General features: G+C 36.6%; 4 protein-coding genes and 1 long non-coding RNA gene across 7 annotated transcripts; 2 read left to right on the top strand and 3 right to left on the bottom strand.

The window, feature by feature from the left end:
• Window positions 1-6,383: 6,383 nt before the first annotated feature.
• On the bottom strand, window positions 6,384-7,292 carry LOC104113316 (uncharacterized). The gene has a single exon (XM_009623438.3). The coding sequence runs from the start codon at window positions 7,226-7,228 to the stop codon at window positions 6,629-6,631; it is 600 nt and encodes a 199-aa protein (XP_009621733.1). The 5' UTR covers window positions 7,229-7,292; the 3' UTR covers window positions 6,384-6,628.
• A 1,024-nt stretch (window positions 7,293-8,316) lies between these two features.
• On the bottom strand, window positions 8,317-15,379 carry LOC104113315 (uncharacterized). Of its 2 annotated transcripts, none has more exons than XM_009623436.4 (11): window positions 15,232-15,379; window positions 15,066-15,151; window positions 14,612-14,717; window positions 13,569-13,667; window positions 13,412-13,477; window positions 12,674-12,790; window positions 12,285-12,359; window positions 11,385-11,487; window positions 11,152-11,199; window positions 9,327-9,448; window positions 8,317-9,240 (listed from the first exon to the last, which is right to left on the bottom strand). In XM_009623436.4, the coding sequence occupies exons 1-11, from the start codon at window positions 15,298-15,300 to the stop codon at window positions 9,148-9,150; spliced, it is 984 nt and encodes a 327-aa protein (XP_009621731.1). In that variant the 5' UTR covers window positions 15,301-15,379; the 3' UTR covers window positions 8,317-9,147. The 2 variants fall into 2 exon arrangements, with proteins under 2 accessions (XP_009621731.1, XP_009621730.1); XM_009623435.4 differs by having other exon boundaries at window positions 14,612-14,720.
• A 21,573-nt stretch (window positions 15,380-36,952) lies between these two features.
• On the top strand, window positions 36,953-39,741 carry LOC104113314 (B-box zinc finger protein 20). The gene is made up of 4 exons (XM_009623434.4): window positions 36,953-37,091; window positions 37,861-38,084; window positions 38,718-39,093; window positions 39,603-39,741. Exons 2-4 carry the CDS (start codon window positions 37,899-37,901, stop codon window positions 39,608-39,610), a joined length of 570 nt encoding a protein of 189 aa, XP_009621729.1. The 5' UTR covers window positions 36,953-37,091; window positions 37,861-37,898; the 3' UTR covers window positions 39,611-39,741.
• A 1,637-nt stretch (window positions 39,742-41,378) lies between these two features.
• Window positions 41,379-58,375, bottom strand: LOC104085173 (kinesin-like protein KIN-7D, mitochondrial). Of its 2 annotated transcripts, XM_070185806.1 has the most exons (25): window positions 57,728-58,370; window positions 57,533-57,630; window positions 57,345-57,434; window positions 56,938-56,990; window positions 56,582-56,647; window positions 56,383-56,436; window positions 55,996-56,055; window positions 55,427-55,505; window positions 55,259-55,326; window positions 54,713-54,769; window positions 54,522-54,626; window positions 54,201-54,305; window positions 53,902-54,009; window positions 53,695-53,826; window positions 53,073-53,255; window positions 52,455-52,646; window positions 51,879-52,025; window positions 51,306-51,425; window positions 51,168-51,218; window positions 50,984-51,031; window positions 44,918-45,067; window positions 43,533-44,231; window positions 42,092-42,221; window positions 41,895-42,011; window positions 41,379-41,702 (listed from the first exon to the last, which is right to left on the bottom strand). In XM_070185806.1, the coding sequence occupies exons 1-24, from the start codon at window positions 58,066-58,068 to the stop codon at window positions 41,929-41,931; spliced, it is 3,219 nt and encodes a 1,072-aa protein (XP_070041907.1). In that variant the 5' UTR covers window positions 58,069-58,370; the 3' UTR covers window positions 41,379-41,702; window positions 41,895-41,928. The 2 variants fall into 2 exon arrangements, with proteins under 2 accessions (XP_070041907.1, XP_070041905.1); XM_070185804.1 differs by having other exon boundaries at window positions 51,168-51,425; window positions 57,728-58,375.
• Window positions 41,600-42,847, top strand: LOC138899432 (uncharacterized). The gene is made up of 2 exons (XR_011411050.1): window positions 41,600-41,741; window positions 41,869-42,847. It is a non-coding gene; the product is annotated as an uncharacterized lncRNA (long non-coding RNA).
• Window positions 58,376-64,272: the final 5,897 nt, after the last annotated feature.

Genomic DNA, 64,272 nt, shown 5'->3' on the forward strand with positions numbered 1-64,272 from the left:
CATATTGGAATTAATTTTCAAGAGATATTAAACCAACAATACTCACAAAATTTCATAAATATTTCAAGTAACAATCACATCAAATTATCATATAAAAACAAATTCAATAATAAGGATTTAGGCATGGCAAACAGATGATTTAATAATTTTTCACAATTTCCTAATTTACTACACAATAATGCCTAAAACTTAAATTCAATGAATTTTGCACGTATAAACTCGAGTACGTACTCGTCACCTCGCGTACACGGCTTTTCACATTTCACAAATGGCACATAAGACTCAATGCCTAAGGGGTAATTCCTCCACTCGAGGTTAAGCAAGACACTTACCTTTTTGAAGTTAGGCCGATATTTCAAAATAGCCTTCTTGCTTGAATTGACCTCCGGACAGCTCAAATCTATCCAAATTAATTGTATAACTCCATTAAAATTCGTCAGAAATAATTTCGGATAATAATACGTCGGCTTAAAAATTTATTTCAAAAAGTCAACAAAAGTTAACGACCTGCCCCTCGGAACCCGACATAATTTTCATGAAATCCGAACACCCATTCCGATACGAGTTCAACCATACTAATTTTATTGGATTCCAATAACAACTCGACCTCCAAATCTTAAATTTTCGTTTTCAAATCCGTAAGTTTAAACCCCCGATTTATACTTCAAAAACATGTAATCTAATCGTATTATTCGATCATAATTCAATATTATGGAGTAGAAATGATCACAAGGGATTTACCTCAAGTTTTCCCCTGAAAACCTTGCTCAAAAATCGCCCAACCCGAGCTTGAAATGCCCAAAAATGGCAAAAGCTCGGAACCCCTCTGTTTTTGTATTGCCCAGGGGTTTTTGCACTGGCGGTGATTTCTTCGCACCTATGGCTTCGCACCCGTGGTAAAAAATTTTGCACCCGCGGTAATATTCTTCGCACTCGTGGCTTCACACCTGCGATGGATTTCTTCGCACCTGTGGTTTCGCACCCGCGGCTTCGCACCCGCGGTAATATTCTTCGCACCCGCGGCTTCGCACCTGCGATGTATTTCTTCGCGCCTGCGGCTTCGCACCCACGACATAATTTTTCGCACCCGCGATGCCTGGCCAGCCCATTCATTTTCCGCTTCCGCGACTAATTCCTCGCATCCGCGACCCTTTTTGCGCAGGTGCGATCATACCAGATGCCCAGCTGCTTCAACTCTTCCTCCAAATCCAAATTCGATCCGTTAGGCATCCGAACTCCCCCGAGCCCCCCCGGGACCTCAACCAAATATACCATCAAGTCCTAAAACATCATACGAACTTAGTCAAATTCTTAAATCACATCAAACAACATCAAAACGACGAATCGCACCTCAAATCAAAATCTATAAACTTTGAACTTTCAAATTTTATATCTTGTGCCGAAACACATCAAATCAATTCGGAATGACTTCAAATTTTGCACATAAGTCATAATTGACATAACGAAGCTATTTCCATTTCCCGAATCGAAATTCGACCTCGTTATCAAAAATTCACCCTTCGGTCGGACTTTTCCCAAAATCTTATATTTTTCAACTTTCGCCAAAATGTGTCGAATTGTCCTACGGACTTCCAAATCCAAATCCGAACATACACCTAAGTCCAAAATCATCATACGAAGGTATTGACATCATCAAAATTCTATTCCGAGGTCGTTTGCTCAAAAGTCAATTCTTCGGTCAACTCTTTCTATTTAAGCTTCAAAATGAGAATTTTTCTTTAAATTAAATTTCGAATCTTCCGAAAATCAAACTCGACCACACCCGCGGGTCATAATACATATTATAAAGTTGCCCGGGACCTTAAGTCGTTGAACGGGGCGTTAATTCTTAAAACGACAAGTCGGGTCGTTACAAAAAATGATTGAAATTTGTTTAAAGGAAGTAAGGAAAAGAAGTTCGTGGTTTAATTAACTTTTCCATCAGAAAATAAGACTCAAGCCTCGAGCAAAACAGACATGTTGGCCCATTTAGAAAATGTCATCGTCGCTTTGTGAGAAACTTGTTTAATTAATGAGATTTTAGTTGGAATTTTCTCCATTTGATTCTCCATTGCATTATGTCCTCTTTTTTTGGCCTTTTCTCATTTGGTTCTATTAGATTCTCCACTAAATCAAAAATGGTAAGGTTTCAGTTCTTTCAGTTTTTTAAGCTGCTGTTCATATGAAATACACTAAAGAGAGTAGGTTGAATATTTTCATGTCAAAGGCTATAGCACGTAGTGGGTATTAGACTTTTGAATATATTACACTAAATATTTATTCGAGAATCAAGCAAATGTAATGAGATTGTTGTGATTCCTCTATCTTAACTAGATGTTTCGGGCGTATTCGAACCCTGAAATTATAACATTTCAATGGGAAGAGTTTTATTTCTTAGTAGATTCACTCAACGTAAATCTAAATTAGTCAGGGCAAGTGTACTTCGAACATAAATGGTTAAACAAAGAAAAAACAAATCCTAGTTCAAAACTTCAACTAACAAATATTTTCGACGTCTAACCGCGTTATCACAGTATCACGAACGCCAGAAAGATTGCTATTACACTGCTAAAGGATGTACATACGAGAAGATCACAATTCACACTTCTTCACTTTTTTTTTACTTTTTTTTTTAATTAATCGTTTCAAATGCATGTAAGTCCAACTGAATGGTTACATTATATGATATCATCTATCATCAAATCATGAGTACGAGTTGTCTGTCTCCTTGTTATGTAGTTAATATTATTAGTTTTAATTTATTTTTTCTATTTATTTCGTAATCTATGTTGTAAGAGTAATCCACAATAATAAGTTTGATATATTTGTTATAATTTATAGTATCGTCTTAACATCAATATTACTGCATCTTATGTCTTCTTTAAGCACAAAAGAATTAGAAGTGGGTGCTATTTTAGTCCTAAAGAATTTGACCTCACCATTGATCCACTCATAGTGAATTTTGGGTAGGTGCACAAACAACCATTCTTAGGATGCTATTTAGAGATTATACTTATTTTATTCGAAAATTTTGAACTAGAAATCTTAACATTAGAACAATTTAGAACATTTTTGTCCAAAAAATTGAACTGAAAAATTAAAATTCAAGATGCACCAGCTAATTTCTAAATAACAGCACTTTTGAGTGCCTACATGGTGTCATTTCTACCAAATTTTGAAAACAAATATAAGATCTACATGAGTGGGAGAAGAACAAAGCCCAAATATAAAAACACAGGAAGAGATTTTTACATGTCCAATCCTTTATTTAATATTATTCTTCATTTATTCCATAAATGACAATTCTTTTTACATTTATAGCATATTTTTAATATTTTAAAAATAAATTGACCCTCAAATTAAGGAATTAGTTTTATCCTAATAATATTGATATCCTTTCTCTCTCATCATTATAGTAAACTTTCCATTTTTCACTCCTTTGTAACGGCAACCCCCCCTTTCCCCCTTACTTTGTTGTTGCCACCTTCCATCTCCATTCTTACATATCATAAACAAATTTAAATATATATATATATATATATATATATATATATATATATATATATATATATAGTTCATAATGTATATATGGCAAATATACCTTATATTTTTTCAACTAAAATATGTATACATTTTTTGTTTATATCTTGTATATTAATAATGTGCTTATCTGGAAAAATTTGTATGGAATGTTTAAGATATAAAGTATTTATACTAGAAATCTACCATAAATATGAAAATTTTCAAGAAAAAACATATGCATATATCTAGTATATTTGTAGAATATTTACAGTATAAAACTTAATTACTCTAAATATACACTATATATATATTTAATATATTTGTAAAATATATACAGTGTCAAAATTAATATACTTATACATCATTAGGATTTAAATATACAAACATGAAAGAAATCATAAACCAAAAAATATAAAATTAGTCAAATACATGTTAAATAATATGTGTATTATCCAAAAAGAAAAAAGGAATGGAATCGATAGGGTTGGGGATTAAGGAAGCTTAGGAGATAAATAAGGGGCAAATCCTTGTGTTACAAAGGCATATTGTTAGGGTTTCGGTTTTGATTAAGATATGATATAGAGGAAATATTTGTGTTCCTACTATTGATATATTATGCCTTTTGTGGTAGTTTAACGGTAGACCAGCATACCTCTAATGAAGTCAGCCCACCCTACTTGTCAGCAAGCCCAATCGTTGGGGCAGATAAGGACACCATGACACATATATGGGGTAAATTTAAAAAATAGTCTTTTTTGCCGGACTTGTAATTGAAAATAGCCACATGTACAAAAGTTATTAGAAAATAGCTAATTTTTGGAATTCATGACAGTGTCCTGAAATTTTCACCTATTTTTAAGGTTGAAATCCATGACACTATCTTAATGTTTTCGTCTTAAAAGTGACTATGCTATTTTTTAAAGACCAATCTAAAAAGTGGCTAGCCCGTATGGCTATTTTCCAAAAACCGGACCGAAAAGTGATACCCCACGTCTATGCCCATCACACAAACTGCTAGGATCCACAAGATTATTGATGAATGACAATACAACTAATTCAAGGGCGATATATAACTAAGTTGATCAAATACGCAGAGAGAATCGAAGATTTATATGACAAAATCCAACTAATTTAATCTTGAAACATAACTAATTGACAGTGACATATAAAATGGTCAAATTTGCCTATCATTCAAAGTTTTTTGCCCACACCCTGATCCTCTGAGTCTATGGAGGATATAGCGTTTGATATGATACACACATTCAGATCATTGACTTATCTAAAGTTGGCTGTATATCTCCATGCCTCAGGACAGTTGCCTAATTAGTGTACAAAGAGTAAAACGGATGCGAACATTGATTAACGTTCTGCCGTTCCTACGAGAGATGACCCACCCAGAATTGTTATGTATAGGTCAAATATATTGTAATTGTTTTCGGTCCTCGTAAACTATTTATTTCTCAAAAACAAGAGATAGTCCTGATTGGAACCTTGTATATGCATGTATAATTGTATTGTAGCCTGTTTCGCGCTTCTAAAATCAGCTTATTTTGAAAAATATTTTTTCTCAAAAGTATTTTTTTTTCAAAAGTGTGAGAAACAATTTGTGCTTGACTAATTGATTTGAAAAGCACTTTTTGACAACAATTAGTCTTCGACCAAGCTTTTAAAAAGTGTTTTTAAGTGTATTTTTCTCATAAGTGCTTCTCAACAAAGTATTTCTTAGGAGAAACAACTTTTTTCTTCTTCTACAAAACTGCTTCTGCTTCTACTCAAAAAAATATTTTTTTTCTTTACCTAAAAGCTTGACCAAACACCCCAACTTTGAAATTTGGAGAAGTTTGGCCAAACATGGTATTAGTCGGTCAATAGTGGATGAAAACCTGCCGTAGTTCAAATCCCAACAAAAATATAAAATGCTAGTATAGTTAAACCTCTTTATAACAACGAATCCTAACAAAGACATAATGCTAGTACATTTAAACCTCTATAGCAACCTAGTTTATTCCGAATATTTTTAGCTGTTATAGTGAAGTATTGTTACAGAAAATAATTATTAGTATAACATAACATGAAATATAAGTTGCAAAAGAAACTTGGTTGTTATAGCAAAGTACCGTTATAGAGAATGACTATTGTAAAGGAGTTTGACGGCATATAATTTATTTTCTTCTAAGTCTTAGTTGGCAAAATCAACCGGCACCTAGCCATGTTATAGTTGAGATGCACCGAAATTGAACCAAACACCCAGCCTGCCTATGTGAATACAGAGGGTGACTTCATTTTAATGTTTGCAGTAATACAGAGACCATGAGTAACATGTTCTGTTCAACCAATTCATGATAATCAAAAGGAGCAAAACTGCTAGAAAATTTCTCAGCTTACAAGTTCTTCTACAGTTACTCTAACCAAAATCAATCACCTTTACTCATCAAAAGCCAACCAATAACCTAAGATACCAAATGCAATTCTTTTTTTTTAATCTCTGTCCAGAGAAAGAAAATAGTACCAAAATCCATATTCCTAACTCCTAAGCATTGCAGCCTCACAAAGCATCAACAACTTAATATAAAATGTAAGTGCTATCTGTCTTCATTTTGTGTCTTATTTCATAGCATGACAACATTGTCACTCAGTATTTACTTAACAGGAGAAATCAATATCATAAAATATAAGTATGTGATACTGTGGATCACCACACAAATTATGGTATTCAATACTTTTTCAAAGTCCTTACTAAAAAGAATCTCATTAACACTTGAGTCTTCAGAGTTCAAAGTGCAGTGCAAATTATGAAGAACAAAAGGAGTTCCTTATAGTTGACATATTCCAATAAACATAATACTGGAAAGAGAAAAGACTGGATATTGAAATTGCAATGCATTAGATAAATTCAGATATTTACATCCAAATCCAAGTAAACAACCTAAGGCTTAAAAACAAACTAAAGAGTTACCAAATTAAACAACAACCTAATTCCAACCAGTCCTAAATACACGAATTAAGATTATATTCAGATCAAATCAGCCATAATTCCAGTTAAATAAACAACCTAAAACTTCCCAGTTATTCATCCTTGTTGAAACTCAAAAATGCAATATTTACCTTAGACATAACTGTGCTGTACACCAAGTCCATGTTTTCCATGAACACAACCTGGCCTGTTAAATATATAAGGTCCTCTTTTTGATTTGTTCATTCTAGAACAAGCCCTTTTCCCTAATTTCCTTATCCTTTGTCTCCCAAATTTATCACTCAACCATTTTGGTACTAACTCATCATCCAAATCATACCCATCATAATCTTCTTCTTCCTCTTCCTCTTCCTCTTCCTCTTCATGACCATCATCAACCCTAACATCAAAAACAAGCAATGGACCAGTGGTTTCAACATGTGAAGGAGAATACGGTGACCCGATTTCACATGGATCAACAAGCAATGGACCAGTGATTTGAACATGTGAAGGAGAAGACGGTGACCCGATTTCACATGGATTATCTTCCTTTGACATCAATTCATCACTTTCATCATCATCAGTTTGATCACTGAAGGAGTAGCTGTCTTCTTGTTCATCGTCCGATGGATTAACAAATTCCCACGAAGACAAATCTTCAATAACATCGTAAGTTTCGATTTTGGACTCAGATCTGGTAACCATTGTTGTTGTTTTTGGTGTTGTGTGATTTTTGCTAAGGATTCTCAACATATTGGCTCTGATTTTTTTGTGTTAGAAGTTTACTTATGGAGGAGTTTTTCTTTGAAAGAGATATACAACTTACAAGTAATTATAAGAAGAGCAGTTTAGGTGACGTAGCAGTTCTAGGCAATTTGGTCCACCTGTTTTTTTGCTGCATTTTTATTGGTTTACGTTACGTGTCGTTTGCTTGTATCGTGCATTTCTTTTTTCTAATCTTTTTGTTTTGCAAATTTCTCTGGGAATACACCGAAAGTCCGAAACAATAGGATGGATTATGGAATATCCGGAACGGTATCGTTTTACTCGAGACGTGAAACAAGGGAAACCATCTTCTAAAGTTTTGGGTTAAGTTGACCCGACAATAATGGAGAAGGAAAAAGAGAGAAAAGAAAAGAATTAGGCTTAACTTCTTTTTCCAAGAAATATTTACCCAGTCAGTCAATTTAATATGTTGTAGAAAGTTACTTTTTATTTTATTTTTAGGTTATTAATAACTTCACTAATTACTTAAGCAAACCTAATAGGAGTAGTAAGTGCAAGAAAATTGCAGTGTAGTAATTAAACCAAGAAACTTGTAATTTTGATTGAGACTACAGTCTGTTTGGATGGTCAAGTAATTAGTGAAGTTATTATTAAAAAAAAAGATAGGGAGAATGATAAAGTATAATTTATTAAAATGAGAAAAAATAAGGAAAAATGACAATGTATGGCCACCTCAAAATAATAGCCGAAATATATATATATATATATATATATATATATATATATACATTCTTCATGTTATATAAAAAAAAATTATAGTACAAAATTTATTGTGCAGGCTAAAAGTGAAAAAAATCCAAAAAAATAAGGTAATAAGAGTATGTCCGATCATATGTTACATATATCTGGAGATCATTGGTAATCTTGTGCACGATTCAGTGCCCGTTAGTAATGTTATAGTCCGATCGTGGGGAGAGAAGCGAACTGAGAAAGGTCTTAAAAATCATATTGATCTCATTGAACTTCTTAGAATTGTAGACACAATAAATAATGATTATAATTAAGTAGAATAGTAGCCTGAAAAATAATGCATGCAACCTAGTTAATTACACCGATAGCATAAAAGTTCTTCTCATTGTCAACATATACAAGTTAAATCCAATTACATATGCTTCAGAAATAAAAGGTACTAAGACACACCTGCAAATACAACCACGACACATGCAAGTTGAGTTTGAGGCAGCAGAGATAGTAACTGCATACATGATACACCGGGTAAAGTAAAACAATGTGGAATAAAGCAGCTAACTCTTACAACTGCGGAGCTGCTCACCTTAGGAAAATACATTTGCAGTCATAAAAAATACTATAGAGAAAGCAGTTTCATAAATAACTGATCTACTGGTAGCTATACCAAACAGTTCCACAGCATGCAGTTGCTGCAGTGAGGCACCAGCTCAATCATTAACTATGAAATCAAAATCAATTGATAGATTTCATTAACCGAGGACAGGGGGTACAGTTCCACCAGTTTACAACCAATTAATGTAGGCCATGCAAACGGCATCCAAGTTAAAATTGCCAAATTGCACTGTCACATTGTGTTATTGCACTCAGAGAAACTTGCGATGCCGGATACTTACAGGTTAGCTGATGTACAAGGGACCAAACAGGAGGCAGGAGAAGAGAAATTGGATAAAAACTAGACATGAGTGGAGAAAAAAATAATAGAAAACAATGGGACAAAAATGGAAGATGTTAAACGTGATAGAGACCTCATAACTCAAGGGGATCGACTGTGGATCTCAGATTGCTTCATAAAGGTTGCTGCTCAGTAATGCGTGGTAGAGAAATGACGATATATAAACGAATACCATCATGCTTTTTGTAAAAAGAATGTGGACTTATGGTACCTCCAGGTGTAATTACTAGTTTACTACCAAATCTCAACCTTGGAGTACTTTGACAATCTCCCCCGCTCTTGCCTCAATACCTTTCAGATACTCAATCAGAACTCGCTGCTGGTATGAACCGCCTTCCTGAGAGAGAAAGAGAAGAGAGAGTAAACCATGTTGAACAATCCTTTGATGAATGCCACAGCAAAAATCAACTATTGCACCCCTACCGTACGTATCAAAGTCCTTTCCATTCTCTTCTTAATAACAGCATACAATTCCTCAGGTGAAATATCACCTTTTCCAACAGTCATACCATCTATCAAGAGCTTGTTCCATTCTTCCTCTGGTGCTACATCAAAGGGTAAGATGCATTTCGTGAGAGATAAATAAACATTTTAGGCAATTGTAAAGTAAATTCATAAAAAGGTGAAGGTCATTTATTCATTGCTCTGCTGGTAAATGGATCGTAGAGAGCGAGTACAAGCTTGTCACACTCCATAAGGAGAGATAAGTCATGTATGTCCAGTGAGAGATAAGTCATGTATGTCCAGTTCCAATGTTAACTGAGAAACTCATTGCTCTAGAGAGTCTAATTACTCCATTGCCCCCCAAAAAGATGAATTTTACCCTTGTGGTATCTGAAACTACAGGTTACCTTCGTGTGAAGAGTAAGAGATGTAAATTACTGTAAAACAATGATCTTGATATGGTATATCAACACAAACCTATTACACCACCTGAACTCCATTACTGAAGACTCAAAAACCTCCACCTTAGAGTATGGTTACTGAGCAGATCATCTATTTCCATCCTCGAAATAATTTGCTTATTATGCCTCATATGTCTTTTTTTTTTCTCTTGCTTTGTATTTTTTTTTAGGCTTTATCAGTGTCTAAATACACCTTTGATAGCAAACTGAGAAGGGAATCCATGACAACTACTAAAACCTAAAACCAGAAAACTAACACTTTCTCCTTTAGCGCAGAAGCAATGCTAGAATAGCAAATCTTAAAATGACCAGGGATTGAGATTTATGCTGGAAAAGTTGTTCACTTAACCAATTTTACGTAACAAACAGGCAAGACAAGAAAGCATCATGAACATAAAAATATAACAGACTAACACCTTTCCTCTCCGATTTTAAAGCTACTATAACGACAATCAACTTTATCTAGTGTACCAAATTCATAGTGCACACCACTATTTCTTCCCTAATTCAACAATTCAATGGGAATAAAAAGTTCTGTAACTGCCGACTCAAACTGGAGCACGGACAAACAGTTCAAGTCTACTCCTGCAATAGATTTTACTAATAAATGAGATCAGAGACAGATTGGGTATTTCAGAAAATTTGCAAGGTCCGTAACGGTTGGTTCATCAAGAGGAATACAGGTAAATGGAGATGATATGAAGTTGAGTCTGCACTCCTTAGCGGGGCGGTTCCAATGGCGTAGGTGCCAGACTAGAGACTTGGGTAGTGATCAGCTGACTTTGGTGCTGAAATGGGAAGAGATTATCTTAGACAAAGACGGCTGTCACTCTGCAATTGATTGGTGAGATTGTGAATTGATGCAAGAGGGGAAGAAGAATATTCATTTTATTAACATTATAGAATTTAAGAGCCTCATGATATGAACTGCGGCATGCTGCATGCATTGCTGCAAGTGCAATACAAGCTCAGCCTCTTAAGACAGTAGACCCAATACCAGGATGAGCTTCAGAAACTGCAAGGTTGGTGGCCATTATCTGATGTGGGATAATCAGAATGACTCCACCCACAAGAGATAAAACAATTAGAACAACGAGGCAGAGAGCTAAAATATCTCAATATCTGTACGACTCTCTGCCTCGTCATATAAGTATGTCCTCTCTAGCATAAGTATGTTGAAGACATGATTAAGCAATTAAAAAGATGGATGTGCTGAAGACATGATTAAACAAATATAAGTGTGTCGTCTCTAGCAACTTAAACATATAGATGAGGTGGTCTCACAATTCAACTAATATGAATCCCTGATGCCTGTTTATAATAAGCTCATAACTGAGAGATACCTTTGATAATGCTCTCAAGAAACTGTTCAGCTTTTAACACTTCATTTCCTGCACCAAAAGCAAAGCAAGGATTAGAACAACAAATTCTTGTTTTCAGATTGAACATGCCAGCAAACGAACACAATGGCTTCAACTTCGCAATTACAAAAGATTTATTCCGATGGCCTAGAAAATAAATAAAACTAGTTCATCACTTAACAATTAAGTCAAATGGCATTAAGCAATAAACAGACCTTTTTTTGCATAACTCCGCTTTGATAGCACTCTGGAAGCATACAATTGCAGAACCTTTTGTAACATAGCTTCAAGTCCTGGCTTGTCCCCGTCTTTTTTAGCCTACACAGTGAAAAGTTCAGTACTATTACCCCTTCTCTGTGAAAGAAAGAGCACTATAATGATCATTCCTCGTATAAACAGAGTTTGCTTGTGACTTGAAAGCTTTGTTTGCCAACTCAAGCTTAAAATTATTTACTGTTAACAAAAGAACAAATTCATTTACTGTTAAACCGAATAGGGAGAACAAGTTCCAAAACTAAGAAGGGGGTGAATTTACTGTTAAGGAAGTTGTCAGGAAACACAACAAAATATGAGGAAGTGAGTCTGATGAATGAAGAAGTATTAGAAGAGGGAGGCCATGACGGAGTAGGGAAACCATTTCTATTTTCAAAACTACCCTTTATTTCAGTTAAACAAAAACCCCATAAAGGCAAGACCAGCAGGGAGGAGTACGTGTTAGGAACAATACATGCAGATAACTATTTAGAATCTTTCTAGTTCCTTGTAAAACCTAAAACCAAAATTGACATATGTTCCATCTATGCATTCTTTTTGTCCATTACTATTACAGTCATTTTGTTTAACGGCCATGTCTCACAAGCTGCCCCAACATATTGTTCTCTTTTTTGACAACTCTTTTGCATACATGAAAGATAAAAGAGTGAATTCTGGGTCCAAGTTAGAATCTTCAATTTCAGCTGGAAGGTTTCCCATGTCAAGTAATCTGACTCCCAGATGAGAGAAAGAAAAAATAAAATATGCATTAAACTAAATCACAATGCCAGAGTACAAAGATCCGGAGTAAACCTAAACCATAAAAGAGAACTAGGCTGTGAAATTAACTCAAAAAGACTCACTTGCCGCAACTGTGCATTGACTTCTGAGAGGAACCCTTCATCAAGTTGGCCTTCTTGCTCCCTTTGATTTATTTCCTGAATGTTAAAGTAAACTAAAACAGGTATAACACATAGTGATAATGCCCAAGAAAAATCATATAAAAAAGAAAACGAAATTCTATGTACAATAGATTACATGAACACTCAACAGAACTCTAGCATAGTTCTTTTTTTTTTTTTTGAATAAGTAAGAATTGTAGCATAGTTCCATTACTCAACCTCCTCCTTGCACCCCCTTACTTTTGACTTAAGAGAAGATGATGCTCACTTCAGGTCTTGACCCTGGCATGGCATTTCAAAAGAGTCAACTATGAAAACTAGTTCAAATAAGACAGGATGAAATGACATACTTTCTCCATAAGACTGAGAGCCTCAGGATCACTAACAGGCCAAGAAATTTCTTCTACTTCATCAAGCACAGGTTCTAAGATTGCTTTGAGCACGTCAGTAGATGAATCTATCTTTTCCTGCAGGGAGAAAGGAAATGCCATTAGAAACTGATCGTTGCTCATATGATTTACATAGCATAAAAGTATTATTGTTGTGGTCACTAGTACCAAGCGAACCTTCTGTGGCAGGGTAAATGAGGGTTGAGAATAGAAAGAGAAAAAAAAAAGGAGCGGCGTGCTTTATGTGTGGAGATGTGAGGAACATGGAAGAAGACAAATAACACATCATACACTCAAATCCTATCATATGGAAATACTCAAGAAATTTTCTTTTCTTAGCTTTGATATTTCATTATTTTTATTTGAAGACTTAACCAAATAGCCGCCCATCTAATTTCTTAAACTAAAAATAGCTGGAGGATGTATAATATATGTATAACTATGTATAATCAATGTATAATCTATGTACACAGGCTAGAAAAAGTAAATAGTGAATCTGGCCAGCTATTTGTGTAAAAATCCCTTTTTATATGATCAAGTGGAAAATCCATGACTATTTCTCCTCATTGTTCATCTCCATCTCTCCAATAACATGTACAGCCCTAATCTGATGCTAAAGAGAAGTTACTTATGATCAGATAGGCACCAAAAATACATGCACTTGTTATGCGTAGTTCAAAAGGGAGATAGAACATATACTTTTGTCTTGTGAACAAGACGATCTACGATGTTCATTACCGACAACGCCAGCTCTTCGTAGTCTTTCTGCAAAAGAAAGTCGACAAAGCTTATTCTGGAAGTTGAAAGAAATTATGAGGCATAAACCACCTGAAAATAATAAGAAATGGAACCATGCTTTGTCATCGTCAGATTTGCAGGTGTCTGCTCTAGCTGCAAGTCTTATCCAAAAGCTCTCGTTGAAAGCGAGAACATTCTCCACAACTAGCTGTGGCAGCTGCAACCATAATACAAAGAATCATAAAGGAACATGTCATCAATCTAGATCAAAGCTGAGATAGAGAAATGGTCCCAACTTGATGACTAGTACAGCTATCTATTTCATAGCTCTTTAAGGGTATCATAGCATGTTCAGATTCACAACAATAGAGAGCTTATCAGGACAATCAAACCTATAATCCAACAAATTGCACTACACAGCAACAAACTAGGCCCACTGTGTTGAAAAGGAAAGAGAGGGCTTGACCAGAATTCCCCAACTAACAGACAGAAGCAAATTCATTGATACAGAAGAACTCGCAGCTACACTAGCAGCCTCATGATTGACAGCAACATTGCTACATGCTTTTGAAACTGACAAGACATTGCGTGCAATTGAATGCAGGTAGATGAGGATAAGTGCAAACTAGAAGCTGCTGCAGGCACACAGTAGAATATGCCTATTAGCTATCTTGCCAATTAATCAGCAGTGGACACTGAGAATGCTTTAGGTGAATGCAAATCAGAGGCATATCTAGATAAGAACTAGCACAAAGCAATTATTCTCGTCGTCATCGAGTAATTAGTGGTCTTACTGCTGTGATATTTTGCAGGTGTACATCTTTTGGTAGGATTACCTTTCTACTTGTGGTCTTATTAGTTATTACTCTAGTGTGAATCACTGGATCCAGAGCAAGCAGGAATGGACCATGGGGAGACCACGGTTTAAATCCCTATAGAGATAAAAGACATTAGGTGCATTCTTCCCATCTGTTTAAGGCTTTAAGCCTTGGTAGATAGAGTTACCTGCTACCTATACAGATGGGAGGTAGCACGTAACAGGTGGATTAGTCGAGTCGCATGCAAGTTGCCCAAACACCACGGTTATAAAAAGAAATCGAGAGCAGCTGAGATATGCTTCTGGGATAAAGCCTTGAAGAAAATGAGAGCAGATCAACTTACTTCCTTATCACTTGCCTCCCTCAATGTATCTATAAGCCTATCCACCTCCACAGTCTTTTTGAAAGATTCCTCAGCATCTTTACTGACTGCACATATGAATTTTCTCCTGCTTAATATACCCAAACAATTAACTTGAGCATCAGTATGTCACCTATAGAAAACGGAAAAAGTACTTGAACATCACTAAATTGTCTTAACAAGTAAAGATTTCCTTCAATCTTCATCCTAATGATCCAGAAATATAACCAGCACTGCCCAAAATGAAAATATCTAAGACATTTATTTTGACTAATATAATAGTACAGTGATAGTGGAAAATAATACTTATATGTAAATTGAAATGTTAGTTTAATAGAGAAATATCACATCAAAGCTTAAAATGTGACTATTTAAATCAGTTTGAGTTCATAAAAGTTGTACGAAAGGAAGACTAATGAAAGAGATTTTTGCCAACCTCTTGTTGAATATGAAAGAAATTTGATAATGCTTCTGAATGTGAATCCCTGCTTCCCCCATTCTCATTGTTCTATGCAAGTAACACTGCATTTATAAGAAAAAGCAATGAATAATGTTGCAATTTAAAAGGTAAAGATTGAGACTTGAAAATGCGAAGAAAGTACCAGATAGCGCTGTGAATTTGAAGGGAATAATCGAATTGCAACTGGTGTTATTGACAAAATAGTTGCCATTTTCAAGCTTTGATTTTTGGTAATGGTGTTTACGGTGTTTTAAGGAATGGCGGGAGAGAGGCTGAGAGGGAGACACATAGCCAAAACGTTACGATTCTCATCTCGCGTTACCCGGGCCCACGCAACACTCTATTGGGCTGGGCTGCACAGTAATTCGTGTCACAGACTAAGTTAACCAGTAATGGGCTTTTTAATACATTAAGCCCATAAACTTGTATTGGATTTTAGTTCAAGCCTTCAAGCTATAGAAAGAAGAATTAACTCAAATAGCCATCCATCTAATTTCTTAAATTAAAAATAATAGGAGAATATGTAATATATATATATATATATATATATATATATATATATATATATATATATATATAATAATTCATACATAATATGTGTATAACTATATATAATTAATGTATAATCTTACTAGCTAGAAGGTAAACACTGAATCTGGCCGGCTATTTGTGTAACAATCTCCTATAAAAACCTACTTGAGAGTCTCATGGGCTTTCAGAATTTTTGAGCCCACTTTGCCAAACCAAGATGATACAAACCAGAATGAGATGGGGTGAAAAATAAAACATGAAATAGATTTATATAAATCTCAAGCTAGATTCTAAAATAGGATCACACTGAACATACTCCTAAATTCAAAGTTTGCACAGAGACATTAACTACTAATATCAGGGTCTAGGGCCATGTTTGTTTTTGGAAGATTAAGATCTGGATAGTAGGTAATTAAGAGGTTTTCTCACAGCATCTGAATGTAATTATTTATTTTTATTAAAAATAAATAAATATATAATTTTAAGGCTTTGTATAAGATTTGAGTGATCCAAACTTATTAAAAACTAATAAGTGATTGTCAAAGAAAAACTAAATACACTTAATAAGCTAAGATTTGATAATTCACATTCAAATTTCTATAAGTGCAAACAAAAAACATCTTAATATTTTTAAGTGCTTCTTTCCAGTAGCACAATATTGTCCCTTCATGACAATGAGTGGTCTATTTTTCTCGACCTCCATATTTTCTTGATTTAAGAAAATATAAGGAAAAAAAGAGTAAAAGAAAGTAGGAAAGAGATTAGCAAAAACATATGGTTTCAACTTTCTAGTACAATGCATATGGCCCATAGGCATCACTTTTTGATCCTCAAATTCCAGTTCCATGTGAGAAAGCATTAGAAGTTGGAACTTTAAACCATTTAACGACATATACAATACATAATGGAGAACTATTCATTCTTGAATAACGTCATATCCACCATCATTAATTTTATTTAATAATAATCATATTTTATGATTCTTTTGTTCCTTATCTTCTCAGTTCTCATCCAATCAATGGGTTTCAACAAGTTGCAAGATCTACAATTCTTAAATATTCTAGTCTTCCTTCTAAGATGTTCTAAAGATCTCATCCATATCCCAATCCTGAAAAAGTGATGTTTGTCATTTTGTGATCCTTAATAAAAGCACAACCCTCCTTGAGAATATTGAACTTTTCTTTTCCCAACTTTCCCCCACCTATTTCATTAGGGCCGGAGGTAAAACTTCGATAACGAGTTCAGTCGAATTCAGTAACTTTTATTTCAATTATATATTTATTTTAAAAAATTCATTAAATAGGTATATATTTTTATTTTAGAACTCAATAATATAAAAATATTAGAATTCCGAATTCAGTAACTTCAAATCCTATCCCTGCTTCTATATGTTGGACTGCTATAAAGATTTATTAAGCCAAACTAGTAATGGGGGCTGACAATATGAACTCTAGAACAACAGGCAAGGTAGAAAAGCGTCGGTTTTCTTTCTCTTAAATTTTTGATATGTTTACTACCTTGGGTACATTTCAATTATTCAGCCAATCAAAGTTTAGATAGATAAGAAAAGTTATTTAGCTGTTTTTTCCTTATGCTGGGATTTTAGCCTTATTGGTTTATGATTTTCAATAATTTTATTAACAGCTAGATTACACCTTTAAGTGTGGAAAAACTAAAGTGAAGTTTAAGAATATAGTTAAGAACTGGTGGTCAACCAATCAGAGAATCGTGATTCATGAGCTTATAATTGATACCTTCCTTTGACTATTCTGAGGAGGAAAACCAGCATACATAATCAAATTCACACTATATATATATATATATATATATATATATATATTGTATACGGTCAAAATCGGGCTCGTCCCTTGTGTGATTAATCGAGACTAGAATATGATAGGTTAAAGTTCGACCTCGTATTATATCGAACCATGATGCAAAATTAGATCGTCGAGCTCGTGACCTAAAGACCGATCAAGATCGAGATCAAGCAAGATCGAGACCGAGCAAGATCGGGAAAAACTTACCGAGTCAAATAACGGACAACCGAAATATCCGCGATCGGTCGAGGATCACGACGGAAATCTCGGCACGTATCAAGGAGAGGCCGAGTAATTAGCAAATCATAAGATTTTTTACCCTGTATAGAATTGTACCAAGAGTAGGACACCCCTACTATATAAAGGGGGTCTAATCATTTGTAATAGACATCATATCAACGCAACATAAAGCAATATACTGACACTTTCTAGCTTTTATTATCTTGTTACTCTATTAGCATGTTCATACTTCAGTTGAAACATTTTTGGTTTGAATGTGGTCAAACTCGAGGGCCAAGCCAATTCGATACGCGTGGTTTGCATTTATTTTTCTATTGTCAATTTCAATATTAATTTGTCTTCTTAATTTATACCAAGTTATATCACGTATCCTTAAAACCGCGTATAAATTCAATTGTTATCCGTTTTTAAGGGTAAATAGTTTGGCGCCCACCGTGGGGCTAAGGATAATAGTGATTATTTGGTGCAAACTTTCATAACACACACTATTTTACACTTGTTTTTTGGAGTATTTTTTATTCTAGGACCAAAATGTCAAACTCACAATCAGCACCCCTTCACGTTGACAATGATTCTGGCCACCACGGCGAGAATGACAACATAGCACCAGGGAACAATGTACCTTCGGTCAATCTCGATGGAGTTCCGGCTATATATCCGGTTGACGTCAGTTCGCATTTAGCCATTAACGCAAATTTGGCCGTCGATCCCGAGGTCAGTGTCTGTAGGGATGTTCGATCGGCCGCTCAAAGCACCCATGGCGGCAAAAAAGGTGGGATCATCCTGCGAGTAATCTTCGAAATGTTGCAGGCTCAAAAGGCAGCGATAGCACAACTCCAAGAATCGGGGACCGACCCTGCAATCATGAAGATGCTCGAAGAGTTGACAAAACGAATCGAGTCGGGGGAAAAGAAGATCGAGGCAAACGATAAAAGGTGGAAACTTACAATTCCAGGGTCGATCAAATCCCGGGGGCACCATCGATATTAAAAGGGTCTGGACCCCAAAAAGTTCGTGCAAAAGCCTTTCCCCCCGAGCGCGGCTCCCAAGCCGATTCCCAAGAAATTCTGAATGCCCGAAATTTCTAAATATAATGGAACGACCGACCCGAACGAGCATGTCACCTTTTACACATGCTCTATCAAAGGGAATGATCTAGAGGATGACGAGATCGAATCAGTCTTGCTAAAGAAATTTGGAGAGACCTTGTCAAAGTGGGCTATGATATGGTACCATAATTTGCCACCTAATTCTATTGACTCGTTTGCTATGTTTGCAGATTCTTTCGTAAAGGCACATGCCGTAGCCATCATTGTCTAAACTCGAAAATCGTACCTTTTCAAGGTAAGGCATAAGGACAACGAAATGCTCAGAGAATTCGTGTCTCGATTCCAAATGGAACGGATGGACCTACCACCAGTTGCCGACGATTGGGCAGTTCAAGCTTTCTCCCAAGGACTCAATATTCGAAGCTCGGTGGCTTCGCAACAATTGAAGCAGAGTTTGATAGAATACCAGACTGTCACTTGGGTCGATGTACATAATCGGTATCAATCGAAGATTAGGGTCGAAGATGACCAACTCGGGGCTCATTCCGGGTCCATTTATCCTATCAGACCCGTCGACAAAATTAAGAGGGATATCGACCGAGAATTGGGGTCGAACAGAGAATGATATCAGCCATATAATGGAGATCGCAGAAGCGGCGGACCTAGGCGGAATCTTGTACGAAATGAAAGAAGAAGTGATCAAGGTCAGAGGTCTCGAGGTCTCATGAGTAAGAACGGCTTCGACAAGCCCATCGGACCCAAAGAGGCACCTCGGTTATCGGAGTACAACTTTAGTGTTGACGCAGCCGCCATCTTATAAGCTATCGGACGTATCAAAGATACCAGATGGCCTCAACCTATACAAACCGATCAAATACAAAGGGATCCCAACCAAATATGCAAATATCATGGCACACATGGCCACAGAACGGAGGATTGTCGACAATTAAGAGAAGAAGTAGCCCAGTTATTCAACAACGAGCATCTTCGAGAATTCTTAAGCGACCGAGCTTAGAATCATTTCAGAAACAGGGATTCCAATAAACAGAATGAACAAGACGAGCCCTAACACGTCATTTATATGATCATCGGATGGGTCGATGTTCCTCAAGGTCCGGTGATAAAACGCACCAAAGTATCAATCATAATAAAAAACGGACCCGGGATTACATACCAGAAGGAACTTTATCTTTCAACGACGAGGACGCAGAAGGAATCATGCAGCCCCATAATGATGCACTGGTAATTTCTGTACTCATGAATAAAACTCGAGTTACATGTGTGTTAATTTATCTAGGTAGTTTGGCCAACATCATTCGATCGAGGGTCGTAGAACAACTCGGCATACAGGACCAAATCGTGCCTGCGGCCCGAGTGCTAAACGAATTCAATATGGCTTGCGAAACTACTAAGGGAGAAATAATGTTGTCGGCAAACGTAGCTGGTACCACCCAGGAGACCAAGTTTTATGTGATCGAAGGGGATATGAGGTACAATGTCCTATTCGGGAGGCCATGGATCCACAACATGAGGGTTGTGCCCTCGACCCTTCACCAGGTATTAAAATTTCCGACACTAGAAGGGATAAAGACGGTTTACGGGGAGCAACCCGCCGCAAAGAAGATGTTTGCTGTCGATGAAGTAATTCCGATATCAACACTCTCATCAACAAAGGACTCAGGTTCGAAAGCTAAACAAGAAGCCAAATAGCAATCATCGATGCCAGCCTCGACCCAATCGGACAAGCAAGGGATTGAGGAAGACGACGATTACGTTCCTCAATCCTTTATAGATCTCAATGATTCTGATGCTACTAAATCGATTGTCGAAGAGTTGGAGCAAGTCATACTGATCGAACATCTGCCCGATCGAAAGGTATACCTAGGCACGCGATTAACTCCCGAGCTCAGGAAAAAAGACTCATTTAATTTCTTATTGCTAATATGGATTGTTTTGCTTGGTCTCATCTCGATATGACAGGGATTCCACTGGAGATTCTTACTCACAAACTAATCTTGGACCCGAAATTCCATCTGATCAAGCAGAAAAGGAGACCGCAGTCCGAGATCAAGCATGCTTTCATCAAAGACGAGGTAATTAAACTCCTTAAAATAGGGTCCATCCGTGAAGTCAAATACCCGGAATGGCTAGAAAACGTAGTGGTAGTCCCTAAAAAGGGAATAAACTAAGAATGTGTGTGTATTACAAGTATTTAAATAAGGCATGCCTCAAAGACTCTTTCTCGTTACCTAACATCGATCGCATGATCGACGCCATGCCCGACCACGAGATCCTCAACTTTCTCGATGCCTATTTTGGGTATAACTAAATACAAATTAACCCGGATAATCAAGAAAATACCTTTTTCATCACTAAGTACGGCACATACTGTTATAATGTAATGCCATTTGGGTTAAAAACTGTGGGTGCCACTTACCAACGCCCAGTAAACTGAATGTTCGAAGAACAAATAGGAAAATATATGGAAGTTTACATTGATGATATGTTAGTTAAGTCCCTGCGAGCAGATGACCGTTTAAAGCATTTGCAGGAAACCTTCAGTATACTAAAGAAATACAACATGAAGCTGAATCCGGAAAAATGCGCGTTCCGAGTCGGATCAGGTAAATTTCTTGGGTTCATGGTATCCAATCGGGGAATCGAGATCAACCCCGACAAGATCAAAGCCATTGAGGATATCACGGTAGTGGACAACGTGAAGGCCGTACAAAGGCTAACCGGATGCATAGATACCCTGGGACAGTTTATCTCGAGGTCTTCCGATAAGAGTCATCGATTTTTCTCGTTGTTGAAGAAGAAAAACAACTTCACATAGACCCCGAAATTCCAACGCGCCTTGGAAGAACTCAAGCGATACCTATCAAGCCCGCCACTGTTTCACACACCGAAGGCGGATGAACAAATATACTTGTATTTGGCAGTATCGGAGATAGCGGTAAATGGAGTCCTAGTTCGGGAAGAACAAGGTACGCAATTTCCGATTTATTATGTTAGCCAGACCTTTGGTGAGGCCAAAACTAGATATTCTCACTTGAAAAGACTAGCGCTCGCTTTGCTAAGCGCCTCTAGGAAACTAAAACCGTACTTTCAGTGCCACCCTATATGTGTTGTGACAACTTACCCATTGCGAAATATAATGCATAAGCCCGAACTCTCGGGGCGACTGGTCAAATGGGCCGTAGAAATCAATGGGTACGATATTGAATATCGACCTCGGACGACCATTAAGTCTCTAATTTTGGCAGATTTCGTGGTCGACTTCATGCTGGCCCTAATACCCGAGGTCAAAAAAGAGTTACTGGTAAACTCGGGACGTCTTCGAGAATCTGGACCCTCTTTACGGACGGTGCATCAAACGTAAAGGGGTCCGGACTTGGCACGTACTGAATCCACCCACAAGCAACATAGTCAGACAATCCATTCAAACTGTGAAATTGACTAACAATCAGGCCGAATATGAGGCCATGATTGCAGGTCTCGAACTGGTAAAGATCTCAGAGGCGGAGGTGATCGAAGCTAAGTGCGACTCCCTCCTTGTGGTAAATCAAGTTAACGGAACGTTCGAAGTCAGAGAAGAACGAATGCAAAGGTACCTGGATAAGTTACATGTCACATTACATCGATTCAAAGAGTGGACCTTGCATCACATAACTCGAGATCAGAATAGTAAGGTCGATGCACTTGCAAACTTAGGCTCTTCGTTCGAGGGCGATGAGTTCAAATCGGGGGCAGTCGTACAACTCACGAGATTGGTAGTAGAGGAAGGTCACGTCAAAATAAACTCTACAAGCCTAACTTGGGATTGGAGGAATAAATACATAGAATATTTGAGGACCTGCCAAGTACCCGCAAATCCTAAAGAGTCGAGGGCCCCGTGCACAAAGGCAGCTCGATTTTGCTTGACCGAAGACGGAACCTTGTTCATAAGAATGTTCGATGGCCCACTAGCTATATGTCTGGGATCGGGAGATACCGAGTACGTTCTGAGGAAAGTCCACGAAGGCACCTGTGGGAACCACTCAGGCGCCGAATCATTAGTTCGAAAGATAATCAGAGCCGGCTATTACTGGATCAATATGGAAAAAGATACGAAGGATTTTCGTACAAAAATGTGATAATTGTCAAAGGCATGCTCTAATGATTCATCAACCCGGAGAACTGTTGCATTCGGTCTTGTCTCTATTGCCATTCATGAAGTGGGGAATGGACATTGTTGGCCCTCTTCCATGGGCACCAAGTAAATCTCAATTTATCTTATTTATGACTGATTATTTTTCTAAGTGTGTTGAAGCCCAAACATACGAGAAAATCAGGGAGAAGGAGGTTATTGACTTCATTTGGGACCACATCATATGTCAGTTCGGGATGCCATCTGAAATCGTATGAGACAACGGGAAATAATTTATTGGCAGCAAAGTGACTAAGTTTCTCGAAGATCATAAGATCAAAAGGATCTTGTCCACCCCATACCACCCCAGTGGGAACGGACATGCTGAATCGACCAACAAAACCATAATCCAAAACCTTAAGAAAAGGTTGACCGACGCTAAGGGAAAATGAATATAGATCCTGCCGGAAGTTCTTTGGGCATATCGCACGACTTCAAAGACCAGTACCGGGGCTACCCCATTCTCATTAGTTTATAGCACCGAAGCTCTAATACCAGTCAAAGTCGGTCAGCCGAGTATCATATTTCGATATGCAACAAAGGAATCAAATGATGAGGCCATGAACACGAGCTTGAAGCTATTGGATGAAAGGTGTGAAACCGCCCTTGTTCGATTGGCCGCCCAAAAGTAACGGATCGAGAGGTATTACAACCGAAGGGCCAACCTTTGATACTTCAATGTCGGGGACTTAGTACAAAGGAAGATCACACTAAGCACCCAGAATTCGAACGAAGGAAAATTGGGTCCGAACTGGGAAGGACCATACCAGATTCTCGAGGTCACAGGGAAAGGATCCTATAAGCTCGGAATGACAAACGGAGAATAGCTACCGAACAATTAGAACATAACTCACCTAAAACGATATTACTGCCAAGGTACGACCCCATTTCATTTCTTTTTATTTTCGGACTAACACTGGTAGGTGGCCGACAAGGAGCGGCGCCAGGTCTTTAGGTCTGAAAGCACGCGTTGTACTCTTTTTCCCTTGAACAATTTTTGTCCCAATTGGGTTTATCGGCAAGGTTTTTAACAAGGCAACAATGGATCATGTTAACTTAGAATCTAAGGTCGATCACGAATCGGTGTCGAAGATAGCACTAACAGTATTTGAGGTTCCTCTACAATCAACCTCGAATACTGGGGGCCATTACCCTTGGATATCGACTTTTGCGAGGAAATTACTTCGTAATAGAAGGGTCTTGACAGGTAAGATTCGTTATAAAGGCCAAACGGTCAAATGAACCGTGCCCACATAGGTTGCTCGAGCCCTGGCATAAAACATGTATGCATATATAACTATTTTTCACAAGAATAAAGAGAAGTACTTTCCCTGCAATTATCTTATGTCTTAGAAAACTTTTCTCTTTACAATTTCGTACTTTCGATCTCTTAAGGAAGCGAGCCCAAGGGCCGATTATAACCAGAGTTCGGATGATCATTCCTTCATTCGGGGACTACCGTCCAAAAAATAAACTCGAACAGATCGAACTATTAAACATCAGGGGCATAAGACCTCTAAGGCAACCCCTGAATTTTAAAGGCCACGTCCATACCCACTCGGGGACTGTTATCTTAGGCATGCCTGGATAAATCGGGAAAGCAAGCTCACTGGCTATACTCGAATTAAAAGGCTACGACCATATTAACACGGCTTAGAGATGTCCGAGAACCGTAAGATAAAATAGGCCTTCAAAAGTTTCATAATCAGTTTTAAAGGCTACTCTCGACAAACTATAATCTGAGTTACTTACTTTGGGAGAAGGTTCTAGGTAACACCGAACCTCCAAGATGTCTCCAAAATAAAAATAATGTAAATGCAGGGTTTGTTCGAACTTACACAACCTAAGTTATTTTATGCTAAGGCATTTCGACCTTTGTGAATACAAGTAATAAAGCAGAGGAAAAATTTGAAAGCCAAAAGGGAAAAGAAAGCCTTATATATATTTACCCAATAATCGTTTTACAGAGGCCAGAATGGCTTAATTCAAAAATTTACAATGGCCGAAACGGCCTAAAAAAGATACAAAAGAAAGCAAAAAATATAAAGGCCTAAATGGCCTGGTCTTCATCGGAGGCAGGATCTCCGCCCTCGTGATCTTCCTCGCCTTCAAACTCGCTTAAACTCTCGGAATCTTCCTCAGGAAAGGCCAACTTCCGGGACCTGACTTCTTCTGCTTTGGCGTTCTCGATTTTAGCTAGTATATCAAAGTCCTGAGCATGGACTCCCTCGAGGGATTCCCTTCAAGCTTGCCACCTTGCATGATCCACCATGCTCTTGGCCTGCGCCTGGATAGCCTCGACGTCGACCTTGAATTGGGACACTTTACCATCGGCTTTGGTATTGGCCACGACCACCTCAAATTTGGCCGCTTCGAGTTAATTGGCCAAGTTTTCCTTATCAGAAATAGCCAAGTTCAATTGGGATTGCACCGAGGCCTTCTCTTTTACAGCTCAAAGCTGGGTCTCGGTCGACTCCAGTTGTGCTTGGGCAGCTTCCCTCTTCGAGGCTAAGATGTCCATATTTTTCTTGAACTCCTCAGCCTCAGCTTGAATTGTATCTACCTGTGCCTGAAGCTCCCTGATCTGTTCAAGCCTTTGCCGGACCTGTAGGATCAGATCGTTAGTCACTATCTTCAATTCATCTTCACTATCGTGAAGCACTCAAAATACCTGCTCGGCCATCTCGGCATGCTCATTCTGGGCCGTTACTAAATCGGCATGAAGCTTCTCACTGAGAAGCTTGTAAGTGTCATTCTTCTTAGTGAGGTCCCGAACCTCGGCCTCGTGGTGAGTTAATTCCTCCCGGTATCGGAGAAAAGTCTCATGATGTAGCACCGAAGCCTACAAGCATAAGGGAAAGGTGTTATGGTTATTTACAACTTTAAATTTAGAATATATGAGAAGAAAGATACACAAAGTTACCCGATTTAATGCTTGTTGGGATTCATTGAATAGGCAGGGGGTTTCCACCTTATCCATCACTACCTAATATTCTTCGGTCACCAAGCACCGAAGGTAGCTAGCGCCCCCCATGGGGGCAGAGAAAACCTGGGCATCCTTCGATTTAAAGAAAGCTATTAACCGTCTTCGGTCAGGATCGACGCTCGGGGTCGGGAACTTTCTCACCAATTTTGGGCTCGAGGAATACCCACTAGCTCCCGGCGATGGTACATTTTTTGGCACCGGCAAGTCTCCGAGCCCAGTGACATCCTTGAAGGCAGTGGACTCAAATTCGTCCAAGAAGTGGTGGATATTAGTCGCCCCCTGAGGCCCCTCGTAAGAATGACTTTCTAACATACCGGCCTCACGAATCATGGCGTGTGAAATCTGAGGGGACCCGGTAATGTCGATCACCCCAAGTTCGTCTCTCGGGATACCTTCCTTTGCTCGAGAGGCGTCGCCCCCAGTCTCTCTCTCGACCCCCTTAGTTGGGGGCGGAGTGGCCTCAACCCCTTTTGGTTCGGGAGCTTCGACTAAGACTCCCTCATCGACCTCCTCATGTCGGGACATCCCGATTTCGTTATCCGTTGGTTCAGAGGACCCTTGCATCACAAAAAATGCCCGCACACGAGCCACCAACTGGGATTTCTCTTCTTCTTCTTCGGACTCGTCCTTAATCGGCGGATTGAGTCCGAAGATAGAGCGTCGATACTTCCCTTGGGCTTGCACGACCTCTTCTTCGGTTTCTTCTTTTTCGAGTTCGGGGAACTCGGGAACCTTTTCCTCTTCGTTTCATCACCTGCTTCGGAGCAGGGGGCTTGAGAGGCACATCCTCCTCACCGGATGGAGGCCTCATGGCAACATCCTTGGGGAGACCTACAAAAGAAAATAGAACGATAAGAATTCGACCTTACGAGGAGGGAATTAAACATTATTACATTAAAAGAGAAAACTTACCATGATTACGGGCCTCCCATCGACCCTTCGATAATTCCATCCAAGCACACTCGAAATATGGTCTCTGTGATACAAGGCCCTCGACCCATTCCTTAAATTCAGGAACTACGTCTGGCACCTGAGCCATACCTGCAACACCAAAAATATCGATAAGGAAAGAGATAAGAGGTAAAACAACAAGATTGAACATTCAAGGCGAAGTACTACTTACAATTCGTGTTCCATTTTTTTAGGAAATGGCATGTCTTTGGCAGGGATCAGGTCCGAAGTCTTTATTTGAACAAATCGGCCCATCAGCCTCGGTCCCGAGCCTCATCTATACTCAAGAACGGGGCCTTGCTGGCCCGACGAGCAAGCTTGATAAATCCTCCTCGATAGAGTCGGGGACTGTAGATGCGCTTAAGGTGATCGAGGGTAAAGGGACATCCCTCAATTTAGCTTATGAAGAATCGGAGGAGAATCACTATTCTCTAGAAGGAAGGGTGGATCTGGCTAAGAGTCACGCTGTACCTCTTGTAGAAAGCAATAATGATAGGGTCTAAGGTACCCAACATTAAGGGGTAAGTGTAAACACTTAGAAAACTCTCCACGTGGGTAGTGATCGATTCCTCGTGCGAAGGTACCACCACATGCTTATCTACCTAGTTGCAATCCTCTTTAACCTTGTGAGGAGATCATCGGTAATTGTGCATATGTACCTCGAGATCGGCTCACATCGACCCGGTACCGAGTAGGTCTTTTCAATCTTAAAATCGGCAACAGTAGGACACCCTGCCGGAACGAATTCCTCAGGACGAGGTTCCGCCGCAGCTCCGTCGCCGGCGGGTCGTGATGAAGAGGCGGCCTCCTTTTGCGGTACAATCTTAGAAGTTTTCGCCATTGTAGAACATAAGAAAAGGGAATTAGGATGGTATGCGATTTGCTAAAAGTTCAAGAAATTTGGGTGCAAGAGTTGCAAAGCAAAGGGATTTTTGAAAAGAAACAAGAATATGAGGAGCTTTGAACGTAAAGTTTGAATAGAGGAAGGTTAGATACTTATAGCTTTCGGGATTGATTTAGTACCTTGGTAACTGGACCGACGGGAATTTTCGATATTCTTTTGTTTCTTACGTCATAGTCGGGTGTATCAGTAACGCTCGTCGCTTACGTCATGGCCCATCGAGACGGGATTCAGAAGTTCATATCGTTTGTCGTCATCTTCTCTCAGAGAAACGAGGGGACTATATGTATACGGTCAAAATCGGGCTCGCCCCTTGTGTGATTAATCGAGACTGAAATATAATAGGTTAAGGTTCGACCTCGTATTATATCGAACCCAAAGACCGATCAAGATCGAGATCGAGCAAGATCGAGACCGAGCAAGATCAAAACCGAGCAAGATCGAGGAAAACTTACCGAGCCAAATAACAGACAGTCGAAATATCCGCGATCGGTCGAGGATCACGGCGAAAATTTCGACACATATCAAGGAGAGGCCGAGTAATTAGCAAATCATAAGATTTTTTACCATGTATAGAATTGTACCAAGAGTAGGACACCCCTACTATATAAAGGGGGAGGGGGGTCTGATCATTTGTAATAGACATCATATCAACGCAACATAAAGTAATATACTGACACTTTCTAACTTTTATAATCGTGTTACTCTATTAGCATGTTCATACTTCAGTTGAAACATCTTTGGTTCGAAAGTGGTCAAACTCGAGGGCCAAGACAATTCGATATGCGTGTGTTTGCATTTATTCTTCTATTGTCAATTTCAATATTAATCTGTCTTCTTAATTTGTGTCAAGTTATATCACGTATTCTTAAAATCGCGTATAAATTCAATTGTTTTTCGTTTTTAAAGGTATATATATATATATATATATATATATGAGGGTTAGACATTAGCTTGTTGGTTCACGTGGAAGATACTAATTAGTACAAAACTGATAAGAGTAGTAATGAGCCAGAATGAGTTTCTAGAAAATTATAAAAGGACCGCGTCTCTTTTAATTATTTATTTGAAGATATAGGCTACCTAGACAATGGCATTTTCAATTCTTTGCCATAATCGTTTTACTTGTCTCTCTTCATTAAGTTAAAAGGGACATTAGGCACTATAACTTCATCCGAGTTAGGCGACAGCTCCAGCAGAACTAAGCTATTACACAATGATTGTGTTTACTTCGTCGCTTTCTGTTTTACCCCTCCAATGTTTGGAATCCACTGATCCGGTTAATTTAAATTAGTTATATGAAAAATTCATTATAAGGAATTTTAACGTTCCCTATTAAAGATGATGCCATTTTTAGGGATCGAATTTGAGAAATTTAATTAAAAGTAAAAATAAAGAAAATACTAAACGAGGTAACACAAGACTTCACCAGCCTTGCCTAACCCGTTTGCCATACCTACAGAGTAGTGTGGGACTACTAATCTCTCTCAATTTCTATTTTTGCCCGAAAAGTAAACAGTTGCCATTTTAGAAAGTTTGAAGTGGGAGCTTAATAATTTATGTTATGGCATTTGACCATGTGCGCTAATGTGTCCCTAAATTCGCTTCCGTTAACAAAACTACCTCGTGCTCAAATTTTCATTGGAAATTAATGTCGGTCACTAAATTTCAAAAGCCTGATTTAGTCGTATTGGCACAATTCTCGATAAAATTATTAATCTCTCCCTTTGACAAACTCTTTAGTTTGAATCATGAATTAAAAAAGACGTGCCTCCAACGACCAAAAAGCTTTCAAAAACGCCAGCCTTCTCTTTTTCACTTGATGAAAGAGTGAAGTAAACTTGTAAACAGACCCTATTTATACTCATGAAATAACAATTCTTTTATGCGTAGTATTACTTAAATGCTTGATGTAATAATGCAAATAAAATTTACACTTTGGCAACGTAAAAATAAAGACCAAGAAATAGTCTTCACGGGTAGGGGTAAAATTTGCATACCTATTACCCCCAAAGAATACACTAGAATTATTATTATTGTTGTTGAAGTGATTAGGGATTGAAAGTTGTAATATAAACAAGGATATGTTTTGGGTGGATTTATTATTTTTAGTTGACGGAAGTTACCTATAGTAAAATTTTATATATATTAAATCATATTAATATATATTATAATTAAAATTATAAATACATATATGAATATAGAGAGTTTTTAGCCAAAATTGTCCCTTATCTTTGGGGTAAGTCTAACTTTGTCCTTTATCTATTGTCCTGAGCACTTATTGTCCTTTAAGTTTGTTAAACTTGAGCAGGTTTAGTCCGACCGAAAGGGAGACCTAAAAACTAACAGTGATTTCACTGAGTCAACTGGGTAAAGAAACTTTTAATACTCAAATTTTGCAGAACCGATGTAGTGAACCTAAACCTGTTTAACGGGACGAGTTGACACGGTTCCGGACCGGTGGAAGGGGGACGGGTAGGGCTGGGTTAGGGGGTTGGTCCGTATATATTTGTTTACCGATTAATCGGACCGATCAAACCCGATCAATAAATATTACTGTTGAACCGGTTAACCGGCCCGGTTCAACGACTATTTTTTTAATTTTTTTTTAAAATTATCACACTTGTTTCTACAATCTTAAAGGTGACAAAGGGGGTCGGCTGGGTCGGGTCAACCCCTTATCAATTTTTCACCGGATGGGTCCGGACCCGTTAAGCTCGATTTTAAAAACTCGGTAATCGACCAGGATTGGTGACCGTCCAGTCACTATTTTTCTCAATCGGTCTGGTCCAGTTAACCGGTTCAACAGTGATTTTTATTGACCGAGTTTGATCGGTCCGATTAATCGGTAAAAAAATATATACGGACCATCCCCCAAACCCAGCCCTACCCGGTCCCCTTCCACCGGTCGGCGGTCTGATTTACAACTGGTCTAGGCCGGTCCGGAACCGTGTCAACTCGTCCCGTTAAACAGGTTTAGGTTCACTATATCGGTTCTGTAAAATTTGAGTACTGAAAATTTCTTTACCCAGTTAACTCAGTGAAATCACTGTTAGTTTTTAGGTCTCCCTTTCGGTCTTTTGTTAAATTGACTAAATCTGCTCAAGTATAGCAAACTTAAAAGACAATAAGTGATCATGACAATAGATAAAGGACAAAGTTAGAGTTAACCGAAAGAAAAGTGACAATTCAAATGTAAATGGTTTTTTCCCGATTACCAATTCCATCTCAAACACTGTGAACTGTCCCACCAACTGGTCAAAATTGGCACTTTTCAAGCAATTGTAGAGTTAAAAATGTTCAAAAATATAGGATCTACGAAAAGATTTGACAAGAGAGTCAGGATAGCTACAATGCAATAGTAATTCTTATCCTTAAGCAATTTTCTCTGTCATTTATGGTTATATCATCTATATATAGGGGTGAATAGCAAATAAGTAGCTACTTCATCAATTTCTACTTGGAACAGTTGACATTATTAGCTTTAACCCTAGTAAGATGTGAATTTAAAAGAATAGCTGTCAAAGCCAACCAACACCCACCCCTTTTAATTTTGTAAGAAAAAGAAAAGAGAAGAAAAACTAAAATGAAAGCAACCGCCTTTGCTTGCCCATAAACTGACATACTTTAGCATTTACACATATTATGTGTCCCACTATGCTCTTATAATTGGAAATATTTTTGGAACAAGTCATATTCCTTTGTTAGATCTACCTTTTACGTGTAAATTTCTAATGTCAAAGCTTCAGAGAGTACCGATCTGGAGCAATAAATGAGATAAAACAACTTTCACCTACCCCATGCAGCAATGCCCCCATTTTCACGTATCAAAAAAACTGAGTTAAAAGATAAAATAAAGTGATGTTCAGATCAGCTTCAGTACATTCTAACTGATTCACATAATATTTATTTCCCCAAACAGTACAAGTATTATCAAGTAATTTTCGACCCCAAGACTGTTGGGGTTTTAAGCTTGATTTAGCTTAAAAGATGGTGAATGGAAAATGGAGAAAAAAATAAAATTTTGATTTTTTCTCATTGACAAAGGAACATTGTCCCATATTGAAGAAGGAAAGAGTATATATATGATTACACTTTTTCTACCTCTTAAAGAGTTGAGAAGAAAGGAGAGTTTAAAATGACTAATGTTAACCATTCCATTATTCACACAAACCCTTCGATGACTTATCGACTGGTTTGCTTGAGGAATAGTTTCACAAAAATGGAGACGAACAGGGATAACGTCCGATCTTGTTTCTGGATTGAGTAGAAAAGGGATATATTCAGTTCGTTCTCTTCCTCTGTGCATCTATATGACGGGTAAGTCTCCATAAAAAGGGAAAACTTTCGTGTAGTTTGTGATTGGATGTAACTGTTAAGATTTTCTCTAGAATAAATCTTTCTCTTAATAGATATCTTCTTGTTCCTCAATCTTCGGAGAATACGGCGTTGTATTATTGTAATTTCTCTGTTCCAAACATTTTCAGAAAGTTGACGACAAATTTTAAATCTTAATGCAGGCAAGGCATATCTCATTAAATCGGTTTTTTTCGCCACATCGCGTATAACGGGAATCGAACCCCTTTCCGATGCTGGCAGGCAGATGTATAATATACTACTTCGATCCAACAACTCGTTAGGAGTAGGTTTTGGCTTGACCCTTTCTTCTTATTAGTCAGATAGGATTTCCACCCTTTCCCCTTTTAATATAATGATAACGTAAGCTTCCAAAGCTCATTTCTTCAGCTGGTGCGCAGGAGCACACTTTTGTTTTCCCCTTTACAATGGGCTTTCATGAATAGGGATTTCCAGCCAACAGTCTTCTCTTCCTATCACTTCACTTTGTTCTTGAAATATGATCTCACCGGGCTGGACGAAGGGGGAAGAGATGGGTGGTCTGGGAACAACAACGAGAGAGGGATCGTAGCCCGCCTCGCGCCGTCGTCGTCGCTTGGCTTTGGTTTCGGTTCGGCTTCAGTATGATTACACTTCTTCTAGCTTTTAAAAAGTTGAGAAGAAGGCAAGCCTCGCGCCGTCGTCGTTGCTCGGCTTCGGTATGATTACACTTCTTCTAGCTTTTAAAGAGTTGAGAAGAAGGCAAGCCTCGCGTCGTTCGGCTTCGGTATGATTACACTTCTTCTAGCTCGTAAAGAGTTGAGAAGAAGGCAAGCCTCGCGCCGTCGTCGCTCGCTCGGCTTTGGATTCGGATTCGGTCTAATGATTGATTGATTAATTTTTTTGTACCAAATTTAATAATATTTAATCCAAATCGACTGCTTTTGTAACGATAATTTAAAGTTTCCATTAGATTTTATTTTCCCGTTTTATTTTTGCGTAAATAGTTATTTATGTAATAGCTGTTTTACGTGAACGATCATCTTGAAGGGTTGCACCTCTTCATTTAAACACAACCTGTTGGCTATATATAGAAGGCCATTCCTCAGATTTTCCTTACGAAATTTCTAAATTCTCCCCTTCCTTTCTGCATTGTTTCTTACAAAACAAACAACGTAAGTGTGATTTGCTGCCGCCATTTGTGTTCGTTAAAACACTGAGGTTTGAAGTACCGCTACACCAGTGTATAATCCGTTTAATTTCTACTTCTTCTACATTTATGTTTATACGTTTTTTTCTTCTCCAAAATTATTTTTACAAATACAGTATACTAACAAAAACATAGATAATTGAGAAGAAATTATCTTCAATTTTGTCTATGTTAAGATTTGAGCTATCATCTTTTAGGACAATTTCCACTTCTTAATTATTATAACGGTAATATTTAAATGAGCATGCGTCCATTTCATATGATACACCTAATAGCTAATATTTTTTTCCGAACATATATATAAGGTAACTCTACCAAAATCGTATAAAAAATATCACCTAATAGTAATTTTTGGGGTGCAAAAAATAGAAAATTAAAAATACAAAACAAAGAGTATTTTTTTTCGGGGGAGGGGGGGGAGGGGTGTAGAAAAACAAAAAATAGAAAATTAAAAATACAAAAAAAAAATATTTGTGGGGGTGAGTGGGTGGGTAGTAACTAAGTAAATTTCTAGATAAGTTGGATTGAAATTCCTTTGTTTTGGGGTGAGCTTCATAGGTTGTAATTGGGCTACTTCATGGGTCAGAATGGGCTATAAAAAATAATGGGTTAACTTGAGCTAAGCCCAAATAGACCCATGAGTTAAAATATTGTAGCCAATCCATTAATCTCTGGGCGGGTTGGATGAGTTTGGGCTCAAATTGCTACTCCTAGATTTGCCACAGAACTTGTGGGAGGAAGCCATTCTTACGGCTAACCGGATACTAAATCGAATATCCAATAACAAAACGCAATCCATTCCATATGAAAAATAAAAAGGAAGGAAGCCCAACTTGAATTATTTTAACGTGTGGGGGTGTTTGACAAACGTGCAAGTTCCTAAACCCAAAAGGGTAAAGATAGGACCTAAAACCGTTGATTGTGTTTTCATAGGATATGTGACCAATAGTAAAGCATATCGATTTCTGGTTCATAAATCAGAAAATTTTGAGATTCATAATAATACGGTTATAGAATCAGATTACGCTGAATTCCTCGAAAATATATACCTCGGGAAGAAACAAAGCAAAGTACATCTAATCAGGAGGATCCAAGACGCAGTAAACGTCAAAGAACGTCTACTTCATTTTGATCAGATTTTGTGATTTTCTTATTGGAAATTGAGCCTCGAACATTTAAAGAATCTATATCTTCTTCGGAATCATTATTTTGGAAAGAGACAGCCAATAGTGAAATAGAATCCATATTGAACAACAACACATGAGAATTGGTTGATCTTCCTCCTGGATAAATATAAGGCAAAACTTGTAGTCAAAGGGTATAGACACAAGAAGGTCTTGACTATTTTGATATATATTCTTCAGTTACAAGAATTACGTCCATACGAACATTAGTAGCATTAGCTGTAGTATATGGTATTGAAATTCATCAAATGGACATTAAGACGGCCTTCTTAAATGGAGATTTGGAGAAAGAAATCTACATGGAACAACCTAAAGGGTTTGTGGTTCCAGGTAAAGAAAAGATGGTATGTAGAACAATGGCATGCGAAATTTGACCAAATAATGTTGTCAAATGGTTTAAAGATAAATGAATGTGATAAATGTGTGTACGTTAAAAATATTTCAAATCATATAGTCATTATTTACTTATATGTGGATGATATGCTGATAATGAGTAATGACATTGTCAACATAAATGCGACTAAGCGTATGCTAACTAGCAAGTTTGATATGATAGATTTGGGAGTTGCCGATTTAATTTTGGGTATTAATATCCATAAGACTCCACAAGGCCTGGCATTGTCACAATCTCATTATATTAAAACAGTTCTTGAAAAATTCAAGCACTTAGATTTTAAAGTTGCAAAGACTCCAATTTACGTGAATTTTGCACTAGCAAAGAACAAAGGCCAAAGCATATCACAATTTGATTATGCTCGTGTGTTGGGATGTTTAATGTATATCATGAATTGTACACAACTAGATATACCTTGTGCTATAAGTAAATTGAGTCGATACACGAGTAATCTAGGTCAATCTGATTGGATGGCAAAGAAACAAGTTTTGGGATATTTAAACATACCCAAGACTTTGCTTTGCATTACAGTAAATATCATGCACTGATTGAGGGATACTGTGATGCAAATTGGATCACCGGCTCAACTGATTCTAAGTCCGTAAGTGGATATGTATTCATTATTGATGGAGGAGAGGTATCTTGAAAGTCGTCCAAACAAACTTGTATTGCCCGCTCTACAATGGATGCTGAGTTCATAACCTTAGATAAAGCCGGCGAAGAAGCTGAATGGCTCCGAAATTTCTTGGAAGATATTCCATTTTGGCCCAAATCGTTGGCCCCAATATGTATACACTGCGATAGTCAAACGGTAATTGGAAGGGCTGGGAGCGTTATGTATAATGGTAAATCTCGTCATATATGACGAAGACATAAAACCATTAGGCAATTACGCTCTAGAGGAATTATCATAGTTGATTACGTAAAGTCAAGCGATAATGTGTCGGATCCACTTACGAAAGGCCTAACTAGAGAGGTAGTTAAGAAATCATCGAGGAGAATGAGATTATGGCCGAGGACAAGTCATTGTGGCAGTAACTCTACCTAGAAGACTGGAGATCGCAACATCTAGGTTCAAGGAGATCAAACAAAGTCATTAATGGCAGTTCAACATTGTCAACTAAACTTTTTTGGTCCATTCTCGTGATGAGACAATGTTCAGTACCAAGGATAAAACAAAGGCTTTTTTAATGGTTTCTAAGTTTGATACGGGGTATATCAAATAGTGTATCTACGGGATGACACCTTAAGAAACACCTATGTAAGTGTGAAGTGTTAGCCTCTTCAAGGAGAACTTTGTAAAGCCAGTTCTCTACGCACATATGAAACCAGGCGGTGTTCATGGCAGAAACGAACATAATAATGAGAACCAAAGACGGTTAAGGGTTAATTGTGTGACTTATGGTTGTATAGGTATACACTAAAGTTCGATGGTTCAAAGATATCAAATCTACCGATTGACCGAGTATATCCAACATAAGTTAACTACAGAAAGTTCAAAGGGAAACCTACTTATCCAGATGCGATTAATTCTTGCTTGCAAATCACATAGTTTTCATGCATATTTCTGTGATGTAGTCATTCCCCATTCATGTGAGGGATTGTTGGGTTTTTAAGCTTGGTTTAGCTTAAAAGAGGGTAAATGAAAAATGGAGGGAAAAATAAAAATTTGAATTTCCCTCCTTGACAAAGGAACATTGTCCCATATTGGAGGAGGAAAGCTCATTTGTTGAGTATGTATATGATTACACTTCTTTCTAGCTCTTAAAGAGTTGAGAATAAGGCAAGCCTCGCGTCGTCGTCGTCGTCGTCGCTCACTCGGCTCGGCTTCGGCTTCGGTTTTGGCTTCAGTCAAATGATTGATTGATTAATTTTTTGTACCAAATTTATTAATATTTAATCCAAATCAAACATTTTTGTAACGGTAATAAAGTTTTCCTCCGATTTAATTTTTCCATTTTATTTTTGCGTAAATAGACATTTATGTAATAGCTTTTTTACGTGAATGATCATCTTAAAGAGTTGCACCTCTTCATTTATACCCAACCTGCTGGCTATATATAGAAGGCCATTCCTCAGATTTTCCTTACGAAATTTCTGAATTTTCCTCTTCCTTTCTGCATTGTTTTCTTACAAAACAAACAACGTAAGTGTGATTTATTGCCGCCACTTGTGTTCGATGAAACACTGGGTTTGAAGTACCACTACACCGGTGTGTAATCCATTTAATTTCTACTTCTTCTACATTTCTGTTTATACATTTTTTTCTTCTCGAAAATTATTTTTACAAATACAGTATACTAACAAAAACATAGATAATTGAGAAGAAATTATCTTCAATTTTGTCAATGTTAAGATTTGAGCTATCATCTTTTAGGACAATTTCCACTTCTTAATTATTATAACGGTAATATTTAAATGAGCATGCGTCCATTTCACATGATACACCTAATAGCTAATATTTTTTTCCGAACATATATGTAACTCTACCAAAATCGTATAAAAAATATCACCTAATAGTAATTTTTGGAGGATATAGGCTTTTATAACTTTTTACAATGTTGAAATTAAGAAATTGTCTTTCTTAGATTTTTTATGTGTAAAAGATAGATCTCTTATGTGTAAAAGATAGATTTTTTAGATTTTTTTTTATTTGTATTTTATATGTAAAAGCAAATCTCCCCTTTATAAAAAAAATATGGGATCATAAGACTAAAAACAAATTTGTTAAAGTGAATAGAATATAGGCTTTAGCGCCCCACTTGTTTCCTTTCTTTTATATTCACATTTATTTGGACAGAAGCCATGGCTTCTTTTCCAGAGCTTTCTCTTATTAGTCAGTCAGTGAAAGATTTAAAGAGTTTCTGAACTCCTCAGACATTAGCTGTGTTGTGCCCATAAAACTTTTGTCTCTTTCCCAAATTAAATTACTTCCTTCCAACTAATATTTCTTACTATATATGTACATATATCTGTTTAAGGGAAACCGTACAAAGAAAACAGAGAAAAAAAGAAAGAAATGAAGATTCAATGTGATGTTTGTGATAAAGAAGAGGCATCAGTTTATTGTTCAGCAGATGAAGCTACTCTTTGCCAACGTTGTGATTATCAAGTTCACCATGCCAACAAGCTTGCTAGCAAACACCTTCGTTTTTCTCTAATTTATCCTTCTTTCAAAGACTCTCCTCGTTGTGACATCTGTCAGGTATAAAATAGTACTAATCTCGACTAACAAACTTTCGAAATAGAATTTGATACTGTATTTATGTTAAGTTTGATTATGAGTATTAGTTAATATCGGTATAAATTTTATATTAAGATTTATGGTATTAACTATCTAATACTCCTTAGATTTAGGATTATAATCCTGGAATTCTTAATTAATCCCAGAATAGCAACCAAAACTTAAAATTTCTTTCACTTTCAACGTATAGAAGCTAAATTCTTTTATTAGGATTTAAAGTATATACAATGACATTGCAAACAATTGTTACACAATAATTAAATGTATTTTGACATTTTCTAACTGGTAACTTGCTCATATTCTAGGTTGTAAATCACATTTTAATGAATATTATGACATGATATAGTAAAATTTCTTTACCTTGATAAATGTATATAAGTTAAACTCTTTCCTAAAAAAATTTAATTTTTATATAATGACAGTATAAAGAGATCTCAATCAATATATTACAACAGGTAATTTGTTTATTTTTCAGGTTGTAAATTTTACTTTTTATAAATGATTATCTATAATTATCTTTATGTGACATGATAGAATAAAACTTAAAAATAAGTAAAACTATTTTTCTCATTGTATTAGTAATTTTTTGTGCAGGAAAGACGTGCATTGCTCTTTTGTAAAGAAGATAGAGCAATTCTTTGCAAAGAATGTGACTTACATATACACAAAGCAAATGAACATACCAAGAAACACAACAGGTTTCTTCTAACTGGAGTGCAGCTCTCTTCTGTTGTTGCTTCTTATAATTACCAAACTTCTTCATCTTCATCCCCTACTGGATCTGCTGCAAGTAATTACAAATCGTGTACTAGTAGTTCTGGGATATTGAAGAGTAGTTCGACTGTAGAATCAACAACTAATTTTCAAGAGGGTTCAGTTTCAACCAGTAGTATATCGGAGTATTTGATTGAAACTCTTCCTGGCTGGCACGTTGAAGATTTTCTTGAATATCCCTGTTCTTCTCCCTATGGTAAGATTTTTGCCTATTAATACACATTCTATTCTTTTACAATTTAACTTATATCCACCGACAATAATAACAAAGACACCTTTGCAAAAAAAAAAGTAATCTTATAGTATATGTTTTTAAATCATTAAAATGTCTCTTCAAAACAGCTTGAAAGTATTACAAAGAAAATATCAATTTGAGATGAAGTAAAGCCTTAAAACCAACATAGTCCTAAACTTTAACTCACTTACATGCAAACTTGTAACAATATGTGGACACAACTTAATTAGAATTCTGCGTGCGAGAATGTAAATAAATTTTCACATATCAATATGATTTAACATGTCGTATAAGGTAACTTGTTTTATTTTTCAAGTTACTAATTTCGCTTATTTTGACTAATTACCTTTAATTATCTTTTAAATGACCTAACAATTTGCAAAAACTTGTGTTGTATTAGTGTATTGAATTTAAAAAGGTTTTCTTATATATGTTGAGAACTTGCAACTAATGATGCTGTTTGATTGCAGAACTTTGATCAGATACGGCCTGCTTTTTAGTTTATTTCCACTACAAGAAGTGGAGGTACCTCAACATCAAATTCAGCCTCTAGAATACAGTGTGTTGAAAGCAAGCAGGAACACAAATGGAGTTCTTGTTCCTCAGATCAACTCTCCAATCTGCCAACTCGATAATACTAAAGGGCATAAATCTTTGGAGATATAAGAAAAACAGAGCTGTACAAGCAATCTGACCTTTTCTTTTGGTTACTAATTTTGAACAGTTACTTGGTTTTTGGACATGTTATAAGCAAAAACCCCACTGTTTTTGCAAGTCAAATCACTTGGACTTGTTAGAATCTGTCAATCAGACTTGGAATGGGTTTTCAAACAAGATCTGGGGTCATCTTTTTTTATTTCTTTTTGAGGAGCCAATCTTTTTGTAATGCTAGTGGGATGGCCTTGTGCCTGTTACCCGCTATGATTATTGAATATGGAGATCGTATTTATTTTACGTATTCATCGCCAAATCAATTAGTTAAGGGAGATTGATGCAAAGTTTATTGGCTTTCCTTTAGATTCTGAAATTAGCCCAGCAACAGCGTCGTTATAATCTTTCAGAACGAACTTTTATATTCAGGGCTCAACTTCTAAGATAAAAATGGACTGTCTATGAAAATGAAATCAACGTCAGTTCAATCATCTATAGTCTATGATAAGACACAACGACAACCGGAATAACTATGTTTCACTATTCATTTTTTTTGCTCTGTTTGGACCCATTCTTAGATATAAACATAAGAGGTTTTCTATATTTCATTTAATTCTTTAAGCATACTGAGAAGACTCGTAAAATACATGATCTAATGTAAGTAATAGCATCATGACTAAACCTTAGTCCCTATTAGTTAGTGTCATCTATATGAATTTTTTATTCCACTTTCTCCTAATTTTCGCTAAATGTCCTAAAAGGCTTTAACTCTTCTGAGAAAAAAAAAATTCATATAATTTCAAGTCTACATTGCACCCTTTTTATACCTTCAACCACTATGGTTTTAAACCTAAAAACCGATCCATTTAGAATTTTAGAGTGAATTATTATCAGGGAATACAGGGTTGGCCAGCGCATGCCCGAGTAAAAGACTAAAATCACACGAGAAATGCATTTAATGACGGTAATGGGATGTTTGGCTACAGTAGGGAAATAACCTCGGTATTTAAGTCGTCATTAATAGCCGAGCGATTGGTTGCAATAAGATTCATATTAGTTATGCTTTAAATCAAGATATAACTTGTCCCCAAGCCAAACTCCTAAACTTATCCGATACAATTTAAGTATTATTGTAAGAAAAAATGACACTATATGGTCGCTCTTAAAATAATAGTCGAAAATGTATAATTTATATATATATATATACATTATGTATGTTATATACAAAAATTATACAAATTTTATACACTTTTTCGGCTATCGAATGTAAATAGTTTTTTTGTGCGGGTTAAAAGTGATAATACCCCTTGTTGTAACCTAACAAAATCTCATCCAATCAGTTCAGACCAATCCCAATTAAATATCTCCATGACAATCCAATCCCAATTAAATATCTCCAAAGATAATTTCTATCTAAAGTAATCCAACACACCAGATGGCACTAAGGGAGGATATGAACCAGACTAGCTGGTGAGCCAGATTATGCTTATCTAATACATGCTGAAGACAGGCATAGTTATTGTAAAAGCAGAAACCAAAATGATTAATGGATAATTAACCATCTGATACAGCAAATAAGAAATGCCAGGCACAAAGAGAACCAGATTATAGTCATCGTTTGATGTACAAGCTCAAAAATTTACAGTCAAGTCAAAATTGTCATTGTAGCTTGTGTTCTATACAATACCTTTTACTCAAGGAGATCAAACTATGCCAGCGGCAACTCACTGAGTTCAAATTTACTAATTTTCGTCTTTGTTTCCTTTTGTGGCACCTGTCTTTCTTAATTTACAGTTACTTGGTGGACAAGTGCACCAAAAAAAAAAAAAAAAAGGATGTACCACTTTGACATTACGTACAGTTGACCTTTTAAAGAATGTCATGAGAAAAGGAGGTTCACGAGAGTGAAGAAAACCTTCCTGCAAAGAGAGAAAGAGAAAGAAAGTAAGCACCTTATTGTAAGTTGCCTTCAGAACTTGTGCATATATTGTTATTGCATAATTAAATTAGGACTCATGATTGTTGAAGTGCGTGACTATAACTACAGAAAACCCTTTAATTACTAACTTATATTATATATCTCAGCAATGACAACTCAACAACCACCTTACCTTTCACCGCCTTTCGAGCACTTGAAATGCCATCTCAAGTATAAGCAAAAATTCTATCTGTAATTTTAGTCCGACAGATTGGACACTCGGCACAGGCAAGGGAACAAGATTTACACACTGCAAATTAAGTCAACATTAGACATCTCCTATCAAGGGAGCGAGGATAAGCTGAGCACATAATCAGAAAGTTGCCTTACAGCAAAAATGTCGGCAAGGAAGGAGCATCGCAGAACTTGGCGATTCGAAACAGACTTTACATACATGTGAATTTGCATAAGCATTTCCCAAATATCTGTGCTCCTTTTCCTTCATCTCTTGCATTCGAGCCTGGTAGCGCACACGTAAAAGATCTTTAATATTTCACGTTACACTTTGAGTCATCAAGGAACCTAAAAAACAACAGTTGTTATTAGTACTTAGCTTCTATCAAAAACCTAAACACCAACACGTATTCCCTTACCCATTTAATTTTTTCCATTTTAGGTTTCATCTTAAAATGTTTGAGACAATTTAGCTAATAATATTACACTACAAAGTCAAATTCTTCTAAGAATTTCAAATCTATTTGTCAGAAGATAAAAATGTTCTCTTATGACTAAAACCAACTGTGAATTCAGCATTTTCTTCCATTACTAATATATAATATGCAAGTCACTACAATACGACTAGCCTGAAACAACCTTAAAAGATTGACACAGAGCAGTAAATAGAAAAGCTTATATTGCAGCTCTTAGTTACTTATGAATTATGATTCGTTGGAACATTTCAAAAGCACTACGGTAAACGCACTACTATGCCAGAAGCACCATTGAACAACAAATGATTGAAAGGTAAATACTTCCTCTTTTTCCATTTATAATGACATTATTTATATTTTGAGATGTCTCGAAATGTTTGATACAATTCTATTTCTACACAACTTTCAAGAATAAAAATTCATTACACTATCCAAATTTTAATCTTTGATGTGATATCTTCCCCACCCAGCTAACTTTTACCACTACTTTAATATTTTCTCCAGTTATCAATAAAATCATATGTCATATTAACTTCTTAAACGCCATCATCAGTCAAATACGAACAAAAGTGGGAAGTACAACAACAAACCCAATAGTTTACCACAAGTGGGGTCTGGGGAGGGTAAGATGTACGCACCCTTACCCCTACCCCTGGAAGGGCAGGAAGGATGGAATAAGTAAAAGTATATTAATCCTATGACTTGTGGATGTTGGATACTTACTCTCCCCAACCCCTCTGTTCTAAAAAATCAAACAACCTTCGTATCTTCCAGAAAGCTTGCATATCTTACTGGATCCGAAGTTTATCTCACACTTGTTTTACAACTAAATAGACAAAAATGACCATCCTTCATAGAGAGGGAAAAGCAAAATAAAGCTTATCTAGCCTCTTTATAGGAGCATATCTTACTGGATCCGAAGTCTATCTCACACTTGTTTTACAACTAAATAGACAAAAATGATCATCCTTCATAGAGAGGGAAAAGCAAAATAAAGCTTATCTAGCCTCTTTATAGGTGCATACAGAGCTTCAACTCAGACAAATGACAAGGACGTGCCCAACACATACATGTGACAAGATACAAGTGCTAAGTAGCAAGAAAAGGATAAACAGAATTACCTTCAAGCGGGCAACAAGAATGTCTTCCTTCAGAATGTCTGCAACTGTGGTTGCATGGTCCATGGTCCGGCCATCATCGAGGATGTGGTCATTGCACTCACTATTGTTCATTTTTGGATCATTCATATTGTCTCCTCCAACATTCTGCTTTTCTACTACTGTCTTTAAGTCTTGCAGGGCACCATTTTCTTTCCTGAGCCGAGCAATGAGCACCCACATATTTGCTAAATCATTTTCAAGAGCTGCCTCCCTTTTTTTCCCCTCTTCAACCTTTTTCCTGTACTCATCTTCCAGTATTTCCCTCTCAACCAATGCGGCCTCCAGAGCTGCCTCATGTTGTTTTCTTGCCTGTAACTCCATTTTTAAATCAACGGGATCTAGATCCGATGTGCCAAAGCCATCACGAACAACTCCAGGAATTTCAATTTCTCGTCCAGAAACCCGACCTCTACGTCCTTGCCATAGGCTTTCACCATGCTTTCCAGGGCGAGCACTACCAGTTTGTGCAGTGGAACTTCTAGAATTCACTACATGGCGAGCAGCCAACAATTCTTTCTCGAGTTTTGTATTCTGTATCGATAGCTTTGTCACTTCACCAGCCAAATTTTTAAGTTCAACTGCAGCAGCAGATGCTAATTCTTTTGCATATGAGGCTTCTTCAGACAATTTCTGGTTCTGTACTCGCAATCCACTGTTCTCCTGTAGATATAACACTAATGGAAGATTGAAGAACTCTAATAGAAACGCCTAGTAATGCTTGCTTTCACGCAGGTAAAGCCATTAGTCAAATACAAATTTAACGTAGAAAAATTAACCAAGAGAAATTGAAAGACCAAAATGATCATGTGTCTAGGCTTCATATCACAGCACCAAGTTCAGAATGTTTATATAGAATCGAGCATAAGGTAAAAGACTAAGCATCTCCGATAATTTAAATTCCTAAGTTAAAAAATCTTAAACTATTCATTCATAAAAAACATGCCATCAGGATGCCCTTCAAGGCATTTGCAAGTGTTACTAATGCACTCCTTTGAGTCCTTTCTAATGCTTTCTACAGGCTTTATATAAAGGAAGTAATAAAACACTTTTGTAGGTCTTAGTTTGAATTCTCAATGTATCTTTAGACTTTAGAGGCACTAAGGATTCATATGATTCCTCTGCTCTGCATCTCTTAGCTCAGTTAATTAAACGGTGATATGCTCCAGCAAACCCCTCCCCTGCAGGAGACCATCTTCATGAAAATAAATTAAGAAAATAAAATTTGGTCTCAGTTCTTCATAATCACCACTGCCAAAAGATGCCATATACCGCAAGAATTTAAACAAGAACCAGTCCAATAAACAAATGCGCAGTCAGTTAATCCTGGGCTGAAGGATATAAATCACCTGCAGCTGAATTTTCTTTTTAAGGTCATCAATATACTCGTCTGATACACCCTGTTGTTCTGATGAGGGGTATGACTTTTCCACCTTCAGTACGGCTAGCTGCTGCTCAAGATTACAAATAGCTTCCTGCAGTTCCTTGTTCTCTAAACACTGAAACACATAAAAACGACAGCACCATAAATCCTGGACATCCGCCATTGGCAGACCGACAACATTAAAGTAACTATCATCTATATATAATAAAAGGAAAGTTACAAGTGGCATAACCACAAAAAGCCAAGTGGCATTATTAACACAAAATAAACTACCTTTTTAGCTAAAAAAAAAAACCTTTTTAAATTTTGAATTAATTGGTTACTCTATTTGAATTAATAAATATAGATATCTTATAATTAATTGGTTACCCAAATCCATCATGTTTCTATCAATTAATTGGTGATTTAAGTTGAAATTTTTTGAAAACCTTCTTGGATAGATTTGAGGATTTGAGGGTCGAATTGTTATCGGAATTTGGTCATTTTGATATGGTTAGACTCGTGGTTGAATGGGCGTTCATATTTCATAACTTTCGCCGGATTCCGAGACGTGGGCCCCACAGGCCATTTTTGAGTTAATTTCGGATTTTATTGAAAAATGTAGTATTTTCTTATGAAATTGATTCCTATAATTTTTGTTGACTGTATCGAATTAATTATGACTAGATATGAGTCGATCGGAATCGTAAAATCGAGGAAAAGGCATACTACTTGGTTAAATTGGAGCAAAGTCAACCCTCAGGGGTTGGCCTGGTGGAACCCTCAGGGGTTGGCCTGGTGGAACCCTCAGGGGTTGGCCTGGTGACGATTGACTTGAGCCTTGGGGTTTGCTCCCTTTCAAGGTCTCAAGTTCGAAACCCACTGGGTGCAAACAATTTCTGAGGACCATCGGATTGGGTAAAACCTGAATTAACCGTGGTGCACTTTCGGGAAACTCCTTGCCGAGGGCCTGTGCACCCCCGGGATTAGTCGGGTCTCAAAGAGACTCGGACACCCGGTGCAAAATCAAAAAAAAATTGGAGCAAAGTCGAGGTAAGTGACTTGTCTAACCTTGTGAGAGGGAAATTTCCCCTAGAATTGGTATTGAAGTGATAAAGTGTAATGTGTTGAAAGTCGTGTACACGAGGTGACGAGTATGTACACGGGCTAAATGTGAAAGATTATGTTTTTAAATTGTGTAGATCACTGTTGCGCATTTATTAAATTATTTTATCTTGCTATATTCTTCATCATTGATCTGAGATATATAGTTTAAATTTGTTTGACTTTTTTCTGCTAATTGTTTTACCTGTTTAGTTGAAACTTGGTTTCTTTTATACTGTGCATTATTTGAAGGTTTATTTTCTTCAATATAAATATTATTAATATGAAGTATTTGACATTTTTAAATTTGATATTGAAGCAACGTATTAAAGAGTTTGAAATATTATTTTCCTAAATTATTTATTCCTGAATATTTTCGTAAGATTTTTGTTCTCATTGTGATGGAGCCGTGCGCTCTTTATTGTGGAAAAATATTATTGATGATTTATTTTGGCATGAGCCGTGAGCTCTTTATTGTGGAAAAATATTGTTGTTGAATTATTTTGGCAAGTTAAATTATTTGAGCATTTGAGGTGCAAATTGTGATATATTGTGATATGGATACGCATGCGGTGGTATAAGGTCTGGGTATTGAAACGCATGCGGTGAGATAAGGGTGACTTGATACGCGTGGCTAGTAAGGGGAACTACTAGAAGTCATGCGGTGCGATAAGGATGGCTAAAACGCGGGATGCTATTTTGGGAAAAATATTTTCTTTAAAATAAATTGTGAAGGCTCCCGCGGTGAGATAAGAAAATGAGATATTGTGAATTTATTGTGATTTGGGACTGCGAGGCGGTACCTCATGAGTGCCCTTGTTGATATTGATTTATGGCCATAGTTGCCTTTGAATATTTGTTGTGATTTTCATAAAGTTGAAAGAAATTCTGTTTTGATTCCATGAGATATTATTTTCCATTATTTTGTGTAATTAAATGGTGACATGCTACTTGATTCATTTCCATTGTCATTTTATTTTATTATATTGTTAAATATTTTACCATGAAATTATTATTTTCCAGTAGGGCCTGAGACCCGTATTTTTATGACTATGAAATGAGGTGTCACATGGTGGCCTTTTTAATTGAAGAATTATATTCAAAATATTTATTTGGAAGGATTTTTATTCAAAAAGAATTGTATTTGAAATATATTTATTTGAGGAAATTATATTAGAAGAGTTTATTCGTAAGAATTATGTGTGAAAGATATTTAATTGAAGAACTTGATTTAACTGGGTGTAATTGTATTTATCCATTGTTGTGCGATATTAATGGTGATTTCTATTGTCTTACTGTGCACATCACTGGTTGTTTTATGTTGCCCTTATCGTTATTTGTTTCATATTATTTTGTATACTATATTGCACAGGTTATTAGACTAGTGAATGTTTTGACTGTACCTCGTCTCTACTCAACTGAGGTTAGTCTTGATACTTGCTGGGTACCGACCGTGGTGTACTCATACTACACTTCTGCACATTTTTGTGCAGAGCCAGGTATTGGAGATATCAGAATTGGGCAGAGCTTAAGCGGGATCGTAAGGATTCAAGGTAGAGCTGCTTGGTCGTCGCAGTCCCTTGGAGTCTTTTCATTTCATTGTACTGTTAATTTTGAATCAAACAGTATTGTATATTCGGTCTTTGTGATCATCCCATGTATTCAGTTAGAGTTCGTGACTCGGTACTACCAGTCTTGGGAGGCTGTATATTCTTATTTGTTCCGCTGTTAGTTTTGATTAATTATTTTTTTTTAAAAAAGGTTTCAAAAATGTAATTGAAATCGGCTTACCTAGTCTCTAAGACTAGGTACCATCACGACGCCTGTGGCGGGATTTTGCCTTGTCACGATCCAAATTATTTGGAGTTTTAAAATTATTTTAAAATAGAAAACGGAAATAAAGATATAAAAAATTACCAATTTAAACTGGGAAGTAGTTTCTTTCTAATATAGTAGTCTATATATATATATACATACACAACTAAATATAGATATAGATATATATATATATATACATACACACACACAACTAAATATAGATTTTTAGGACAAAACTCCAACAAAGTTGGTGTTTTAAAGTTATTTTAAATAAAAAACGAAATTGAAAAAAAATATTGCAAATTCAAATTTGGGAGTAGTTTCAAGTTGGAGTTTTTAGACAAAATAAACTATCTTTCTAACTAAAAAATCTTTTGAATTTTAAATTTTGAATTAATTGGTTACTCTATTTGAATTAATAAATATAGATATATTATAATTAGATATAATAAAAATCGAAAAAAATTACCCATACAAATTGGGGAGTAGTTTCAATTTGGAGTTTTAAAAATATATTAAAATTAAAAAAACAAATGAAAAAGTAAAATTACCAATAATAAAAAACGGAAACATATCAATAAAAGAAATACCCATTCAAATTGGGAAGTAGTTTCAAGTTGGAGTTTTAAAATAAAAAAAACGAAAATAAAGAAATAAAAAATTGCCAATTCAAATTGGGGTGTGGTTTCAATTTATAGTTTTAAAATTATTTTTAAATAGAAAACGGAAATAAAGGTATAAAAAATTGCCAATTTAAACTGAGTAGTTTCTTTCTAATATAGTAGTCATTATATATATATATATATATATATATATATATATATATATATACACACACCAAAAAAAGCAAATAATTATATGATGCCAAGTGGCATAACCATGAGACGCCAAATATAGATTTTTAGGACAAAACTCCAACAAAGTTGGTGTTTTAAAATTATTTTAAATAAAAAACGAAATTGAAAAAAAAATACAAATTCAAATTTGGGAGTAGTTTCAACTTGGGGTTTTAAGACAAAATAAACTACCTTTCTAACTAAAAAAGCTTTTGAATTTTAAATTTTGAATTAATTGGTTACTCTATTTGAATTAATAAATATAGATATATTATAATTAGCTATAATAAAAATCAAAAAAAATTACCCATTCAAATTGGGGAGTAGTTTCAATTTGGAGTTATAAAAATATATTAAAATTAAAAAAACAAATGAAAAAGTAAAAATACCTATAATAAAAAACGGGAATATATAAATAAAAGAAATACCCATTCAAATTGGGAAGTCAAGTGAAATATACAAAAATTGGGGAGTAGTTTCAAGTTGGACTTTTAAAATTATTTTAAAATAAAAAAACGAAAATAAAAAATAAAAAACCTTTCAATTTAAATTGGGGAGTAGTTTCAAGTTGGAGTTTTAAAATTATTTTAAAATAAAATAAGGAAAATAAAAAAAATTCAATTCAAATTGGGGAGTACTTTCTTCCTAATAAAGTAGTCTATATAAATATCTATTTTATTTTATATATATATAAAAGAAGTAAATAATTATATGATGCCAAGTGGTATAACCATAAGACGACAAGTGTAGATTTTAAAAAAATAAAAATTGCCAATTCAAATTGGAAATTAGTTTCAAGTTGGAGTTTTAAGACAAAATAAACTTCTTTTCTAACTAAAAAACCCTTTTGAATTTTAAATTTTGAATTAATTGGTTATTCTATTTGAATGATATAAATATAAATATCTTATAATTAGCTATAATGAAAATATGAAAATATAAAAATCAAATACCCATTCAAATTGGGGAATAGTTTCAAGTTGGAGTTTTAAGATTATTTATAAAGAAAAAAATTAGATGAAACAAAAAGAGGAAAAAATATGTATTAAAAAAACTACCCATTCAAATTAGGAAGTAGTTTCAAGTTGGAGTCTCAAAATTATTTTACAATAAAAAACGAAATTAAAAATAAAATAAAATTGCCAATTCAAATTGGGGAGTAGTTTCAAGTTGGAGTTTTAAGACAAAATAAACTACATTTCTAACTAAAAAACCTTTTGAATTTTTAAATTAATTGGTTACTCTATTTGAATTAAAAAATATAGATATCTTATAATTAGCTACAATAAGAAAAACCAAAAAAAAACTACTTATTCAAATTGGGGAGTAATTTCAAGTTGGAAATATAGAATGTTTTTTAAAACAAAATGCAAATTAAAATTGGGGAGTAGTTTTAACTTGGAGTTTTAAAATTATTTTAAAATAATTAAAATAAAATAAAGAAATAAAAATCTTTCAATTCAAATTGGGGAGTAGTTATTTCCTAATATAGTAGTCTCTCTCTCTCTCTCTCTCTCTCTCTCTCTCTCTCTCTCTCTCTCTCTATATATATATATATAATTAGCTACAATAAGAAAAACCAAAAAACAATAATTATACATATTGGTAGTTTTTTTTATAAAAATAATAAAAAGGCTTATATCTTTATACTTTTGATGAATTTAAAATTATAATTTAGTAAAAAATATTACATTATTTTAATTTTTAGTAAATTTCAAAATAAGAAACTAATCAAATATTACAGTAGAAAAGATTGTACGCAAAGATAGGGATAAAGAGAATTTTATGATATTTATAGACTTAATTAATAAATAATGAATAATAAATAATAAATAAATAAATAACACTCAATAAAATTATTGATAAATTTAGACAATTTTGAACAGTATAACATAAGGTTTTTAAAAAAAATATTTTCAGAGTAATAAATATATATCTATATTATAAAAAAGAGAAGTAATTTCAAAATATAAAAATAATTGACAAGTTAATAAAATTCACATTAGTAAATGTATAGTACTAAGTACTTGCTAATTTAATAATAATAAAGAGTAATAAGGAAAAAATAATTTATTCGATTACTATTTAATGTGTATTTTTTTATTTTGTATAGATTTTTTTTATATTTCTGTACATACATGAAATAATAAAATAATAACTAATATTTATTAAAATAATTTAATATATTAGATCATAACCTCATAACATTAATATTCTGTTAAATTATCCGCGCATCGCGCGGGTCCTAACACTAGTTTGATTAACAACAAAGATAAGTAATGGTGTTTTTTCACCTTGTTCTGCAGTTCTTCCTGGAGAATCCGATTGTCTGCTGATTTTATCTGCATTCAAAAGTCAATTTCTAAACAACTTTATATAATAGATGTTCTGCACAGTGATAGAAAGGAAAATTCTTTAGATTTGACTTTAAAATAATTGAATTGGTGCAATCAAGGAAGGACTAATCTGGTTACCAACCTCAAGCTCAAAGCCCTGTTCACTACATTGTGTCATCAGCTTCAGCAAAGTCTGACAAAAGACAGAACTATGAGACAACCACAAACCGCCATGAAAGAGAAAACCTATGAGGTTGAAAAGGGAATGATGTGAAATCACCTGCTGCATTTCAACTAAAGACGCACTGCCGACTGATGCTTCACCAATTTCAACAATGCGCTGTTCTAAGATCCTCATCTGCTCTCTCTTTTCTTGAATGTCACGCTCCAAACTTTGAATCTGTCACAGGTTTAGGAATTACGGTGAGAAAAGATCTTAAAAACAGAAGACCTCTATGTACACAAGAACAAACAATAAGTAGTTTTCATGAAAATCATACAGCTGTTGTTGCTTAACAACAAAATCCTACACACCCGTCAAGGATTTAACATGCTAGCGACTTTGAGGATTAGAAAAAACTGAAGACACTAGATCCCGATATGATTCACAAGTAGGATATACCACTACCATGCCTTGAATTTTGAGGAAGCATCAATTACAAATTCTTTAAATTCCAAAAATATATCTTAACTGTTCGCGAATTTCGGGAGAAGATTATTGACTGCAAAATATAGCTGCAGAGTATTCAAATTAAGACCCAATATATGGCTATAGCACCCACACCACATCCATCATATTACTAACCATCATATGTATAAAGGATTCAGTCCACAAAGACAAAATAGAGCTTACTTCAGTACGAGTTTTTGAATTCTCAGGATCATTCGAAGACTGCTCCATCATTCGTTTCAATGTACTCGTACTAAATGCAATCTCTCCAGCAAGCATCTTGACTTGCTCAACTAGGAGGTCCATCTGATCTGACATTGAAACTCCTTCCTATATTCAACCAGAAAAACAAATAAAGCATTAAAAGTTGAAGGAATTAACATTTGATATGTAATGGAAAAGTATCCAATATATAAGAATTAGACATTTGAAAAAAGTAATCTTAATAGAAAAAACAAGATTTGAAAGAAAAGTAATAACTTCTCAATCCTGAAACAACATGGGAGAATGCTCAAATGTACGTATCCAAGGAAGTTTGAAAATTCAATACTTGAAAAAAAAAATATAGATATAAAAAAGTCAAACTCCATGCAAAGGCAAAGACCTTAGAGGGCTATTCAGAGTAAGCTTAACTACATGTGGGTTAAAAATAACAACTCCAAATATGAACCTACAAATGATGCAATAAATAGGAAGAGGAATTAAGAACAATGATGAAGTCTCCTCCTTTAGAATGTTATGAAGAAGGAAGAATCATACTATGGGCAGCTTTGAACCACAGGAAGAACCACTGACAAGTTCACCCGCCTGAGTTGATTCAGTAATCGTACTTCCAGCCTGGGAGATATCATCATTCCACTTGCTTGAAGATTTTTTGTGTTTGAAATCAGAAGTCTCTGATGGAGGATCTCTTTGATTCTCGCCATCAATGAGCACAGAACCATCCAACTTCTGGTGGAAGGATGAAATAAAAGATCAATTTAGAAAATAGATTTTATATTTGAAGGTGAAAAGATAAAAGATCAATTAAGAAAATTGATTCTATATCTATATCAGGCGATATTTCAGCGAATCTGTATGTGAAAATAGATTCCATATCTAGATCAGAATGCCAGAAAATTTGCACGCAAATAGTAATCAGAAAGAAAAAGAGACAAGAGAAGCTTAATTTACCCTCTTGAAGGGGAGTGACAGTATTAAAATCTATGTAAGATAATATGAAGAACACTGGTGACAAGTAGTACGTGAAAGTCTTGCGAAAATCACAACATATTTGATGTATCTAAAATCTAAATTCAGAAATGATAACCAGAGTTCTAGTGGGCAAAGAGTGGCAAATAGAAATAGAACTCAAGATAAATAGAGAGAGCGGCCTACATCATCTTCAGAAGCAGGCTGACTCCTCTGATGTACAGCAACATCCCCCAAATACCCAGGGATTGAATTCTTTGAAGAAACAAGGATCAGTTTAGTTAGCTTCTGTATCCGGCTCAGTAGAGCAGCCTTGGCATCCTCCTCCTCTTCCAATCTTGACTGCATCTTCACTTGTCCCTCTTCCAACTGTGAAAAGATGGTTCATAATAACAAAATACAGAACCAATAACACCCTATGTTCCAATTTACATAGTAGTTTTCCTTTATGGTCCAGTCCAGGATAGTTGACACATTTTCATACTTGGAACTCATTAATTTTAAAATTTTCTCTTTTCCTTTAATGGCATGCCATTGTGGAATCGACATGACACATTTTTACCACAAGATACAAAGGGCACTTTGGGAATGTTAATTGTTTTAGGTTATGAGTCAAAAGTCTTTTATCTTTCTTAAACTTTGTGCCAAGATAGAGACTGCCATATAAAGTTAAACGGATGGAGTACATCCAAAGAAAACATGTTAGTAGCTAAGTACAGGCATCCTCGAACATGGCATCAGTTGTACATGACATATTTGACCTCAAGCTGTAGACAGAGTTTACCAAATCATTGGCTTGAATGCATACCTGCTGTTTCAGGGTCATAAGTTCCTCATGATTGACTCCTACAAGCACCCCTCTTCTTAGCTGATCAAGCTCTTGCTTGAGACGAGATATTTCTTTCTGATATTTCTTAATCAGTGACTTCTCATCAATAATCTGAAAGAAAGATATATGAGTATTCAGCCTTCTTACTGCAATTCCATAAAACTGAAGTGATGCAGACAGGCAAACCTTGTTGCGTGATGCATAAATCTCGACACGCTTAGCCCTGCTTGCAAACTTTAACGTATTATGGGTTTCTTCCATATTGCTTGAAGCAGGAGTAACAGTGCATATGAGCTACAATCAACAAGAAGCAGGAGACTAGTCATCTCTTCAGTACACTTCATGCCAAGCAGCATAGATGCAAAAATGTCTCACAAAAGACACCAAAGGCTAAGAATCAGAGGATGCACACCCAATAGGATAAGAGAGCAGTTTCATATGATCAATTCAAGGGATAAGCACGACATGTGCTCAATTGCACTTACAGAAACATGTCCATGCCCACTAAGTGAAGATTGTAGTAGACGAGTAAGTTTAGAATCTCGATACGGAACATGAGATGCCTTCCCTTCACTTAATTTTCCAATGACCTTAACGCATGAGAGAAGAATCAACGTGTCAGATTGAAATAAACCCAGAAGTAGAAGTTCATCTAATCCTTTAACGAGCTCAAGAAAGAACACAGATACTGATCAATTGTACTGGTAGGTAAGGAGGAAGTCAATCAGAACACTGACAAATGTCATTATGCAACTTTTTTGGGAAACCTACATACAAACTGTCAACAATTGTTTCCAAGTACTTACAGTTCCAAGAGTCAGGAGACTTTTGTTTATGTATGAGCCTTCTTTTCGTCGTAATCCTGTAGTTTCAGTTTTAGAGCTCTCAGATCCAGCTAGATCAATCAAGTTCTGTGGGACAAAACACATTAATATTAGCTGGTATCATTCAACAGTTGATATTTTCGATGCTGAACAAATAGTGCGAGAAACCATACAAGCTGTGAGAAGATCACACCATCATATTCATCAACATGGGCACTACTTTCAATCATCTGCAAAATGTGTAATGAAAGAGAAAACAGTCAGACTTGACTAATAAATCCCATCACCAATTACCAGTTGCAAAATTAAACTGCTAGGTGTAGGAGGTTAAGAAACAGAAATTAATCACAGCCCATTAGGGAAACACAACAAAGCTATTCCAACAATGTGAACCAAATTCAGTCGCTCTTATGCGCATCGCCTCATCAAAAAGCATAAACTGTTAAGAGTACCAATACTCTCAACTAAAATCCTCAAGGCATTTGAAAGCTCTAAAATGTCACAGTTGATAACAAAGGTAGTAACTTCCCAGAAACTTGTGTTTGAACCCAATAGTAATAGCTTGAACCGAAACATTTAAGCCTTCGGCCACCAAAAAACTGATTTTTTATGCTGGTTGTGAGGGGTTTAAACTCACGCTCACTTAGCGCAGAAGATAAGCAAAATTTCAGATCAACCAAAGAAATGTATGTATCATAGTGAACATCTGATCCACTAACCAAGGTGAATATTGTGTGACTGCGGCTACTAAACAGATTAAAATTATTTGAACCAACATGGCGGTGCTCTGCAACAGTAAGAATGTAATCAGTACCAGGATACACAAAACCTTGGCTATGAATAAATGTGACTATCGGACAAAAAACAAGAACAGATTCAACAGTTACCTTCCCCAGCAGCAATAAAAGAAAGAGCATGCCCAGGTGACAAAACAACTTCCTCCTTTATACCTTCAACATAAGTACCCTGCAGAATCGCAAGAATAAAAGAATTAAGATCCATACAGCAGCATTAGAATCATGAACTATGATAGGGAAGCATGAATATCTGTTTTTTATTAGAACAACGACACACTGAAAACACCACCTGCAGTTGCTGGTAGGTAATGATAGTTTTTTTTATACTTCTGGTAACAAAAAGAATGCTAGATTTTGTTTCTTTCTTGATACATGCCAAGAGTTAAATAGGTGTTAATAAGTTTGGTGAAATTTTGTCTGATAAATTCAAGACTCGAGCATGTGATAACATGTCAGAAACGTATTTTAAAATTTACTGAATTGGTTGTCCATAGCCCATAAGAGATAGAACCATTCTTCGATTCCTCTCATAAAAACAATAGACTTGTTTATCGGTAAACATATAGAAAGAAAGATAAAAACTAACCACAAACATAAGTTGTGGAGAAAGTGGAATTAAATTGCCAGAAGCAGCAAAAGTAGTAGTATTATATAAAAACCTGGGTGTCTTCCCTAATACGCAAATTCTGTCCTGTTGGATTCAGCAAGTCATTGATAACCTGACAACATGAACAAGAAGAGTATGTGCATGATTTCAAGCTAGATTTAGTACAAGATTTTAACATGGATGAGATGAAAAATGCCTAAAGAGAGATGCTCATGAATTAGTATAAGAAATTAGAAAGTGTTAAAGCAACAAGTTCATAAGAAAGATGCTAAATCTACTATCAAATTTTCCATATTGTATAAAAAAAAATGTTTTATGCTGCAGGTATGATGAATCACATTTCACATGAGCTCAGAATATAACATGGATACCAAATCTGCAAGAAAGATGCTTATATATGCATGACCATCTGGTAAAGAAGCTGATGTCCACTACTAACCTCATTATAGATTTCAAGATATGATACACGAAGTAAGAATTCACGTCCAGGAGTCTGAAAGGCAGGTTTCAATAGTTAGCAACAATAAAAGATAATGGAGGATTTGTTTTTTAAGAAAAGGGCTATAGAGCTCTAGAGTGTCATACTAGAGAGGTGCATTATTAAAATTTCAGAATCAGTAAATTGTAAGCTCACTTACATCTTGAATAATGCTAAAAACATCCTTTATTGCAAGCGGAATTATACCTGGAGAACTTTGATCTCCCTGTGGAAACATAGATCCAACATTAAGATAACAAAAGCTTGATGTTGTTGGAAGGTTTTTGGGGAGGGGGGAAACAAAATTTCAATTGAAGACAAATTTAAATACCGTCTTGAACCATCTAATTGACTATATAAATATACAGCTAACACATTACACTTAAGATTGAAATTTTGTCAGTTGCTAGCAATTAAATCTTCTAAACTGTTTGTTTGGGGATGTAACAAAAGCGTCAGAAGCGCTTTCCACATTCAAGGGAAAAAGAAGATTGCAAAAAGGATATATTGACTTACATGCATAGTGTGTGTCTTTCCACTACTTGTAACACCATAAGCAAATACTGTGCCTGCATATGCAGCAGGCCTAGTGTCAAATTACAGAAGCTAAGTATCAATTGAATTACATTTGCAAATGCAACTGGCAACACATAAATAATAAGAGATCAGCTCAACATTATAGCCCGATGGTTTCAAGAACCTATTTTAGGTCAGCACATTGGGAGGATACTTGACTAAATTAGCACTCAACTACTCCGAATATATTGGATGTCAACTAAGCATCACTTAGCACAAATTAATTTTCACGGAGCATGGCCCTTGAACTCACATTAAGTATGACTATTTCATAATGCCACTCCATTCCATTTAGCCCAAAAATGCAACTGTTTTCTAGTGTTACAACATGGCAGTAAGTATCATACCATTTACGCCCTCCATTGCAGCCTTTACCACAGGTCGAGCAGCAACTTCATAAACCTCCTGTGTACATGTATCAGGTCCAAAAACTCTATCTGCCAATTACCCAAAGCAAATATATAAGTGAATCTCCTCCAAACAAGTGAAATATCAAACCATTCCCAAATAGAATATACAATTGACTAGAATATACCAAATGCAAAAGCTGTTGCAGCATTATACTCGTTCCGTACAATTTTATCACCATCAGCATACCACGCAATTTCATCGCCTTTGTTATATTCTCGTTCGCTGTCACAAAAAATTACCTTAATTCCAAGCTCAAACCCTACAGTAGGACACTCAAATTCCGAAAATTGAAATAAATTCAAGCAGATGTAGCATCTACCTCATTGGCCGAAACCTAACTGTGACCGAAATACTCTCTCCCGCTCTGGACATATCCACTGGCTCAGCAATCAACTCCTCCATTGACTGAAAATCAACCGGCGTACGATTTCCGTAACCTCGTGAATACGCCGAATCAGTCCGGTTCCGGCTTGGAGTCGTGGATTTGGAGCTGAAGCCAGTTCCAGAGCCGAAAAACGACGTCGCCGTGGACGAACATGATTTCGGCATGAACCTTCCGTTCATGAAAGATGATGAGGACGAAGTAGACGAGTACGGACTCGATGACTTACGGTAGTGAAACGGCGAGCTACTTCTCCCTCTCGACGAAGAAGCCGCCATTGAACCGCCTCACTCTGTTTAACGAAAAATCAATACTACGATTATATGTGTACGATGCAGCTGTTCTTCAAGTATATATATGCAGCTAAAATTCTCAGTGAGAAAAACTTTAAGACAAAGGAGAACTGCAGAGAGGTGAGAATCAATGGAGGCGTATGAATTTTCAGAGTTTGATTTTTCAAATTTATAAATTGTTGTATTTTGTGCGAAATATATTGGAGGAGAGTGGGCTTTACTTGAATGAGGATGGTGTGACGTGGAGACGGAAAGTGGCCCTCGCCAGTCGCCATTGGTGGAGGTGGTTTAATTTGAAAAACTGATTAACGAGGAAATGAGCGGGAATGAACATGGCCGTAGCTACAGATAGATTAATAATTATCTGCATTATTAATAGTAGTATCAATAATAACTCTAGAACGAGTTGGCTAATTTATTACAAGTGGAACATTTAACTAGAAATTTAAAAGTTCTTTTCCTTGGGTCTAGACATGGAAACACACTTGATCAAGATTAATTTGAACATAGAGAATTAATTCCGATTAAATAGTTTAAGCTTAGGCTGTGTATCAAATTAAAATTAAACTTTTGGAAGCTCGATCTAGTTTCCGTCCTTCGATTAAATGAGTTTACAGAATCTCAATGCAAATAATAATATTTTCACATTATTCCTAAGACATTCATTGACAGTGATTTTTGTATGACCAACATTAACCAACAGTGATTTTTGTAAATAGTAGCAAAAATATAATGTAGCATTGAATTGCATTTTTTTAAGGTTAGCTTTCACCTCATTTCGACGATGACGGTTATTTCAATTTGTTGCAAGATGGATCTGATTTGAGTGAGAAAAAATATTAATTTAACAACACAATCGTTAATCGTTAAAACCATCTTCTTGTTCTAATATTAAATCTCCAGCTTAATTTGCTTGCTAGTTCCGATTTGCAGATACAATAATATTTTCACATCTAATGGTTTAAAATCATCGATCCGCTTTTGTAAGGTGCCCTTGAGAGGAAAAAATTAAAAAAAAAGTGAGAGTGAGGGAATCTCTCAGATATTCATACAAGTGAAGGAGTAGAAGCCAAGAATTGTTATGCTAAGTTTCTATCATTGAAACTGTCGAAAGTTTGCTTGCACATGGTTTTCTTTTTCTGCTAGCTCTCATTTGTAGTCCTTTTAAAGCAATATATGGTTGAGAGGATTATTATTTATTATGTTATGTTGTAAGTGGTTGACAACCTTATGAGTTCGAAGTAATTATGTTATGTTGTAAGTGGGTGACAACCTTAGGAGTTCGAAGTTGAACTTAATGCGGCGGAATTTTCACGAAAGAAATTCAAAATGTAAATAAATAAATACACAAAGAAAACTAAAAAAACAATATTTATTATATATACATTAAAAAATACTTTTACCCTATATATACTGTATAGGCAAAATATGCCCTAAGGATATTTAGCGTAATATGGCATTAAGCAAATTGTCGGTCGAGGTCGACCAGGAAGCAGCAAAATTTGTAGCCAAGATGTCAACCGTGACCGAGGTCGAGCATTGTGTGAAGAACAGTAACCATGTGCAATGGGATACTAGAGAGAATATTCTAGTGAATATTCTATACGCTTGTACTATTAGGGTTTGCTAGGGATATTTGTCAAATATATAAGGGGAAAAGAAAATGAAGAAAGGCATGTAATATTCATTTGATAAGAACACTTTTCAAAAGAAAATTCTCTCTCTCTTGTGAAAATACAAAGGTTACCTTTTGGTAAAGATTCTTGTTCAATATTATTCCACACCTTTCCACCAGATCCGAGAATTGCTTAAACAAATCTTGGATATTTCTGTCACTCATCATTGTCAGAGGAACATTCGTTCACTCCATCAATTATTGTGTGAATCATTCTTCCTATTTAATTAAATATCATTTATTTCTAGTTACACTTCCATTACTGCTCATACTTTAGGAATATTTTGTATTTGTCGTCATCAATCATTTACGGGATTTGTCCCCACCTCACACACATTTTCAAAATTTGCATCTAGAGTTATTATCCTTAACTAGATTTAACCCATCATTACTTAGATTTAACAGTTTAGCCGAAAAGTATACTTTTTAGTCAAACAATTTGGCGTCGTCTGTGGGGATTTTCTAGTTAAGTATTTTAGTTTTCTCTAGATCTACAACCGACACTAGTCACTAACATAAAAAAAATAATAATAATAAATAAACAAGAACATTTTTCTCGCTGCATGCATAGGTATAATATGATAGGTAACAGAGAAGAAAGAACTAGCATAATGAGTGACTTCCCAACCAACCTCATGAACATCATCCACGAAAGCTCTAAAGCAGTGGATGAGGACACGTCGCCCAATACCTCTCCTAGGCAAGGTGGATCATCCTCTTCCCACTGCAGCATCACAAAATCTCTTGGTAAGACAACCTTCACATCCGTGGGAGAGGAGGCACCACCAGTGATAAAGAAGCTCCTTGAGGCTTGGCTAACTGATACACTGACCAACGTCCTACATAAGCCCGTTCGGGACGCGACCGCAAAAAATGCAAGAACTTGTGTCATGCCACCAGTGGATGAGCAACATGATCAACCTCCTCCTCCCACGATGACATGTATTACTCACAGTGTTGTTAACGATGCAGGTGATGATGCCCTCACGACCATTCTGAAAAGGATGGAGGAAATAAAAAATGAGAACAAGGCACTTCGAGACCAAATAAGAGAACACCAAGAAAGGTTCGATAAAATACCGGGTGCCCCTAAGCTATTGCCGAAAAGAGATGCCGGTCGGCTCGTCGAGCAACCGTACCGTGATAGTGCTGCCCCATATGCCATACCAAAGACCTTTAAGATGCTCCCCTATCTGAAAATATATGACAACACAACTGACCCCGAAGATCATATGACCCACTATGTCACTGTTGTGAAAGAAAATGGCCTCGCCAAGGAGCAAGTATCCTCCATTCTGCTAAAGAAATTCGACGAAGCCCTCACGGGAGGCGCGTTAACCTGGTATTCGCAATTGTCTACACGCTCCATCGAGACCTTTGAGGAAATAGACGATAAGTTCGTAACGGCCCATGCGGGGGCCAAGAAGGCCAAAGCTAGAGTAAATGACATCTTTGCTATGAAACAGTCTCCGGGAGAGAGGCTGAGGGATTTCCTCGCCCGTTTTAATCGGGTAAGGATGACCTTGCCAAATGTATCGGAAGGAATAACGATAGCAGCTTTTCAAAATGGGCTGAGCAGAAATGGTTCAAGGTCTACGAGAAAATTATTAAGTCGACTTATGAAGTAACCCCCCCCCCCCAACTACTTGGGATGAAATACACTACGTCTATTGTGTCGAGGTCCGAGCAAGCGAGGACGACCTCAATGGTCCGACTTATCGACTGACCTCGATACAAGCCAAATCCAGAAAAGATCGAAGAAATGATATCATGAGAGACCTAGTAGCTCCATGACCCAACCGGAAACGACATCTCCCATACGTCAGAACCACCGTTGCGTCCTCATCCCGCCATGAAGAAGGCCCACCCGACCAAGAATAGGGACTCACCGGAATGAGAGAGATTCACTCACCATTTTTGCGTGTCACCTACAGAGATAGTCTACACCTTGGAGAAGCTCGAACCAAAGGTGAAGAGGCCACAAAAGATTAGGTGAGACCCGAATACCAGAAAATCAGATGCCCTCTGCAAGTTCCATCAAGAGCGAGGACACAAAACCGAAGATTGCATCGCCCTAAGACAGGAGGTCGTAAACATGCTACGACATGGACACCTTAAAGAATTGTTGAGCGATCGGGGAAGGACCAACTTTGCCGGGGGACGTGAACAACATCAAGGGCCACCGAAATTGCCCACGCTAGCCCGTACCATCCATATGATCATCGGTGGCGGGGACGATGCATCCAACAACTGTGTGAAGTTCACCGCAACCCACAAGCTCAAACGGTCGATCACCCACGAACGGTATGATGAACTCGAAGAAAGCATCATCTTCGATAAGTCAGATACCGACGATTTGGTTTTCCCTCACTATAATGCTCTCATTATCACTTTACGAATTTTAAACACTAACATAAGACGGATTATGGTAGACGATGGGAGCGGCACATGTATTATCCATCCTCGAGTACTCGTACAAATGAAACTCGAGGACAAGATAGTGCCACGCAGCATCACACTAACATGCTTTAACAATGTAGTTGAGTGGACATCCGACGAGATCACACTCCCCGTCTTGGCGGGTGGCGTCACTTTAGAAATAACATTACACATAATGGACGAGGACATGGCATACAAGGAAATAATAGGGCAGCCATGGATACACACCATGAGGGCCATCCCTTCCAGCTTGTACCAAGTCATCAAATTCCCAACTCTATGGGGAATATTCAGTATACGAGGGGAGCAACGCATATCCCAAGAATGCTACCGCATCGCCCTAGACTGTACGGTCTCCCAACAAACAAAGGATAAAGAAAAAGAGGCATAGCAATCAATAGGGTCGAGGTCAGTATGCGATGACAGCGAGGACGTCATCAGAGACCCTGATGTGGTCGAGGCCTTAGGATCGACCATAGATGACCTCGACATCGTTCAATTAGATAGCAACGACCATAACAAGAAAGCTTACATCGGCTGCAAACTTCAGGAACCAGGTAAGTTTCGTAAATTTTTGACTGCTAATGCGGACTAGTTTGATTTTAGCCATGCACATATGCCAGGTATCCCTAAGGAAATCACCACGCACAAATTGAATGTCGATCCACTCTAGCCCCCGGCAAGGCATGTTAAGAGTAAGTTCAACTCCACAATTAATGATGTAGTACATGAATAAGTGGAAAACTTGTTGGAAAATGGCTTCATCACAGAGTCAAAGTACCCCCAATGGGTCGCCAACGTGGTCATGGTGAAAAAGAAGAACGACAAGTGGCGGATGTGCGTTGATTTCATTGACCTGAACAAAGCTTGTCCCAATAATTCATTTCCATTACCTCATATCGACCAACTCATCGACGTAACAGTCGGGCACGAGCTACTGAGTTTCTTGGATGCCTACTCGGGCTATAATCAGATCCTTATATAGGAAGAGGACCAGGAAAAAACAACCTTCATCACCCACCAGGGGACGTACTGTTACAGGGTCATGCCCTTCAGACTAAAAAATATGAGGGCAACTTACCAAAGGTTGGCGACGAAGATGTTCAAAGATTAACTAGGCAAAATGATAGAAGTCTACATCGATGACATGCTGGTCAAATCCAAAAGAAAAGAAGATCATATCGACCACTTGAGAGAAGCCTTCAGCATAATCAAGCAATACGGCATGAAACTAAAATGTGCATTAGGCGTGGCCTCAGGAAAATTCTTGGGCTTCCTAGTGTCGCAACGAGGTATCGAGGTCAATCCCGACCAAATCAAGGCCATTGAAGGGAAACCATAACACTTGACCACCAAGAAACAGGTATAGAGGTTGATCGGGCGTATCGCCGCCCTTTCGAGGTTCATCTCATGATCCTACGATAGGTGCCATAAGTTCTTCGGCATACTCAAAAAGGAGAATGGCCTCCAATGGACCTCTGAGTGCATCCAAACCCTTGAAGGAGTTAAATGTGTACTTGTCCTCGCCACTGTTGCTCTCAAAACAGGAACCGGGACAGCCCTTCCTCGTCTATCTTGTCGTGTTCGAAGTAGTTGTAAGCGCAGTCCTGGTCTAAGAAAATAAAGGTACGCAATCTCCCATCTATTACACTAGCAAAACACTAGTCAACGCCGAGACAAGGTACCCCTATTTGAAAAAATTGGCTTTGTCCTTAGTTATAGCTTCACGAAAACTTAGACGATATTTCCAATGCCACCCCATCTCGGTCATCACGATTTACCCCTTAAGAAGTATTTTACATAAACCCGAACTATCGGGAAGGTTGGCCAACAAGGCCATCGAACTAAGCGAGCACGATATTACATATCGGCCGCGAACGGCTATAAAGTCACAGGTCCTCGCAGACTTAGTCGCCGACTTTAGTGCAAAAATAATGCTCGAAATCGAAAAAGAAGTCGTCCACATTTCTCCCCAAACACAAGACCTCTGGGTCCTATACACAGATGGCGCGTCTAAAGTGTCAAGGTCTGGGCTGGGACTTATACTCGAAGTCCCAACAAGCGAAGTGATTCGC

This window comes from Nicotiana tomentosiformis, chromosome 1, assembly GCF_000390325.3.
Source record: "Nicotiana tomentosiformis chromosome 1, ASM39032v3, whole genome shotgun sequence".
NCBI classification, from domain to species: domain Eukaryota; kingdom Viridiplantae; phylum Streptophyta; class Magnoliopsida; order Solanales; family Solanaceae; genus Nicotiana; species Nicotiana tomentosiformis.

Coding starts and splice junctions, on each gene's coding strand:
- LOC104113316 (XM_009623438.3), bottom strand. CDS start 7,228: ATGTTGAGAATCCTTAGCAAAAATCACACAACACCAAAAACAACAACA.
- LOC104113315 (XM_009623435.4), bottom strand. CDS start 15,300: ATGGCAACTATTTTGTCAATAACACCAGTTGCAATTCGATTATTCCCT. Junction 12,791..13,411: donor GTCTTGTTCACAAGACAAAA/GTATATGTTCTA, acceptor TTCTCCCTGCAG/GAAAAGATAGATTCATCTAC. Junction 12,360..12,673: donor CTCTCAGTCTTATGGAGAAA/GTATGTCATTTC, acceptor TTTAACATTCAG/GAAATAAATCAAAGGGAGCA.
- LOC104113314 (XM_009623434.4), top strand. CDS start 37,899: ATGAAGATTCAATGTGATGTTTGTGATAAAGAAGAGGCATCAGTTTAT. Junction 38,085..38,717: donor CTCGTTGTGACATCTGTCAG/GTATAAAATAGT, acceptor TTTTTTGTGCAG/GAAAGACGTGCATTGCTCTT.
- LOC104085173 (XM_070185804.1), bottom strand. CDS start 58,068: ATGGCGGCTTCTTCGTCGAGAGGGAGAAGTAGCTCGCCGTTTCACTAC. Junction 56,437..56,581: donor TTTTTAGCATTATTCAAGAT/GTAAGTGAGCTT, acceptor CCTGCCTTTCAG/ACTCCTGGACGTGAATTCTT. Junction 54,770..55,258: donor GTCACACAATATTCACCTTG/GTTAGTGGATCA, acceptor CACATTTTGCAG/ATGATTGAAAGTAGTGCCCA.